This window comes from Mus musculus, chromosome 19 (assembly GCF_000001635.26).
Source record: "Mus musculus strain C57BL/6J chromosome 19, GRCm38.p6 C57BL/6J".
Taxonomy (NCBI): Eukaryota; Metazoa; Chordata; class Mammalia; order Rodentia; family Muridae; genus Mus; species Mus musculus.
Window position 1 is genome coordinate 12981569 of NC_000085.6, and position 72089 is coordinate 13053657.

A 72089-nucleotide genomic window follows, 5' to 3' on the forward strand; every position below is an offset into this window, starting at 1 on the left:
TTCCTAAGAAATGGAAACTTTAGTGGCTATATCTATGAGGTTCACAGAAAATTCTCTACTAGGCAGCAAACAGCCACCATCATTTCCTAAAATCTAGAGGGGAAGCAGAAACCAAGAAAAAACTGCACCCAACAAAGACAAATCCAGAAACCAGAATCTAGACCTATAATCATCCTAATTCCAGATGTACAGACATCAGTATAAAAACACAATCCATAACACCCAGTGCAACATTTCTCCACTAGAACACAGCTATTCTACCACTGAAGGCCCTGAAATTTCCAACATAGTTGAAGCACAAGAAAAAGACCTTAAAACCACCTATATTATGATAATACTCGGAGTGATTAAAGAGGAAATTAGTAATTTCCTTAAAGAAATGTTGGAAAATGTAAGTAAACAGTGGTAAAAAATGAATAAAACTGTTCAAGACCTCAAAGGAGAAAGAGAATCCATTAAAAAAAACCTCAAACCGAGGGGTTTCTAAAAATTAAAAATTTAGTTATTTGAATAGGAACTGCAGAGACAAGCTTCACCAACAGAATACAAAAGACAGAAGAGAGATTCTCAGACATTTTAGATGCAATAGAAGAAATTGCTACATTGCTCACAGAAAATTTAAATCTAAAGAACCCCAAAAAGCCCCCAAACCAAACCAAACCAAACCAAGCCAACCCAACCCAAAATCTTCTGACACACTGACATTCAAGTAATAGCATAAAGTATGAAAAGATCAAATCTAAGAATAGTAGAAATCGATGAAGGAGATAATATCCAAATAAAAGGCCCAGAAAACATTTTCAACAAAATCACAATTAGTGAAAATAAGATTTTCCAGGAGAAAGCCAAATTTAAACAATATCTATCTTCTAAAATAGAAAGTGATAGAAAGAAAATGGCAATCTTAGAAGGTTAACTACAATCATCAAAACACACCCCCCCCCCACACTTTCATACACATCATTAGCCCTACTAACACCACCAAAATAACAGGAACCAGCAGTCACTGGAGTCATTGGCCATTGATATGGAGTCATTGGCCATTGATATCTCTCAATATAAATGATATTTATTTCCAAATAAAAGGACAAAAACTAACAGAATAGATGGGAAAACAGGACCCATCCTTTTGCTATATCCAAGAAACATACTTTTTCACTAGATAGAGACATTAGCTCAGTGTAAACAGTTGGAAAAAAAAGATATTTCAAGCAAATAGACCTAAGAAAATAGGTGGTTGGTTACAGCTATTTTAATAAATGACAAAACAAACTTAAAAACAAAATTCAGAAGAGATAAGGAAGGACACTACATAGTCATCCGAGGAAAAAATCCAACAAGATTACATTCCCTTTCTTAGTATTTATCTCCTAAACACTAGAGTACCCAAGACTGTAAAAGAAACATTAAAATAGATTAAAACACTTATTGAGGGAAGCTCAGTCATACCCTAACACACTGATACTGAGATACTTCAGTACACCATTCTCAACTTAAATAGAGATATGCTGGACTTAAACATAAAATGTTTAACCAACCAAACAGATACTTACAGTAGATTTCACCAAAACATAATATATATCTTCTTCTCTGTACTTCATGGAACTTTCTCCAATGTTGACTGCATATTAGGACACAAAGTAAGTCTCAATAGAAGCAAGAAAATTGAAATAACATCCCTGCATCCTATCAGACCACCACAAATTAGATATTATAAAATAAAAAACCTTAAAAACTCATAAAAACTAAACAACTATCTACTGAAAAAGAAACAGTCCAAGATAGAGAAAAAAAATAATTAAAGGCTTTCTTGAATTGAATGAAAAGGAATATGTAAGATTCTCAAATTTATAGGATAAAATGAAAGCAGTTCCAAGAGGCAATTTCATAACACTAAGTGCCTGTGTTAAAAAAATATGAAGAGTTCTCATACTAGAAACTTAACAGTACACCTGAAAGCTCTAGAACAAAAAGAAATGATCATACACAGAGGAATGATGGCAAGAAATAATCAAACTCAGGACTGAAATCAATAAAACAGAAACAAAGAGAACAAGAAAATCAATAAAACAAAGAATCAATAAAACAAAGAGTTGGTTCTTTGTGAAAATCAACAAGATAGACAAACCATTTTCGAAATCAACTGAGATATTGACATAGGATATCTAAATTGTCAAAATCAGAAACAGACAGGGGAGATATAGCAATAGGCACCAAAGAAATCACAAAGACATACTTTCTACCAAATTAGAAAATCTAAAAGAAATGAACAATTTTCTTATTTATTTATTAGTTAATTGATTAATTTACATTCCAAATGTTGCCCCCTTGTCTCCCTCCTAGAATTCTTCTCCCATTCCTGCTCTACTTTGCTTCTGAGAGGGTGGTTTCCCACAGGTATCCACTTTCCCCACCCTGGGGCATCATGTCTCAACAGGATTAGGCACATCCTCTCCCACTGAGGCTAGACATGGCAGCCCTCTGCTACATATGTGCCTGAGACCTCAGATCATCCCATATATAATCTTTCGTTGGTGGTTTAGTCTCTGGGAGCTCCCTGGTTAGTTGACTCTGTCTTCCTATGGGGTTGCCATCCTTTCACTTATTTCAGTATACCCCCTAACTCTTCAACAAGGGTTCCCAACTTCAGTCCAGTGGTTGGATGTAAATATCTGCATCTGTCTCAGTCATCTGCTGCATAGCTTTCAGAGAAAAGCTGTACTAGACTCCTATCTGCAAGCACAGCATAGTATTAATAATATTGTTAGGAACTGGTGCTCACCTATGGGTTGGATTCCATTTTGAGTCAGTCCCTGGTTGGCCCCTAGATGTGGCCAAAAAATACAGAATACCCCTGATACACCACATAGACTCTCAGAAATCAAACAAGAAGAATGACACAGATGAAGATGCTTAAATTCCACTCATAAGGGGGAACAAAATAATCATGGCAAGCAGAGGGAGGGAGGGACCTGGATGAGAGATAGAAGAGCAAGGGGGGAGTCAGGATCAGGTATGGGTGGTTACAGAAGGGAAGCCCAGAGGGACAGGAGAATGAATGCAAATATGCAGCTTCTAGGAGTGTGAGTGTGGGGGAACATCTAAAAAGTTCCAGAGATCTGGGATGGGGTGTGTATGTCCCAGAACTCAATTCAGGTGACCTTAGCCAAAATGCCCAACAGTGGGGCTACAGAGCTTGAAGAGACAACCTCCAGTAGTCAGACAGGACCTCCAGAGGAGGTATGGACACATCAACCCACCTACAAAACTTCTGACCAAAAATTGCCCCTTTTAAACGAAATGATCAATATTCTTGATAGGTATCACTTACCAAAGTTAAATTAAGATCAAATAAGGAATATGAATAGATTATAACCCTTAGTGAAATAGAAGCACTCATTCAAAGTCTTCCAACCAAAAACTCAGAGCCAGATGGTATTGCAGAATTCTAACAAATTTATCAAGAAGTGATACTCCCAAATTATTCCACAATATAGAAACAAAAGTAACATTGCCCCATTCATTTTGTTAGGTCACAGTTACATTGATACACAAACCATATGAAGTCCTAACAAAGAAAGGGAATTATTGTGGGGCTGCATGCATGTCTTGCCTCTGGGATGCTGGAGCACAGCATGGGGAAGGCAGAATACAGTATGGGATGGGGGTCCCAGCCTGCATTTCCTGGGGTGAGGAACAGCTGGGTTTCTGATAGATGCTGTGGTTCTCAGTCTCCTCTATACCCAGACACTACTGAGGACACTACTGTTAAGCATCCATGGGCCCATGCTTCTCTATGTACCAAGCAGAAAGGAGATAGCTGAGCCAGTGGTGGGATGGAATCCGGTTTGGTTTCAAGTGAGTGCTGAGACTACTGAGGGTCTGGAGAAGAGAAGGACTTTTCTGGGAGATTTAGGCAGGGCTCTTTACTATGTGCCTTCCACGCCCTTGTAGCAATTCTTCATGAAGGAGATGGTCCTTGCTTATTCAAACTGCTTCATTTTCATGGCGGATTCGAATGTGTACATCTTAATCTGGGTGGACCAGGGATTAAATAACGTTGGCAGGAAGGGATACCCAGGAAGGGAAGCTCATTGGCTAAACACTCAGGGCCTATTTAGATACTTCACTATCATGGAGAACTCTAGGTTTTTATGCTACTTGACTGTCTGTCATGGTCCTCTCAATGGGTTGTGTCATAGCTATGTGTTCCAGAACAGGTAGAGCCTGGCTAGGAGCTGATTCCAGTGCTTCCTGTTCTCAATTATGAGATTTCTGGGGTTTCTGAATCTGCTTCAACCTTACCAGTTCTTCTGTCTGGTGGCATGGTCTATTTGTTACAAAAATTATAGGCTAATTTCCTTATGAATTTAGACTTAAAAATCAATAAAATCAAACTGAAGATCATATATACATCATATATAAAATGTATAGATCATCCACCATAGGCAAGTAAGCTTCATCCCTGATATACAGGGGTGGTTCAATGTATGAAAATAAATAAATGCAATCCAGTAGATAAGCGAAATGAAAGAAAAAAACTCACATGAGTTACCTCCTTAGATGTAGAAAAGGCATTTGACAAAGTTTTTAACATTACTTGATAATAAAGTTCTGGAAAGATTAGGGATACAGGACATATGTAAACATAAAAAAGGCAGTTTAGATCAAGGCCATAGCCAACAGCAGCTTAAATGGAGAGAAACTCAAAGCAATTCCACTAAAATCAGGAACAAGGCAAAACTCTCCATTCTTTCTGTATCTGTTGCGGCCGACCAGCGGCTCGCAACGAACGGTTCAACTGAGATGGCAACTCGGGCTGCAAGAGAGGAACTAGACGGGTGGAAGAAAGAACAGAGCCAAGTCAAAGTCACTCTGATCAAAGCTCAATTTTACTGTTGCGACACTCAGTTATGAAGGAAGGGGGAGGGGACCCAATTCCCGCCAAATAATCTCGGGATCCAGTAGCAGGGTGAGCACGTATGTGGCTCCAAACAGCAAAGCAGCACAGTCCAGCAGTGGGCATGGCAGAACGAATGAGCAGGAAGTTCCACCCCTGAGCAAGCAGGTTTCAGGCTGCGGGAGGGGAGACTACATCTCCTCCCTGTTGTTAACAAAAATAAAAAAAAGAAAAGGCTGGCCTGAGGCAAAAAATTTATCTATGCTCAATAGTTCTGCCTGAATTGAAGGGCTAAAGAAAAAACCTGTTTCCGTGGGATTCCCTAACTTTTCTTATGGTAAACTGTATCTGGCTAAGACTGTCCTTTCTATCCTAGTAAACAACTAACAGAAAAGCCCTGAGCAGTAGGCTCTGACTTTATAATGCTAATTTGTGCTGAATAGGTAACTTCCTAGTTGAATTTTAAGTAGGGCGTTGGAACCCTGGCTAAGTTTGACTGAACAAATTTGAAATACACTTTATTAAGAATAACACTGAGTTGATATTCCTCCGCATTTTTGGATTACAGGTGGGAAACAGAGAGAAAGGGGTGACAACTGGCTCCATAGTACAAGGCCAATTGGCTTATTATTTGGGTGGGAGGCAGTGAAGGGCTTGCCCTTCCAACAGTATGGTCTCCAACCTCTCTCCCCCCTATTAATTAAGTTTAATAAGGCAACGCTTAACTGAGGTGATCAAATGATTTTCTCATCTGTAGATGAGTGGGCTTTTAACCTTGGCTTGGTGGACATTGACCCGATTCCTCCCGTGGGTGCTGTCACGACCCACACCTGTGGCTCTTGGTATCTTTTGGGGAGGGGAGGCAGAGCCGTAGATATTTTTTTGTTTGTTTGTTTTTTAGCTGGAATTAGATACCAACCTCCATTTTAAACCGGGTATAACCAACAGGGAACTCAGAAATGGTCAAGCTGGACCTTCCTCTGCAGTAGTTCTCTGCACCAAGTGATACCCATACTGTATTTGTATGATCACGAACCAGTATGCACAGTTCTGAGTACTGTGCAGCTCCTAAAGGAGAATTGTCAACCTCAGATTTAGCAAGGCCTAGGCAAGAATTATGTCATTAGTAACACCATGATTTGTGGCTAAAATAGGAGCTGGAAGTCATTCCTCCTCATTCCTGTTATTCCCATAGCCTGAGGAACTAAGGACACCTTGCAGTAACAGCAAGGGTGAAAAGCCAGAGGCCAGCTAAGGGACTAGGCCCGTCTATCAAAATAAAAACCAATCTCTTATCTGCTCTTTTAGCCCTCTTGGTAAACCTAAATTTCAAATCAGACCGAAGGCCATGTGCTGGAATGTCCTGGTAATGAAGATAGCAGTTGCCACCTGTGTGCTCTAGGGGGGCGGGGATGCACATCTGCTGGTCCAGCTGGAGAATGTTGATTAACCTGCTTGAAAAACAAAATCTAGACAGTGAGAAAGTAGGAAAGCAGATATTCTTTTGGGGAAGTCAGGTACTTTATTCAATTGCAAATAGTAAAGCTGAGGTTAATCTCCAGCCTCCTGTCGGATAGCAGGCTCAGAGAGTAGCAGAAAAACAGTTTTTCTGGGAGCTTCCGTTCCCAGCTGAATTCTAAGCACAAGAGGAATTTTAGTCTTCAGAATGATACTTACGAGAAGAGTCAGAATCTGTGTTCATCTGATGAATTAATCTCTCTGGCAGCCACCGTGCTCCATCTTCATCTTGTGAAAAAACACAAACTGAGCCCCTTCCCCAAATTAGAACCGGATCTGGACCCTTTCATTCGTTAGTCTGGGGGTTCTTCCATTTTACCAATGCAGAAGAATTAGAAGTAACTGGATGCCAATGGCGATCCACTGCAGACTGACCTTTAATATCAGTTTGCAAAAAATTTAGAATAAATAAGGTAAAGGCAAGGTGAGCCTTTGGTGACCTTGGGTGAAATAGCTGCCCCTCTTTTGTTTTGAAAAGCCAATTCTTTAAGGTGCGATGAGCACGTTCAACTATTCCTTGTCCAATGGGATTGTAAGGAATTCCAGTTTTATGTTTGATACCGAATTCCTTACAGAATGAAATAAAGTTTTTACTAGAATAAGATGGCCCGTTATCTGTCTTAATAAGTTTAGGCAATCCCATGGCATTAAAGCTTGTAGGCAATGATCAATTACGTTTTTTGAAGCCTCTCCTGTATGCAGAGAAGCAAAAAGAAATCCTGAACAGGTATCGATGCAAACATGTATATATTTTAGATTTCCAAATTCTGCATAATGGGTTATATCCATTTGCCAAATATGATTAGGCATAAGGCCTCTAGGATTGACTCCTAGATGTGGCACTGGAGATAATGTAATACATTTAAGACATTGTTTTACAATCATTCTCACTTGCTCCTTAGTGATCTTATGTCGGAGCCTTAGGGTATGGCTAGAGAGATGAAACCTTTCATGATCACGTTGGGCCAAAGCAACAGGATCCGAAACTAAGGCTTCTCCTATTAGAGCTCTGTCACCCTCGGCAAGAGGCCCAGAAAGACCAGAGTGAGACCGTATGTGGCCAATATAAAACGGATTTTTCCAGGCAAGAATGATGTTTTGCAATTCTGAAAATAAAGATCCTGATGGTGTATTGAAGTTAAACGTACCACAGGTTTCCAATAAGGGTACTGACTGAGCAACATATAAACTGTCAGTAAAGATATTAAAAGCCTCATGTACAGACTGAAAGACCTTTAGTACTGCTGTTAATTCGGCTAGCTGAGCCGAGAGGCCAGGAGTCTCTATGATAACTTGTTGATTATTAATAAAATATCCAGCTCGCTCTTTAGAGGAGCCATCAGTAAAAATCAATAGAGCATTATCTAAAGGCTGTAAAGAAGTCATCTTAGGAAATATCATATCATGTACATTTAAAAACTTTATCAACCTATCTTGGGGATAGTGGCTGTCTATAGTTCTGTTAAACCCTATTTGTGCAAGCAACCAATCTGTACTATGCTGTTTCAGCCAAGTGTCTTGACTTACGCTGTAAGGCTGAACAATGATATCCGGCTCTTTTCTGAAATAAGTCAATGCCTGCCTTCTTCCAGTGATAATCATTTGAGCCACTGCTTCTTGATATGGCAAGATATTACGTTTGGGAGAAATCCTCGAATGTATCCACATTATAGGGAATTTTTGCCATAGCAGTCCCATAGGCACATGAGTCATATTAAAAATTAACAGGTGCAGTGGCAAGGAGTAATCTATATAAGTGACAAACTGCTCTTCAATAGCCTTTTCCACTAGCTGTAAGGCCAGAAATCCTTCTGAGGTTAGGGATCTAGGGGAAGTGGGATTAGAACTCCCTTTAAGAATATCAAATAAGGGTTTCAACTCCCCTGTAGTAAGCTTTAAATAGGGGCGAAGCCAATTAATATCACCTAACAATTTTTGAAAATCATTTAAGGTCCTTAAGTTATCTCTATGAATAACAATCTTCTGGGGAAAAACAGCTTGCTCAGTGAGTCTAAAACCTAAATAATTATAAGGATCCTGAGTTTGTATCTTTTCGGGAGCAATTTGCAATCCCTTATCAGCTAGGGCTTTTTGTAAGCCTTTATAACACAAAAGCAAATCTTGGGGGTCCTTTCCCGCCATCAAGACATCATCTGTGAAATTAATGATGTAAATATTTGGCCATTGTTGTCTAACAGGCTGAATTGCTTTCGCCACAAACCTTTGACATAAGGTGGGACTATTAGCCATCCCTTGCGGGAGAACTGTCCATTGATATCTTTTCATGGGTTCCTTGAAATTTACAGAAGGAACACTAAAAGCAAATCTTTCACAATCCTCTGGATGCAAAGAGATGGTAAAGAAACAATCTTTCAAATCTATAACAATCTTATAATATCCCTTAGGAATGGCTACTGGGGAGGGGAGCCCCAGTTGTAAAGTTCCCATAAGTACCATGGTTTCATTAACCTTTCATAAATCTTGTAACAGTCTCCATTTTCCTGATTTCTTCCTGATAATGAAAATGGGTGTATTCCAGGGAGAATGAGACTCCACCAAATGTTCTGCTTCTAACTGCTCCTGCACTAGCAAAGAAGCGGCCTCTATTTTCTCTTTAGATAAAGACCACTGATCTACCCACACTGGAATATCATTACGCCATTGAATTTTTTTGGCTTGGGATGCAGGCAAGATAGTGGCCGCTACTGAAAATACTTTAAACCTCTTATGTTAGAGTGGGGTTTAAGATCCTCAAAAGTCTTAATTCCCTGTCCCTTCTTTATTAGTCCATGACCAGGCAGGGGTCCCTGCCCGAATGTCTGCTCAATCACCATCTCCTTAGAACTGCACAGAATAACCCCCATCTGTGACAACAGATCTCTTCCCCACAGGGTTACAGGCAAATTTGACATAACATACGGCTGAATCTTTCCTGATTTCCCATCCTCATCTCTCCAGGTTAGCAATTTGGAACTACATTTTGGGTTACTGGCGTACCCAATTTCTTGAAGGTGAGTCAAGGAATTAGTCAAAGGCCAATTTGAGGGCCAGTCCTGCCCTCTTATAATCGTTACATCGGCCCGGTATCTATTAATCCTGCAAAGCTTTTTCCATCAAGCGTCAATTTAAGGTTAGGTCTCTGATTAGTGATAGATTTCACCCAATTTATGCCAGAGGAGTCAAAGTTATTTTGTCCTTCCTCATTTTCAAAGAATTTATACAGTGACTGGTGTAAAGGGATCAAAGTAAGTTGAGCAATTTTCTGATTAGCGGGTATAGTTATAACACCATGAGGGCAAGTGGCTATGATTTTAATTTCTCCCTCATAATCATTATTTATAACACCTGGATAAATCTGCAGGCCTTCTACAATAGAACTGCTTCGTCCTAAGAGAAAGCCACAGGTTTCTACAGGTAGCAGTCCAAAGACTCCGGTAGGCAGAGTTTGGACTCCCACTTCTGGGGTTAATACTGCGTGGACAGTAGAATAGAGGTCCAGTCTTGCATTTCCTGGGTTTGACCTGACAAGCTCAAGAACTGATCTTGTTAGCTGTGCAGCAGATTTATAGCCCCATAAGCTGTCTTCTTTGAGTAACTCAGGGCCTGGGGCTGACCCCTTTCCTCGTTTCCCGGCACTGGGCGGCTCAAAACCCCTGGTTTATGCTTACATTCTTTCGCCCAGTGGTGGCCCTTCCCACACCGGGGACATATTCCTGGGGCACGGCCTGTTTGTCTAATCTCGGCACCCTTAGGACAATTACTTCTAAAATGATCCAAACTTCCACATTTAAAGCATGCATTATTCCCTCGTTTCCTCGAGAACATTGCTTGCACGTGGGTTCCCTGTGAGATCTCACAGGAAGGCCTGATGTCTGCACAAAGACGGACATATCCTGCCAAATCTGTCTGTCCCTTATGCGGTTGAATTGCAGCTCGGCACATTGTGTTAGCATTCTCATAAGCCAATTGTATAACGAAAGGACTTCCCATGTCCGAACTTCCAAGGATTCTACTAGCTGAAATCAATAGCCTGTCCACAAAGTCCTGATATGGTTCATCAGAACTCTGCCAAATGCTAGCTAAACTTCCACCAATATCTCCTTTGACTGGCAACCGTCCCCAAGCATGGTGTGCGGCTGTCGCAATTTGCGCGTACACTGCAACGGGAAAATCAATCTGATTTGTCTGTCCCTCATATGGACCCTCTCCTAAAAGCATGTTGCTATCCTAGTCTGAATTACCAGCCTGAGCATTAGAAGCAAGAGTTTTCTTACTGGCGTCTCGCCATTCAGAATCCTAAAGCAAAAAAATCTCCTCCTGACAGGGTAGCCTTAGAAAGAGTCTTCTAATCTAAGGGGGTTAAGTGTGACTCCACAACTGTGTCCAGTAATGCTTGAGTGAATGGGGCTGAAGGGCCATATTGCACAACAGCCACCTTTAACTTTTTTATCAACTTGAAATCCAAAGTCTGGTAACGTCTTGCCCTAGTATCTTGCTGATCAACCACAGGAAAGGCTAGCGTATTAGACATATTCTGTCCTTTCCCACAAGTCTGACTCACAGCTCTTTCTAGCGGCACCTGGTGAACTACAGAAGAGTTACTCTTCTCTGCTTCTGACATCTTTTTTAGTTCCTGAAGCTCATTAGTCAGCCTCTGAAGCTTAATTTCAAACTCTAACTTGCTTAGTCGTATGTCCCTATGAGTAGCACCTCCTGAAGTGGGGACTATAGGTGGAGTGGGAGATTCACAAGAGAACCGATTCTCATTAAAATAATGGGCAGCTCCTCTATCTGAGTGATTTTTGTTAAAAATCAGTTCATCATCTGAGTTTCCACATTTATCAATTTTTGAGTTAAGAAGATCTTTTTCTGAGGACGCCCTCTCTGATAAGCACTCCTTCTGAGATACCATAAGCTCCACCTGGGGACAATTTAGCCCTGGAGAAGTGGTATCTTTTATAGCATCATTTACTAGCGCCCAGAGGCCTAAGGTAAAATTATCTGCCTGAACGATTTTCAAGGCCTCACCAACTTTCTCCCAGGTTCCGCAATCTACTGTTTCTTCTTCCTTGAACCATGGGCAACAGCTATCTATCTTACCTAAAAAATTTCTTACTAATTGTACTCCAAGCCTTACTCCTCTGGCCTGAAACAACTCCTGAAAAGCAAGGGCAACCACCTGATCCATAACTTTAAACCCTTCCTTCTTCCGCCTGAAGCAGCTTCCTAAAAAGCTGCGGATGACCGAATGATTCCCGTTTCTAGTTCCGATTAACACGCTGCTGACCTAAGCAGAACCAGCGTTGGGTTAGCACTGATTCAAGCTTAGCTCGTATCCTACCGCACCCTCAGCAACACCTTACAAAAATGAAATTTTAAGCTAGCGCTAGCATGTGTACCTGTTCGTTGCTCTGGTGCCCGATACGAAGATCCTTTGCCTTTCCCGTGTTGCTCCACACCAACAGCGTTTTCTCAGAGCCCTTCTGCCATTCTTCACGCCCCAGTTCTGGCGCCAAACTGTTGCAGCCGACCAGCAGCTCACAACGAACGGTTCAACTGAGATGGCAACTCGGGCTGCAAGAGAGGAACTAGACCGGTGGAAGAAAGACCGGAGCCAAGTCAAAGTCACTCTGATCAAAGCTCAATTTTACTGTTGCGACACTCAGTTATGAAGGAAGGGGGAGGGGACCCGATTCCTTCCAAATAATCTCGGAGTACAGTAGCAGGGTGAGCACGTGTGTGGCTCCAAACAGCAAAGCAGCACAGTCCAGCAGTGGGCGTGGCAGAACGAATGAGCAGGAAGTTCCACCCCTGAGCAAGCAGGTTTCAGGCTGGGGGAGGGGAGACTACATGTACCAATTAAATTCAGTATTTGTAGTCTTAGGTAGATCAATGAGAGAAATGAAGGAAATCAAGGACATATAGTGTGGAAAGGAAGAATTTACTACATTTGCATATGATGTGATAGCATACTTAAGTGATCCTAAAATTCCACATGGGAACTTCTTGAGGTGATATAGTCTAGAGTGAATATTCACATAAAAATATTGATGACTCTCATAGGATAGTCAGTATTAAAACCTAGCTTGGGTACTGGTGGAGGAGTATTAATTTCTTCACATTTTGAACTTCCGGTGAACTAACCATGCTCCACTGGATGCTCCAAACTCATGGTTACATAGGTGGTCTGGGTTAAAACTTATGGGTCAATAATTAACCCAAAATACATGAGTTTGGAAAAGGAAATTGCAGGACTTGATTTTGGAGAAAGATGAAAGGGGATAGAGGGTGAGAGTAATCAAAATATATTATATTCACGTATGCTATACACACAGAATTTTATTTTGATTTTTTGAGACGTGTGTGTGTGTGTATGTGTGTGTGTGTGTAGCCTTGGCTGCATTGGAACTGGATTTGTAGACCAGACTGGGCTTAAATTCACAGAGATCTGCCTGCCACTGCCTCTTGAATTCTGGGATTAAAGATACGTGCCAATTTTAATTGACAAAAATTATACATTTACTCATTTATCAGTAAATAATCTGGGCAGATTCACATATCAGATACCATTTAATAATCAAAAAAGGAACAAGTTCTCATGTGTGAAACACAGATGCATTAGAGTAGAAAAAATAAGCCACATAGGATGTTAGATATTGTAAGATACCATTAGTATGTTTTTATTATTTTGCAAAAGAAAACATAAAGATAAAACTAGGTATATGATCATATTCATTTTTCTAAAATAAGAACTGAGACCCCAGGTGAGTACAATTTAATCTGCATAAGCTGTGCTTTAGTTGAAAAAATAAATGACAGAAAAACACAGATGCATCTGTTTCCTTGTGCAACGATTAAGTTTGGTCCCAAAGGTAGTTTAATTGCTTCTGCTAAAAGTGAATGGGTAAGGCCCTATGGTTGTGTCACAGGAGGCTGTTTCCCTGATGTCTTCATGACTCTATAGCTCCCTCCCTGCGCCCTTCTTTGGTCTGTAAAACTCAAAGTACAATCATCTGTGTGACATAGATTTTAGCAGAGTTGGTCTGTACTGCAGACACATTGGTTAGTTTTCTGGACAGCCTCCCTCAAACTGATGATTTCATTAGTCAGTGAACAGGGACAGAAAACACTCCAAATCATAATTATACTGAATGAGTTTAAAGTTACTACTGGTTCCTGAACAATTTTACCAGACTGCTTGTATTTTCTCTTCAGAGACACAATTCTGTGTTTATGGTATACTTGATTCAAAACCGAGGTTGGAGTAAGGTAAGTGACATTTGTAAGATATCTCCAAAACAGAACTTCTCCAAAATAATTCACTTTTTTTTTTGGTAAAAAAACTTTTTTTTTTTATTTCATATGTGTGGGTGTTTTGCCTATATGTATGTTTCTGTGCTACATGCAAGCAGTGCCCAAGAAGGCCAGAAGTGGGCACTGAAACATTTGGAATTGGAGTTACAAGATGGTTGTAACCCATCACTTGGCTTCTGACATTTGAATGTGGGTCCTCTGGAGCAGCCAGAGTTCCTAGCCAGAGGTCTCTGTTCAGCCCCAAATTTACACATTTTGTCATGACAAAGTTTCAGACTTGTAAAACCCAGGTTTTCAGTCCCTTTACTCAAAGGAATAGGTAAAAACTTCCTATTATAGTTATGATTCTGGTAATTATGTTGGAGGGGTTATTTTATTTTGTCTAGTTTTCAGTCAGCAAATAAGTGACCAGTTCAAAGGCACAGTAAGAATAAATTCTGTAGTCAAGTCTTGATCCCAGGTCTATGGTCCCAGGTTAATATTCTTTGTCCCATTTTCCTCTTCTTGGAGATCTTTGTTCTTTTCACTTCTTGTGAGCATTATGTGTTACATGGTTGAAGTTCTGATTTTAGACTCTTTATTGATAATTAAAATTTGTTTCTTGTCCAGAGGCAAGGTAAACTTCTGATATATACACAGATAGCAAAAGTACATTTTTTATTTGTGTCACTGTGTGTGTGTGTGTGTGAGGGTACCAGTATGCATATGTAGAGGCCAGAGACCAGTCTTGACTGTCATTCCTCATGTGTTGTCTGACGGCTTTTTTCATTCATTCATTCATTCATTCATTCATTCATTCTTGAGGCAGAGTCTCTCAAGAAATTTCCTAAGCAGATAAATCTGGCTTCTCAGTAAGCTGCAAAGATTTGACTCCACCCTAGCATTGAAATTTTAAGTATATGCTATTATTCTTTACTTTCTTTAAAATGGGTTCTGGAGACTGAATGCAGGTCCTCATATTGTCAACACTAACACTTTACAGCGTAAGCAATCTTCCAATACTTTAGTACTTATAAAAACCACCTTATGAGGGTATGAATGGTATATACAAAGCTGTGCATATGGTTTAGTAAAAAGTTTAATTTATATAAAAGCCGAGAGATAACTGTACATAAAAAGGTAACTAAATACAGAACTCGATGTTGGGGTTTTTTTTTCCTAAAGGCAATACTGGGAGGTAAGTATCAGAACTTACATTAGTGATGAGGATAATGATTCTCACAAAATGAATATAGGTTCCATAAGAGAAGAAACACAAATATGATGGGAAATATTATGATTGAGTTTTGATTTTATCAGCCCACCATAGGGGATAACACAAACAAAAACAACAAACGTGTAAATTGACACTTTACAAATACATAGATATGGCTAAATGAATTAACAAAAACAGATAACTTTCAGTGCTTTTCTTATATTTGATATTGTTCATATGTATATTGGCTAATCACTTGGGATTAGATAACATGTCAGGGGGTTCTCGCCTAGAATTTACTTATTCTCCGTTTCCTAGCAACCTTTAATTTCCTATAGCTCTTCATCTAAGATGAAGACTTATGAAATACGATACCTTCTTAAAGCTAAGCTTAGAAAGACTCTATGGACATACTGTATGGAATCACTGTCAGTGGATGCATGCTTTTTCTAATTTAAAACTTCACAATAAGTAAGTCAATTAATAATTTTACCAATAATGATTTTCACCCAAACATACCCATGGATTGATCATAATCCAAGAATTATGTTGTTAAAATTCTAATGATTGGTATTCAACTACACTATGATGATTCCAAGCTAAAACTAAGTTCAATAATATTTTTCATACTTGGCTATATGGATTTCTTTTTTTATCTGTTATTATCTATTTGTTCACTTTACATTCCAATTATTGTCTGCCTTTCTCCCTGTCATCCCCTTACACAATTCCTCCTCCTCCTCTGCTTCTTCTCTGAGAGGATGGAGGTCCCCCTGGGTATTACCCCCCTCCCCCAAGCACATCAAGTCTCAGCAGAGCTAGCACATCCTCTCCCACTGAGGCCAGACAAGACAGCCCAGTTGAGGGTATGGGAGCCACAGACAGGTAACAGCTTTAGAGACATCCCCTTCTCCAGTTGTGGAACTCACATGAAGACATATGTGAGTGGGGTCAAGTCCAACTCCTCTACTATTTGATTGGTGGTTCAGTCTCTCAGAGTCTCCAAGGGTTCAGGTTAGTTAACTCTGTTGATCTTCCTGTGAAGTTCCTATCCTTTTTGGGGCCCTCAATCTTTTCCTCATCTCTTGTCTAAGCCTCCCTGAGCTCTGTCCATTGTTTGGCTGTGGGCCTGGATTTTAAGAATGAAATTCAATAGGAGTACTTTCCAGACCAATCAAGTATTTGAGTAAGAAAGCAGCAGCTTTCAAAGAAAAAAAAAGTTTTCAGCCTGCTTAACAAGTTCCCTTCCAACATTTATGTATTTTATTGAGTAACCTATACAGTACTCTCTGTAGCAACTTACATTTTCATGTAATACAAATGCATGTATATATATTTACATTTAAAATGTTCCATTTTATTTCAATTTGTGTGTATTGTAATAATTGTATACATTTCTGGGTTCTACACATGTGTTGAACTTGTATTGATGAAATAAGGCATATTACCATTTTTAACTCATTAGGTGTGGGACTCTAAACTGATTTCTTCTCATTCTTTATAGAAGATACAACAGTTTATTGTGAGCTAATTTCATCCAACCATGACTGTTTTAGTTGCCTATTATGAGACAATCCCTAACTCCTTTCCACTTTCTCCTCAGCGGCTAGTTAATTACTATCCAGTATCTGCATCAACTTTTAAAAAAGCTTTCAACATGGAAATAAACATTTGTGTGTGTGTGTGTGTGTGTGTGTGTGTGTGTGTGTGTGTCTGTCTGTCTGTCTGTCTGTCTGTCTGTCTGCCTGCCTGCCTGCCTGTCTGGTTTATTTTATTTAGAATAGACTTCATCTATCATTTTTTTTCTGAAAATGACAGGATTTCATTCTTTCTATAGCTGAATAATAAATTTATTTCTATCTATACCACTTTAAAAAGTTATTTCATTTATTATTGAGATTATAGTTACATCATTTCCCCTCCTTTTTCTCCTCTCCAACCCCTACTTCCATATACCATCCTTGCTCTTTTTCAGGTTCACGCTCTATTATTCATTAATTGTTGATATATATCATATATTCTATCAGTCTATAATAATGTTAATTGTATGTGTGTTCAGGGTTGACCATTTGGTTTAAAATCTACTCCTTGCTGAGGGAATCAATTCTCAAGTAGTTTGATTTCATGTCTACAGTACTGTAAAATGCATGTGGATAGGCAGGCAACTCGTTCATAGACTGATAGAATTCTTTTCCTTTGGATTAATACCCAGAAGGTATACCTTCTGATATTTATGTATTTTTGAGGAACCTATACAGTAGTCTCTGTAGTAATTTACATTCCTATGTAGTAATTTATATTCACAGGAACAAATAATAAAGTCTCCCAGTTCTATTTTCTCTATATCCTTGTACCATTAGTAGTTATTAAATATCCATTCTGCCTTGAATGACATAACTTTATTTTTATTGACCCTAAAATCTATTTTTGTTACTCATTCTCTTCCTTTAATTCTCATTTCTACAGGACATCTCCTTACTTCCAGATAATTGATGGAAAATTGTACCAAAGTGAGAGAGTTCATTCTCTTGGGACTAACTGATGACCCAGGCTTGCAGGTTTCCCTTTGTATCATGTTCACCCTCATTTACCTCATTGATGTGGTTGGAAACACGGGGCTGATAATGTTGGTTCTTATGGACTCTCATTTGCATACACCTATGTACTTTTTCCTTTGCAACTTGTCTTTTGTAGATTTGGGTTACTCCTCAGCTGTCACTCCCATGGTCATTTCTGAGTTCTTCATAGTCTCCAAGGTGGTCTCCTACAATGCCTGCGCTGCACAGATGTTCTTCTTTGTAGGCTTTGCCACTGGGGAAAATTACCTCTTAGCATCAATGGCCTATGATCGCTATGTAGCAGTATGTAAACCCCTGCATTACTCTACCAGGATGACAACAAGTGTTTGTATTTGTTTGAACATTGTCTCTTATATCTGTGGTTTCTTGAATGCCATTTTTCATGTTGGGGACATATTCAGCCTCTCTTTTTGTAAATCTAATGTGGTCCATCACTTTTTCTGTGATGTTCCAGCAGTCTTGGCTCTATCTTGCTCTGATATACACCTCAGTGAAGTGATTCTTGTTTTTTTGTCAACCTTCAATGTCTTCTTTGCTCTTCTGATCATCTCAGTTTCCTATCTCTTTATATTTATAACTGTCTTGAAGATGAAGTCAGACCAGGGACACCAAAAAGCTTTGTCCACCTGTGCCTCCCACCTCACTGTAGTCTCCATATTTTATAGCACTGTCATTTTCATGTACTTACAACCCAGCTCCAGCCATTCTATGGATGCAGATAAAGTAGCATCTATGTTCTACACTATGATCATCCCCACACTAAACCCTTTGGTTTATAGCCTGAGGAACAAGGAAGTCAACAATGCATTCAAGAAAGTGGTTGAGAGGGCAAAAATTTTTATGTAAGAGTGAGATTTCAGATTGAAAGTAACTTTTTATTCCTCTCCCATATTCTTTGTGCATTAGTTAGATTTAATCTCTACAATACACAGGGATTCCTGCCTAACATTTATCTTTTCAAAAGTCTATTTTATATACAAATATTAGCAAGTGCATAACATAGTTAAATGAGAAACGCCAAGGAAAATTTTAAGAATTTCCGGGATTTACTTGTCATACCTTGTTAATTTATATTTGATCTATTCACTCATTTACATTTTCCACAATATTTAAATATATAGATATGTAAATAGGCATATTTTTAAACATTGATGGGTGTGTGTGTGTGTGTGTGTGTGTGTGTGCATGTGTGTTGTAAACACATACAGACCATAGACCTGAATGGGAAATTCGAAGTATAACTAGATTTCAATACAAATAATTTGAAGAATTGATTTAATTTATAACATAAATTTCCCATTGTTTTACATTTTTCACTTGTTTCATCCTTGTTTTTCTATGACTTGATACCTTTTTTTTGTTTGTTTTTGTTTTTTGAGATAGGGTTTCTCTATATAGCCCTGGCTGTTCTGGAGCTCACTTTGTAGACCAGGCTGGCCTCAACCTCAGAAATCTGCCTGCCTCTGCCTCCCAAGTTCTGGGATCAAAGGCATGCTCCACCACCACCCAGCTTGATACCTCTTTTAATTTTAGTATTGAGTAATGTTAGATTGGTTTTACTCCTTGTATTCAAGTGTTAGAAAATCTCTCTCTCTCTCTCTCTCTCTCTCTCTCTCTCTCTCTCTCTCTGTCTGTCTGTCTCTCTCTGTCTGTCTCTCTGTCTCTCTCTCTCTCACTTCCAAATTTTGACATTCATTAATAAAGCACTCAGAGATATTTTATGGCTGAAATTTTATTTCTTCAACCTTTTTACTTGTATATTTAATTTTCATTTTGATGACATAATCTTCATGAGAAAAAAATGTTCCCCAAGACATCTATTTTTCTTATTCCCCAAGAAGATCCTTAAGAAATTTATCTATATCATTGAGAACTGAGTGCAGTATACAGACTTACCTACTAAAATCCTCATATCCTACTACAAAAGACTATACTCAAAAAAAAAAAAAGCAGAAAATCTAGATGAAATGGATGAATTCCTAGATAGGTACCACATACCAAAGTTGTATCAGGGTCAGATAAACAATCTACATAGTCACAAAATTCAAAAAAAAAAAAAGCAGCCATTAAAAGTCTCCAAACTAAAATAAGCCCAAGACTGTAGGGTTTTTGTTCAGAATTCTATCAGACCTTCAAAGAAGACCTAATACCTATTCTACTCAGACAATTCCATAAAATAGAAGGGACACTACCTAATTCATTCTATAAAGCCACAGTTACACCAATACCTAAACCACACAAAGACCCAAAAAAGAAAGATAAGTTTAGACCAATTTCCCTTATGAAAATCGAAGCAAAAATACTCAATAAAATTCTTGTAAACCAAATTCAAGAACACTTCAATACAGTCATTAACCATGATCAAGTAGACTTCATCCCATGGATACAGGAATGGTGAATATAAGGAAATTCATCAATGTAATCCACTATGAAAATAATCTCAAAGTGAAAAACCACATGATAATTTCATTAGATGCTTAGAAAGCATTTGACAAAATTCAACACCCCTTCATGATAAAAGCCTTGGAAAGATCAGGAATTCAAGGTCCATACGTAAACATAGTAAAAGCAATATACAACAAGCCAGTAGCCAACATCAAACTGAATGGAGAGAAACTTGAAGCAATCCCACTAAAATCAGGGACTAGACAAGGCTCTCCACCCTCTCTCTCTACCTGTTCAATACAGTACTCAAAGTTCTAGCCAGAGCAATTAGATAACAGAAAGGAGGTCAAAGGGAAATAAATTGGTAAGAAGTCAAATATCACTATTTGCAGATGGTATGATAGTATAATTGTGACCCCAAAAGTTCCACCAGAGAATTCCTTAAGTTGATAAACAACTTCAGCAAAGTATCTGGGTATAAAATTAACTCAAACAAATCAGTGGCCTTCCTCTAATCACAGGGTAAATAGGCTGAGAAAGAAATTAGGGAAACTACAACCTTCACAATAGTCACAAGTAACATAAAATACCTTGGTGTGACTCTAACTAAGCAAGTGAAAGATCTGTATTACAAGAACTTCAAGTCTTTGAAGAGAGACACCAAAGAAGACATCAGAAGACGGAAAATTCTCCCATGTTCATGGGTTGGAAGGATTAATATAGTAAAAATGGCTATCTTGCCAAAAGCAATCTACAGATTCAATGCAACCCCCATAAAAATTCCATGTCAATTCTTTATAGAGTTAGAAAGAGCAATTATCAGATTCATTTGGAATAACCAAAACCCAGGAGAGTAGAAACTATTCTCAACTATAAAAGGAATTCTGGGGAAATCATCATCCCTGACTTCAAGCTGTACTACAGAGCAATAGTTATAAAAACTGTATGGTATTGGTACAGAGACAGATATGTAGATCAATGGAATAGGATTGAAGACACAAAAATAAAACACACACTTACATACAATTGATGTTTGACAAAGAAGCCAAAAAGATGCAATGGTCAAAAGAAAGCATCTTCAATAAGTGGTGATGGTCTAACTGGGTGTATGTATGTAGAAAATGAAAATAGACTCATATTTCTCACCTTGTACAAAGCTCAAGTTCAAGTGGAACAAGGACCTCTACATAAAACCACATACACTGAATCCAACAGAAGAGAAAGTGAGAAGGAGCCTCAAGCACATCAGCACAGGGGAAAATTTCCTGAATAGAACACCAATAGCTTATGCTCTAACATCAAGAATTGACAAATGGGATCTCATAAAATTGCAAAACGTCTGTAAGAAAAAGGACACTGTCAATAGGACAAAATGGCAACCAACAGATTGGGAAAAGATCTTTACCAATCCTACATCCAATAGAGGGCTAATATCCAATATATACAAAGAACTCAAGAAGTTAGAATCCAGAGAACCAAATAACCCTTTTAAAAATGGGGTACAGAGCTAACCAAAGAATTCTCAACTGAGGAATATCAAATGGCTTAGAAGCACCTAAAGAAATGCTCAACATCTTTAGTCATCAGGGAAATGCAAATCATAATGACCCTGAGATTCTACCTCAAATCAGTCAGAATGGCTAAGATCAAAGCTCAGGTGACAGCAGATGCTGGCAAGCATGTGGAGAAAGAAGAACACTTCTCCATTGCTAGTGGGATTGCAAGCTGGAATAACCACTGTGGAAATCAGTCTGGCAGTTTCTCAGAAAATTAGAAATATTTCTACCTGAGGACCCAGTTATACCACTCCAGGGCTCCAAAGGATGCTCCAATATATAACAAGGAGATATGCTCCACTATGTTCATAGAAGTGTTATTTATTACAGCCAGAAGCTGGAAACAACCCAGATGTCCCTCAACAGAGGAATGGATACAGAAAATGTGGTACAGTTACACAATGGAGTACTACTGATCTATTAAAAACAATGACTTCATCAAATTCTCAGCCAAGTGGATGGAACTAGAAAATATCCCAATTGAGGTAACCCAGTCACAAAAGAGTACACATAGTGTATACTCAACGATAAGCAGATACTAGGAAAAAAATCTAGGATTATTCATGATACAACTCACATACCATATGAAGCTTAAGAAGAAGAAAGACAAAAGTGTAGATGCTTCAGTCCTACTTAGAAGGGGAAACAAAATAATCACAGGAAGTAGAGGATGGGAGGGACTTGGCAGGAAGAGAGAAGAGGAGAGGACAAAAGGGGGGGCAGGATCAGGAATGGGGGAAGACATGGTAGACTTACAGAGGGTCAAAAAATTGAACAGAGGTGTGTGTAGCAATGAGGGATGGGGTACTGGGGGGTAGCCACCAGAAAGTCCCAGATGCCAAGAAAGCAAGAAGCTCCCAGGGCCCAAATGAGGAGGACATTAGCTGAAATAACCACCAAAGGGGAGAGACCCGTAGAGACCATATCCAGAGGATAGAGCCACCAACCCATTTACAAAATTTTAACCCAGAATAGCTCCTATCTAAAGGAAATACAGGAACAAATTGTGGAGAAGATACTGAAGGAAAGATCACCCAGAGACTGCCTTCCTTGGGGATCCATCCCATATTCAGCCACCAAACCCAGATATTATTGCTGATGCTAAAATGTGCTTGCTGATGAGCCTGATATAGCTGTCTCCTGAGAGGCTCTGCCAGAGTCTGACCAATACAGATATGGATGCTTGCAGCCAACCATCAGACTGAGCATGGGGACCTCAGTGGAGGAGATAGGGGAAGGACTGAAGGAGCTGAAGGAGTTTGCAATTCCTTAGGAACACAACAATATCTATCAATCAGACACCTGAGAGTTCCCAGGGACTAAACCACCAACCAAAGAGTACACATAGAGGGACCCATGCCTTCACCTGTATTTGTATCAGAGGATGGTCTTATCTGGCTTCAATGGGAGGGGAGGCCCTTGGTCTGGAAGGGTTGATGCTACAGTGTAGAGGAATGCTAGGGTGTTGAGGTGGGAGTGGGTGGTTGGATGGGGGAGCACCCTCATATAAGCAGGGGCAGGGGGATGGGAGAGGGGGTTTGTGGAGAGGAAACTTGGAAAGGGGATAAAATTTGAAATGTAAATAAATAAAATATCCAAGGAGAAAAAAAGAGGGAAATGAAAAATAAGTTTAAGATGACCTATCCATTTTAATGTCTGGGAATTCAGTAGCCATTCTGATCCTCCCAATTCAATGGGAGACAAAAATCTTTGAAAATTTTTCAGGGGATGCCTTCCCTGCATCTTCTTCACTGGCCATGGAGGTTTGCAATGATGCTCAGATCTGTGTACATGTGGTAATTTCACTGGGGCCTCCAAAAATGAAAGATAAAGACCAACAGACTAATTAAGCCAATTATGAGTATAAAAGTCTTTTAATTTTGGCCAGTGGCCAAGAACTAATTCTTAAGAGTCTCTTGGTGTCAAAGATCAGGAATACTGTATTTTAAAAGGCAAACTTCAATTTGTGGATACAGGAAAGAATTACTAGCACTTGCCATAACATAATTTCTAAAATTTGTGCACATACTTTACATTTTTCCATAGCAGTTTTGCTCTTCCCCCAAATAGTAAGAAGACATTCTAGTTTATTTAAAACCTCACTGTACTGGCTAGTTTTGTGTCAACTTGACACAGCTGGAGTTATCACAGAAAAAGGAGCTTCAGTTGAGGAAATGCTTCCATGAGATCCAACTGTAAGGCATTTTCTCAATTAGTGATCAAGTGGGAAAGGCCCCTTGTGGGTGAGAACATCTCTGGGCTGGTAGTCTTGGTTCTATAAGAGAGCAGGCTGAGCAAGCCAGGGGAAGCAAGCCAGTAAAGAACATCCCTCCATGGCCTCTGCATCAGCTCCTGTTCCTGACCTGCTTGAGTTCCAATCCTGACTTCCATGATGATGAACAGCAGTATGGAAGTGTAAGCCAAATAAACTCTTTCCTCCCCAACTTGCTTTTTGGTCATGATGTTTGTGCAGGAATAGAAACCCTGACTAAGACACTCACCAATACTTTTCAATGTATATTTTCCATTATAGACACTTAAAAAGTATGAAGTAATATGCATGCATGTATTTTGCTTTTAGCACCCTGGTTATTTCTTTTTTCCCTCTGCTTGTCATTATTATTATTCCTATTATTCTTTCCTTCCTTCCTTCCTTCCTTCCTTCCTTCCTTCCTTCCTTCCTTCCTTCCTTCCTTTCTTTCTTTCTTCCTTTCTTCCTTTCTTCCTTTCTTTCTACACTGCAGATTCTATTCCCCTCCTGGTCCTCCCTCTGACTGTTCCACATCCCAAACCTCCTCCCCATCCCTGTCTCCACAAGGATGCCCCACGCCCTCATAGGACCTCTAAACTCCCTAGGCCCTCCAGTCTCTTGAGGATTAGGTGCATCTTCTCTGACTAAACCCAGACCCAGCAGTCCTTTGCTGTATATGTGTTGGGGGCCTCATATCAGATGGTGTATTCTGCCTGGTTGGTGATCTAGTGTCAGAGATCTGGGGGGTCCAGGATAAATGAGACTTCTGGTCTTCCTACAGGGTCGCCCTCAACCTCAGCTTCCTCCAGTTTTCCCCTAATTCAACCACAGGGGTCAGCAGCTTCTGTCCATTGGTTGGGTGCAAATATCTGCAGCTGCTTGTTGGGTCTTCCGGAGGGCAGTCATGATAAGTCCCTTTTTGTGAGTGCTTCATAGCCTCAGTAATAGTGCCAGGCCTTGGGGCCACCCGTTGAGCTGGATCCCATCTTGGGTCTGTCACAGAACCTTCTTTTCCTCAGGCTCCTCTCCATTTCCATCCCTGCTGTTCTTTCAGACAGGAACAATTATGGGTCAGTGTTTTGACTGTGGGATAGAAACCCTATTCCTCACTTGATGCCCTGTCTTTCTGCTGGAGGTGGCCTCTACAAGTTCCTTCTCCCTACTATCGGAATTACATCTAGGATCCCTACCTTTGAATCCTGAGAGGTTCTCATCTCCCAAATCTCTGGTACTGTTTGTACGGTCCCCCCAACCTCCTACCTTTGGAGGTCGTCTGTTTCCATTCTTTCTGCTGGCCCTCAGGGCTTCAGTCACTTTCTCCCACCCAATACCAGATCATGTTCCCATCTCCCTTTCTGCCTGTCCCCTTTCTCTCCCAGGTACCTCCCTCCCTTGCCCCCTTGTAGTTGCTTTTTTTCTCACTCCCAGGTAGGACTGAGGCATCCTCACTTGGGCCCTTCAGCTTGGTGACTTTTTTGAGTACTGTTGACTGTAGCTTGCATTTTTTTTTTTTTTTGCTACTATCCACTTATTAGTGAGTACAAGTCATTCATGTCCTTTGGGTCTGAGTTACCTCACTCAGTATGATATTTTCTAGTCCCATCCATTTGCCTGCAAAACTCAGGATGTTCTCGTTCTTAACAGTTGAGTAGTATTCCAGTGTGTAAATGAACCACATTTTCTGTATCCATTCTTCTGCTGAGGGACATCTAGGGACATCACACACAAAGCTGCTATAAATGTTGTAGAACACATGCCCCTATGGCCGGGTGAGGCATGTTTTGGGTATATTCCCAAGAGTGGTATACCTGGGTCTTCAGGTAGATCTATTTCCAATTTTCTAAAAAAACCCTCCAGATTGATTTCCAGAGTGACTGTACAAGTTTGCAATTCCACCAGCAATGGAGAAGTGTTCCTCTTTCTCCACATCCTTGCCAGCATGTGTTGTCACGTGAGGTTTTGATCTTAGCCATTCTGATTAGTGTAAGGTGGAATCTTAGGGCCATTTTGATTTTCATTTCTCTGATAACTAAGGACTTTGAACACTCTTTAGGTACTTCTTAGTCATTCTAGATTCCTCTGTTGTGAATTCTCAGTTTAGTTCTATACCCCATATATTTATTGGCTTGCTTGTTTGTTTGTTTTGGTGATTAGCTTCTTGAGTTCTTTATATATTTTGGATATTAGCCCTCTATTGGATGTAGGGGTCAGCGAAGATTTTTTCCTAGTCTGTACGTTTGTCCTATTGTCCTTTTTCTTACAGAAGCTTTCCAATTTCATGAGGTTTAACTTATCAATTCTTGACCTTAGTACATGAGTCTTTGGAGTTCTATTTAGGAACTAATTAGAGACAATGAGTTCAAGGCTCTTTTCAATTTTCTCTTCTATTAGGTTTAGTGTATCTAGTTTTACATTGAGGTCCTTGATCCACTTGAACTTGAACTTTGTGCAAGGTGACAAATATGGGTCTATTTTCATTTTTTTCTATACAGTTGACCAGTTAGACCAGCACCACTTATTGAAGATGCTTTCCTTTTTCCATTGTATCTTTTTGGATTTTTTGTCAAAGTCAAGGGTGTAAGTGTGTGTGTGTGTGTTTTTGTGAGTCTTCATTCCTATTCCATTGATCAAAGTGTCTGTCTCTGTACCTGTACCATGCAGCTTTTATCATTATTGCTCTGTAGCTTGAGGTCATGGATGGTGATTCCTCCAGCTGTTCCTTTATTGTGAAGAATTTTTTTTTTGCTATTCTGGGTTTTTTCCTTTCCAGATGAATTTGAGTATTGTTCTTTCCATGTTTTTGAAGAATTGTGTTGGTATTTTGTTTGGGATTGCATTGAATTTGTAGATTGCCTTTGGTAGGATAGCCATTTTTACTATGATAATTCAGGCAATCCATGAGAATGGGAGATCTCTCCATTTTCTGAGATCTTCTTTGATTTTTTCCTTGAGAGATTTGAAGGTATTGTCATACATATCTTTCACTTCCTTGGTGAGAGTTACAACAAGATATTTTATACTATTTGTGTCTATTGTGAAGGGAGTTGATTCCCTAATATCTTTCTCAGCCTGTTTATCATTTTTACAAAGGAAGGCTACTGATTCATTTGAATTAATTTTATATCTAGCCACTTTGCTGAAGTTATTTTTCAGCTGGAGAAGGTGTCTGGTAGAATTTTTGGGGTTGCTAATGTATACTATCCTAGCATCTGCAAATAGTGATATCTTCATTGTTTTCTTTGCAGATTTGTATACCCATGATCTCTTTTTTTGTTTTATTGTTCTAGTTAGCAATTTAAGTACTATATTGAATAGATATGGGGAGAGTGAGCATCCTTGTCTTGTCCCCGATTTTAGGGGGAATGCTTCAAGTATCTCTCCATTTAATTTTGTATTGGCTGTTGGTTTGCAGTAAATTGATTTTATTATGTTTAGTTATGGGCCTTGTATTCCTGATCTCTCCAATACTTTTAACATGAAGGGGTGTTGTATTTTGTCAAATGTCTTTTCTGCATCTAAGGATCATGTGATTTTTCTCTTTGAGTTTGTTTATATAGTGGATTACATTAATGGATTATCATATAGAACCAACTTTGCATCACTGGGCTGAATCCTACTTGATCATGGTGAGTGATGGTTTTGATGTGTCCTTGGATTCTGTTTGCTAGAAATTTATTGAGTATTTTTGCATGACATTTATAAGCAAGATTAGTAATGAGCTCTCTGTTTTGTTGGGTTCTTGTGTGGTTGGGCATTGTGTGTTTATAAAATGAATTAGGTAGTATTTCTTCTGTTTCTATTTTATGGAGAAGTTTGAAGAATATTGGTGTTAGGTCTTGTTTGAAGGACTGGTAGAATTCTGCACTAAATCTGTCTGGCTCTGGACTTTTCTTGGTTGGGAGGTTGTTGGGAGGTTTTTATTGACGTTTTCTATTTCCTCATGGAATATTGGCCTCTTTGGATACTTTATCTGCTCTTGATTTAACTTTGTTATGTGCTATCTGTCTAAAAAAATCCATCCATTTAATCTATATTTTCCAGTTTTGTTGAGTATAGGCTTTTGTAGTAGGATCTGATTTTTAAAAAAAATTTCCTCTGTTTGTTATATTTCTCTTTTCATTTCTGATTTTGTTAATTTGGATACTGGTTCTAGGCTCTTTACTTAGTTTGTCTAGGGGTTTATCTGTCTTGTTGATCCTCTCAAAGAACCGTCTTTTGATTTCTTTGATTCTTTGCATTGTTCTCTTTGTTTCTATTTCGTTGATTTCAGCTTTGAGTTTGACTGTTTCCTGCCATCTACTCCTCTTGGGTGTGTTTGCTTCTTTTTTTCTAGAGCTTTCAGATGTGCTGTTAAGTTGCTAGTGTCATATCCAATTATTTTATGAAGGCACTTAGTGCTTTGAATTTCCCCTTTCGTACTACTTTTATTGTATCTCATAAGTCTGGGTATGATGCATCATCATTTTCCTTAAATTGCAGGAAGTCTTTAATTTCTTCCCTGACCAAGAAATCATTAAGTAGAGAGTTGTTCAGTTTCCACATGTATGTGGGCTTTCTGTTTTTGCTGTTATTGAAGGCCAGCCATAGGCCATGGTGATCTGATAGGATACATGGGATTATTTCAATCTTCTTGTATCAGTTGAGGGATGTTTTGTGATCAATTATATGGTCAATTTTGTAGAAGGTACCACAGTGCTGAGAAGAAGAGATATTCTTTTGTTTTAGGGTGAAATGTCCTGTTGATATCTGTTAAATCCATTTGGTTCATAACCTCTATTATGAGTCTCTGTTTAGTTTCTGTTTCAATGACCTGTCCATTGGTGAGAATGGAGTGTTGAAGTCTCCCACTATTATTGTGTGGGTTTCAATGTGTGTTTTGAACTTTAGTAAAGTTTCTTTTATGAATGTGGGTGAGCTTTCATTTGGGGCATATATGTTCAGTATTGAGACTTTCTCTTTGTGGATTTTCCCTTTGAGGACTAAGATGCAAAATATATAAAAAATGAAGAAGTTAGACCCCAAAGAACCAAATAACCCTATTAAAAATGGGCTATAGAGATAAACGGAGAATTCTCAACCGAGAAGCACTTATCTTTGATTAATAAGAATAGTCCAAATAGCAATGATATTTCCATGGCAAATGAGAAACACAAAGTTTTGATTTTAGGTTAGATAAATTTCTATAGATCTCCTGGGTGTAAGCACAGTTTCCTTTAACCCCATTGGAGTTCACCTCTGTGTACACCAGCCACTCTATGGCATACTTTCTTAAACTATGGGTTGCACAACCCTACAGAGACCTTATAACTGAATGTTGGGGGCTGTGAAAAAGGTAGCAGCATAAGAGTTTTCTAAACATCTAGGATCCAAAAATTAATCAAAATCACATGTAATAATACCTAAGGCATTTCTGGAAATACTTACCTTGGTCTATTGCCAAGCCCCCCCCCCCCCCAGCCCCAAGAAATGTTCAATATCCTTAGTCATCAGTGAAATAAAAATGAAACTGACTCTGAGATACCACCTCACACCAGTCAGTATGATTAAGAAAAAAATCTCTGGTGACAGTAGATGCTGGCAAGGATGTGGAGAAAGACAAACACTCTTTCATTGCTAGTGGGATTGCAAGCTGGTACAACAATTCTGGAAATTAGTCTGGTGATTCCTCAGAAAATTGGAACTAGTTTTACTTGAAGACTCAGCTATACCCTGCTTGTTATCTATTAAGAAAAAGGACATCATTCGTTTTTCAGGCAAATGGATGGAATTTGAAACCATCATCCTGAGTGAGGTAACCCAGTCGCAAAATAACACACACGGATATTAGTCATAAAAAGATCAGGATACCTAAGATACAACTCATAGACCATATGAAATCCAAGAAGAAGGAAGACTACACCAAGGGTGGATACTACAATATTACTCAGAAGAGGCAAGAAAATAATCCAGGGAAGTAGAGGGAGCCAGGGATCTGGGAGGGCGAGAGGAGGGGGTAGGAAAGGGGGTTGGTTCAGATAGGGGAGGAGATGGGAAAGAATTACAGAGGTTCTAGAATTTGAAAGGAGTTATGTAGTAGTGGGGAAGGGAGGCCTGGGAGTACCCACTAGAAAGTCTCCGATACCAGGTACCCAAAAGTTTCACAGGATCAGACAGGGAGGACTCTACTAGAAATACTTAACAACAGGGAGATAGAACCCTTAAATACCACACCTAATGGATAGGCATGGCTTCTAGTTGAGGGATGGGGCCACCCACCTACCTCAAAAATCTTAATCCAGAATTCCTCCTGTCAAAAAGAACTGCAGAAACAAAGAGTGAAGCAGAGGCTAAAGGAAAGGCCATCCAGAGACTTTCCCACCTAAGGATCCATCCCATCTTCAGACACCAAACCCAGACACTATTGCTGTCTCTTCTTTATTTAAATGTGCTTTTTCTTCAAGCTTGATTGATTTTGGAATTAAGATACCCTGAGCTTATTCAGAGAATTTGGAAGTTTGTCCCCCACACCCCTACTATTGATGTGATGTTCTATTACTTTCCCCAAACTCATAAAGAAGTCTTTCAGCTCATTTTTAAAAATCAATATGAGGTGAATTATCACTGAAAAGTTGATGATTGTTTGGGTAATAAATTATTCTTTGGCTGTAAGAATCATTATGTTCCCTAACTCCTCTGGGTGATTTTGGTCCTTGAGGAGGGAATCCAGGTGTTTCTCAAGATATTAGTTCTCACACACTTGGCACATCTGTAATTGGAAAATCTAGTTTATTTCCAATGCTTGGCTTTAGCAATTGTTGAGTCAGAGAAGCAGATTCAGTGGGACAAGAAGTGGAAGTCTTCTCTCTAACTATTCTAAGTTTTCCTTCGTTTTTGTGGTTTCAGCTATTCAGTCTTTGCTTTTTATATTTGAGCTCAGGTTCATATTCAAGAGTGGATTCTTCTAATGACTCCTCAATGACATTAATCAGAGGATGCACATCATGGCAACTGCTGTTTGCATTCTCTTGCACAAGTTTCAAAATGGCTGCCCTTCTTGCTCTTCCTCCAGTTCATATTCTTATTCTTCACCAGTTCTGGTTGAGATTTACCACATACTTCATCTACGTAGTAAAACCAATCATTGTACACATAAAAATAATTTGGACAAAATCTTTCAGGAGTCAGAACATAGGTTTGTATATACTTCTATGTTAGACAGAAAACCATACTTTGTACAATAGTACACCATTCCCAAAGGTTGCACAAGTATTTGCATTAAACAGTTTAGTATGACATTCACTGAAGTTAAGGGACAGCACATCCACTCCACCATTAATATTGGAAGAAGTCCTGCCATAAAACCTGTGTAACTACTCAGCAAAATATAATATTGTCTCAGAAACTCCCAGCATACTAGTAGTGGCTTTTTTGCAACTCATTTCTTAGCTGCACAATGTCAAATGCTTGTATAAAAGGCTGGGCACCACACGCATTCACTCCCATTGGAATAGGCAGCAGATTAAAACAATGTCTTTGCTACAAAAATCTTGACACCAAGGACAGGTATGTGATTGTTCTTATCCTCACAGTTTTGCACAGTTATGAGACTGAATTAAGCACTGCCTACTTTAAAAAGGAGAACCCCTATCTAAGTTTGGTAGCAGTGCATATATATGGATTTAAACATAAATATTTAGGAAGAAATTTGGCAAACATTAGTAGATTTCTCTCAAGGTAAATGACCTTTCTAGTCATTTATTTTTAACCAGGTTTACAGAACTAAACACATTCCTTCCCCCAACACCCCATGACCAGGTTTCAAATATAATAAAAATCAGTTGATCGCTTACCCCAGAAACCTTTATAGCCACTATTGCACCCATAGGGCCATCTTGTCTGGCAGGTCTGTATTGTAATATTCAGGGTTCATAACTTGGGTAACAATATTAACTTCATTTCTAAACAACTTCCTGCATAGGACATTTTAGCAGTAACCTTTGATTTAGTTTGGATTTATATATAACATCCTAGATAGTATGAAGTGTTTCCATAATACACTCTACTAGTTTCAATAATTGCTTGACAAAATATCCACATGATAATATTTGAAACCACTCAATAATATTATTAGTGTACCAAAAAACTGCAGAGTTGTAAGACAGTTATTTTTAATTTTAAAGAGAAATTTTGTATGTATGTATTTTAAAGATAATACATGGGTCTTTATAAAGTACAGTTAGGAAGAATGAACTGCATATGAAAGAGTAATCAGCAAGACCAGAGAAATAACACTGAAATAATGTGAGTACAAATCATGGAATGCTAGTAGCCAATGTAGTAGTGAAGATGCAAGAAACAGTGTCATCTAGAGCATACAAGGAGCCATGGTTTTGATCACTCATAAGCTGAACCATGTGAAGCTTGAGATTTTACATTTCTGGATTCTAGACATGGCAGATAAAATACATGCATCATTATACACTGTCATGTTTACAGTAATTTGTTGGAGCAATTATAGAAGGCTAACCCAAACTCTGACTTGGTTTATTCACTGTAATAGAAAAACAAATATTATGTATTAGTTTCAGAGAATTTCCAAGTGAATTTTCATCTGTTTCTTGGCTTTTAGAGGTGAAATTGTTGTTTGCTATTAATTCAACATATGTTGGTTTACAGAATATTACATTTATTTTCTTGATGGAGTCAACACTAGAAAGTGAGATATTCCTGTATACAAATTATGCACCCATTAGTAGATAAAAATGACATGTAATAAAAAATTGTGCAGAATAAAAATAACCAACTAAATCTCCACAGACAACTTAATTGCTTCTGTCCTATAAGAGTAGGAAGTTTAGATAATCTCACAGAATCGCTCTCCAGAGGTCTCAGGCCTTTAGAATTTTCCCCACAGATATCCCTGTACTGGCCTCTAATTGTAATGTGACTCAAAGTGATGCTACTTTAGGAGGAACATACATACGCCATGCTTCATTGGCCATGAGTTATTAACAGTCACTCTTAGCACCTATAGCTTGACCTGCAGTTTTGCTAAGAGCCTTCAATCAAGATCTATGGGAAAAAATAAAATCACATTGATTGTCTTTTAAATAATAATCTCTTCATGACAAGTTTTGCAGAACTGCATTAATCACAGACACAGTTTGTGATTGACATGAGAGATGTGGTACTATCATTTTTCTAAAGCAAATTAAGAGGAAAATGGGAGGCTCTTCCAGGCAACTAAGATTCAATTGAGGTTTGGACTTTAATCTGTGAAAATGCTCTTTCCTTCCTCATTCTCTGCATTAGAGAATTTGTAGCCTTTTGACAACTGCCTGAGAGGGGGCTTCTCTCATAGCACTTATACAGTATCCCATGGCTGATCTGGGGAGGTCAGTATGTTATTCAAGTTTGGCTGTTTGCTCCTATGGGACTGGTAAGCTTCTACTTTCTATGAAATTTTTATGTTTTTTGTATGGAAAACAAGCAAGGCAATTACATTCGTTGTGAGTTATTCTAAAGAAAAATGAGCAATTTCAACATGCTTTCAAATTCTGAGGTAAATATGAAAAATTCCATCATATGAAATGCAGGAATTCATGTGACACATCATGCTCATTTCTCGATAAGATTGAAAAAAAAAAACCCTCCAAAACCATATGATGTCCTAGCTGATTAGGTTATAATCAAACATTAATTATGTATTTGTTCTTATTGGAGGAAAGAAACAAGAAAAGATAACAGCTAATCCTTAAAGTGAAAGCACATTTCTTTCATGACAAAAACCTTTCCTCCATGATCTCATTCTAATTACCATTTATATACCTGTACATACTGACAATGATATGGATAAAATCATAGATTTTTAATTAGGTTTAAGATGAATTTAACTTTTGAATCTTGACTTTTAAAAAACTGTATATATGATTTTTTTTGCTTATTATATATGCTTTTATTTCCAATTTTCTGAAAGTGAAGAATAAAAATGCTACTTGCTTCCTCCTCCAGACATAGACACAGAAATATATATATATTCAGTGGGACTGTATATGTATATTTACATATACAGTTTTTGTTACTGATCATAGAGATAAGTATATTCTTAAGGTTTTTACATATTTGTTAAAGGTAAAAGCAATGTTAAAGAAAGGCTTATAAATTCACATTTGGATAATGTGAGGTGAGCATAAAGTTGAGGAATAGTAGTTAGAATTGGAAGGATATTCTTTAAACGCTTAAACTGTAATCAAGAAATGTAATATACTATTACTACATGAGAAGAGACACAGATGCAATAGCATCAAGGATTAAACTTACCATCAAAATAAATTTGTGAGTTAAAGACATCCTATGAATTGGTAACACTCCAACATATGGACTCTGGTTTGGCTAATGTATCCCATTGAGAGGAATGGGATGATTATTTAGAGTTAACTCTTCATATCAAAAGTAGAATTCAGACTTATCTACAATTATTAAACTGTCTGAATTTTAGATAATATAGCTATACAGTTGAAATTAGGCAGAACACTGCTGGAGATTCCACAGATTCAGTAGCTTGCAACCTTGAATATATTCACTATCATTTCTTTCAAGCTCAAGCTTTTTTTTTTATTACATAATTTCCTCAATTACATTTCCAATGCTATCCCAAAAGTCCCCCATACCCTCCCCCCCCACGTCCCTACCCACTCATTCCCATTTTTTTTTTTTTTTTTTTTGGCCCTGGCGTTCCCCTGTACTGGGGCATATAAAGTTTGCATGTCCAATGGGCCTCTCTTTCCAATGATGGCCGACTAGGCCATCTTTTGATACATATGCAGCTAGAGACAAGAGCTCCGGGGTACTGGTTAGTTCATAATAGAAAAAACAAACTATACATTCTTTGACAATGTGAAGTTCAATTCCACTTCTTTTGTCTTTTTTTAACATTGACACTTTGATACAGATCACCCATTGATTCTCTGATAACCTTGATGGAGAACAAGACAGAAGTGACACAGTTCTTCCTGCAGGGACTTGCCAGTGACCCAGGCCTACAGCTTCCTCTCTTTATCATCTTTCTCCTCATCTACACCATCACTCTGGTGGGCAACCTGGGAATGATCCTGCTGATTGTCCTTGATGCTCACCTTCACAGTCCCATGTATATTTTTCTTGGTAATCTATCACTGGTGGACTTTTGTTACTCTTCAGGTGTCACTCCAAAAGTCATGGCTGGTTTTCTAGTAGGAGATAAAGTCATGTCGTATAATGACTGTGCTGCTCAGATGTTTTTTGTTACAGGCTTTGCTACTGTGGAAAATTACCTGTTGGCCTCAATGGCTTATGATCGCTATGCAGCAGTGTGTAAGCCCCTACACTATGCTAGCACCATGACTACAAGTATGTGTATATGGATGATCGCAGGTTGCTATGCCTGTGGCTTTCTGAATGCCTGTATCTATACCGGGGATGCATTTAGTTTATCTTTCTGTAAGGCTGATGTGGTCCATCATTTTTTCTGTGATATTCCAGCAGTCATGGTACTCTCTTGCTCCAATAAACATATAAATGAGCTGGTTCTTGTTTGTGTAGCCAGTTTCAATATTTTTTTTTGCTCTCATAATCATCTTAATATCCTACCTAATGATTTTTATCACAATTATAAAGATGCACTCAGCTTCAGGACATCAAAAGGCCATGTCCACCTGTGCTTCTCATTTCACTGCTGTTTTTATTTTCTATGGGACAGTAATTTTCATGTACTTGCAGCCTAGTTCCAGTCATGCTATGGACACTGACAAAACTGTGTCTGTGTTCTATACCATGGTGATCCCCCTGCTGAACCCTCTGGTGTACAGCTTGAGGAACAAGGAAGTCAAGAGTGCATTCAGAAAAATTATTTTCAGGCCAAAATGATAGATTGATTTTAAACATTTGAGACATGAATACCTAGATTCATTTTTTCTCACATCCTTTTCACTGAATCAGATTTTATTTGTTATCTCTCTGTCTGTCCATCTGCCTACTGGTCTATCATCTATCTATCTATCTATCTATCTATCTATCTATCTATCTATCTATCTATCTATCTATCTATTTATCTATCTATCATCTGCCATTTATCTATTAATCCATGCATATATTTTTCAGCTCTCTGTCTGTCTGTCTGTCTGTCTATGTATGTGTGTGAGAGAGAGGAGAGAGAGAGAGAGAGAGAGAGAGAGAGAGAGAGGAGAGAGAGTTCATTCTCTCTTTCTACCACATAAGTTATGAGGATCAAATTCAGTTTCTTAGCACTTTTGTTGACAGCACCTTTACTAAATGAGCCACCCTTCTAGTCCTGAATCATATTTGAAAACTGCCAGGTTGAAAGGATCCTCCAATTCTCCAAACTCCAAGGTTCAGTGCATATGTCTATAGATAACAGTCTAGGTTCAGCTGAAGCTCTACTATAGAAGAATTTATGGCAGAAAGATAAAAATCTAATGTCAGCATTTGCCAGGAACATGAAAAAAATGGATTTCTCTTTGATGAAAAGACCACTTTCTTTGTCTATACATGTGGTTGTGTACCAAAGCCCACACTGGCCTCTAGACTTTCCTAGTCCCTACTCACATACATTTGTTATGCATTTCAAAGTCCATTCTTGCCTCCAGGCCCTTCTGACCTTTTCCATTCCTCCTCCATGATCATAGTTCCCAGGATGTTAAAGGTCACAGAGTTTTCTTTTCCCTCATACCTATTGTTTCTCTGTATAAGAGTGAAGTTATCCCATATGTCTTCATAATTATCCTTTTCCTCTCTTTTGCTGTTTTTGCTTCTCTTGCAAATAGTCCTGGCTACACATATAGTCTACCTCTTTTTCTCTCTGATCTGGACTTTTCCAGCTGCCTCTTGCTGTTCTTTCTTATCTAATATAAAAACCTTCCCCTAATCATTGAGAAGCCATTTTGGTAGTTCCTTTGCTGAAACTAGCTTATAAACATCAACACTGAATTCAGTTTCCTGAAATTATACCTTATAGTAAAAGATATATTCAGAGTTATAATATCTGAGTGATGCTAATGGTATTGGTTTTTAATCAAATAAAAATAAAATATCGATCTATTAAATGTGTCATCTTTTATGTATTTATTTTTTAATTTGTGTTAATGCAGATGTTTGTAAAACAGGAACATAATAGTACCATCCATAGAAGTTCACATGCTTTATGAGTAAGGACACACTGACTTATATGAAGCCAGTTTTTCAGGATGAAATGGATTTTGGTTTTGTGTGGCAGGTTTATGGTTAAACTATATTACATACTATTTTAGTATGAAAGTTTTCTTGTGAAATACAGTGGTAAACCAATGGAATCTCAGCATTCAAGATGCTGATATGCATAGATTAATAATAGTTTGAGACTAATTTAAGTTCTATACCAAGACGCTGTCAAAACAAAAAGATGAAGAAAAGAAAAAAAATAGAAAAATAACAAAAACGGCCCAACTTATGTCTTTCTGGGAGCTAGTAACTATGTTTTTGAAAGTAAATGCTTTCGGAAGCCATGGGTTCTGCAATGATCTGTCCTAGTCAATGTGGGTGCCTGTCATCCATTCTGAGAGGGCTTAGCCAGATAAAATGAAGTGGAAAGTCAACCTGCCTATTTCCTTGTCTCTATCATTCCTTACTTCCCTTCTCTCCCTGTCTTCTTTTGTGTAAGAGAGATATCTATCTTCTGTTGCATCTAGATCCCAGAACTACTGGATCAAGTCCTTGATTTCTTCTTCCCCATCTCCTTTCTCACATGTGTGGTCTGTGTATTAATTAACCGATAAGCCTGCCTGGTTTACCAGCTTTCACAGAAGACACAGTGAATATTTTTTGGCATCTATAATCACATGAACTGATTGCAACATTTCCATACATGGGGTTTGGCATTTATTGACTGTGGAGTTCTCATCCTTAAAGAGGCCATCTGTATCATGCCTTCTACCACTAAGGATCATGAAATAATATAGAAGAGAGGGTCAAAAAGAGCCTGTGGTTTCCAAGAATTCTATGGATCAATATCTTTTGGACACGACAGAGCTGTTGCACCCATGAACTTCAGTTGTGTTTACCTGCATAGGGAATTCATAAGACTGGGAGCATCAGCATTTTATCTTGTAATGGGGAAAAGCTTATGAGGGCTGACCCATTCTTGAGGACTATTGACAGTTAATGATGGATGGTGCATTATATTTTTCATTAGTAAGTTGGTCGTGCCCCAATAAATAATCCCCTCATGTCACTCATATAAACAAACTTATTTTAACTCAGTGGGCCACGCATAAAAGCTATGAAAGTTGGAAGGAAAGTTGTTAAGAAGAAGGGTTTCATTGGGAGAAGAAGGGGGTGAGTAAGGGTACTAAGGGGTAAGAAGGACTATACTTCCTTATAAACATGTATAAAATTCTTGAATAGTAAATTTTCTAAATTGAATTGTCACTTGATATTTAATTTTATGATTTAAATTTAAGCCTAATATTTTCTGTTACTTCTACAACTTTAGATGTTTTCTCTGCTCATTTATATACTATTTGTCATTCACCACATAGACCATCTCCTCACATGATCTATCTTCTTCAAAGACTTTATTAACACTTACTACATGGGCTTACTAGAAGCATTTCTATTCCTCTCTAATTAAACTCTTAATCACAGCATAGAAGTGACTCTAACTCTTTTAAAGAAGCCAAATATATACAATGAAAAAAAGAAAACATCATTAATAATTGGTGCTGGCCTAACTGGCAGTCTGTATGTGGAGAAATGAAAATAGATCTATGTTTGTCTCCTTGCACAAATCTCAAGTCTAAGTGGATCAAGAACGTCACCATAAAACCAGATACATGGAATCTAATAGAAGAGAAAGTGGGAAAGAACCTAAAACTCATTGGCACAGGGGGAAATTTCCTAAACAGAACTCCAATAGCTCAGGCTCTAAGTTTGATGATTGATAAATGGGACCTCATGAAATTGGAAAGCTTCTTTAAGGCAAAGGATATTGTCAATAGGACAAATCAGCAACTTACAGATTGAGAAACAAATCTTCACTAACCCCATATACCATAGAGGGCTAATATCAAAAATATATAAATAACTCAAGAAGCTAATGATCAAGAAACCATACAACTGAATCAAAATATAAATAAAGAAAACATCCAACAAATATGGTATAGAAGTAAACAGAGAATTCACAACAGAGGAATATCAAATGGATGAGAAGCACTTAAAGATCTGTTAATTGTCCTTAGTCATCTGTGAAATGGAAATCAAAATGACCCTGAGACAACAATCAGAATGGCTAAGATAAAAAACTCAGGTGACAGCATATGTTGGCAAGGATGTGGAGGAAGAGGAACACTCCTCTGTTGATGGTGGGATTGTAAACTGGTACATCCACTCTGGAAATCAATCTGGAGGTTCTTCAGAAAATTGAAATTAGATTTACCTGAAGACCCAGCTATACCACTCTTGGGCATATATACAAAATATGTCCCACCAGGCCATAGGGGTACATGTACCCCTATGTACATAGCACCATTATTTGTGATAACCAGAATCTGGAAACAACCAGATGTCCCACAACAGAAGAATGGATGCAGAATAGGTCATTTACAAAATGGCATACTATTCAGCTATTAAGAATGAGGACATCCTGAGTTTTGCAGGCACATAGATGAAATTAGAATATATCATCCTGAATGAGGTAACTCAGACCCAAAAGTACATGTATGGTATGTACTCACTAATAAGTGGTTATTAGCCAGAAATAACCCCAGAATATCAAAGATACAGTCCACAGAACTCAAGAAGGTCAACAAGCTGATGGGCCCAAGTGAGGATGCCTCAATCCCACTTGAGAGGGAGGAGAAAGCAATCATGGGTGGGGGTTAAAGGGAGGGAGGAGCCTGGGTAGGAAAGGTGACAAGGAAGAGAAGAGAGAAACATGATCAGGTATTATGTGTTGTGGATCAGGAATGAAGCTCTGAAGGCCAACAGAAAGAATGGAAACGGGCAACCTCTTGAAGTGGAAGGTGTAGAGACCCTCTAGAGTGTATCAGAGACCTAGTAGATAAGAGACTTTCAGGAGTCAAAGAGAAGGAGCTTAGATGAAATGCACTAGAGTGGGGAGAGAGAACTTATAGGATCCATCTCCAGTAGAATGATAGGGCATCAATGGAGGGACGTGGTTGCAATCCCATAGTCAAAACTCTGACTGATAATTGTTCTTGCAGGGTCAAAAATGGAGAAGAACCTGAGGGAAAGGAAGTCAAGTTACAGGCACAAATTTGGGTCCAGGTCAAGGGGAGGCCCCAAGGCCTGATACTACTAATGATACTATGGTGTGTTTACAAACAGAAGCCTAGCATGGCTGCCCTCGAAAAGCCCCAACAAGAAGCATAAAAAGTCACATGTAGATATTTACACCTAACCAATGGACAGAAGATTGTGACCCCTGTGGTTGAATTAAGGAAAAGCTGGAAGAATCCTAGGAGGAGGCTGACTCTATAAGAAGACCAGCAGTCTCAACTAGCCTGAATCCTGGAGATGTCTCAGATACTGAACCACCAACCAGACAGCATACATCAGCTGATATGAGGGCCCCAACACACATATACCCGAGAACTGCTGAGTCTTGACTTAGTGAGAGAAGATGCACCTAACCCTTAAGAGACTTGAGACGCCAGGGAGTAGGGAAGTCTGACGGGGTGGAGGTGGGGTCTGTGGGCAACCCCTTGGAGATTGCTGTCTTGGGGGAGGTATGGTATGTGGAACAGTTAGAGGGTGGACTGGGAGGGATATAAAGACTGAACTGTAAAAAAAAAATCAAAAATTAAAACAAACAAGCAAACAAACAGAAAAACATGGTCAATGGTACCTGATCAGATATCTTTGTTGTAGCATATCTCAAAAAGATATTTTAAATGAATAATTAGAAACCTTGTAAGTGAATATTTTTTATTCTTTATGTATTTATTTAACTATTTGAGATTATTTCATGGGTATTAGACAATATCCACCAGAAACATAGTACGCTCTTAGTAAAACAGTTTTCTCATTTTCAAGTGAGGGAATATATTAGTATAGTTTTGAGTTCAACAGCACCATGTGTACCTATGACTCATTGTAAATCTTATATGTGAGGCATCTTCTGAATAAGTGTTTAGAAGACTTTTATTTTTTTTCCATTTTTTATTAGGTATTTAACTCATTTACATTTCCAATGCTATACCAAAAGTCCCCCATATCCACCCACCCCCACTCCCCTGCCCACCCACTCCCCCTTTTTGGCCCTGGTGTTCCCCTGTACTGGGGCATATAAAGTTTGCAAGTCCAATGGGCCTCTCTTTCCAGTGATGGCCGACTAGGCCATCTTTTGATATATATGCAGCTAGAGTCAAGAGCTCCGGGGTACTGCTTAGTTCATAATGTTGTTCCACCTATAGGGTTGCAGATCCCTTTAGCTCCTTGGCTACTTTCTCTAGCTCCTCCATTGGGAGCCCTATGATCCATCCATTAGCTGACTGTGAGCATCCACTTCTGTGTTTGCTAGGCCCCGGCATAGTCTCACAAGAGACGGCTACATCTGGGTCCTTTCAATAAAATCTTGCTAGTGTATGCAATGGTGTCAGCGTTTGGATGCTGATTATGGGGTGGATCCCTGGATATGGCAGTCTCTACATGGTCCATCCTTCCATCTCAGCTCCAAACTTTGTCTCTGTAACTCCTTCCATGGGTGTTTTGTTCCCAAATCTAAGGAGGGGCATAGTGACCACACTTCAGTCTTCATTCTTCTTGAGTTTCATGTGTTTAGCAAATTATATCTTATATCTTGGGTATCCTAGGTTTGGGGCTAATATCCACTTATCAGTGAATACATATTGTGTGAGTTTCTTTGTGAATGTGTTACCTCACTCAGGATGATGCCCTCCAGGTCCATCCATTTGGCTAGGAATTTCATAAATTCATTCTTTTTAATAGCTGAGTAGTACTCCATTGTGTAGATGTACCACATTTTCTGTATCCATTCCTCTGTTGAGGGGCATCTAGGTTCTTTCCAGCTTCTGGCTATTATAAATAAGACTGCTATGAACATAGTGGAGCATGTGTCCTTCTTACCTGTTGGGGCATCTTCTGGATATATGCCCAGGAGAGGTATTGCTGGATCCTCCGGTAGTACTATGTCCAGTTTTCTGAGGAACCGCCAGACTGATTTCCAGAGTGGTTGTACAAGCCTGCACTCCCACCAGCAATGGAGGAGTGTTCCTCTTTCTCCACATCCACGCCAGCATCTGCTGTCACCTGAATTTTTGATCTTAGCCATTCTGACTGGTGTGAGGTGGAATCTCAGGGTTGTTTTGATTTGCATTTCCCTGATGATTAAGGATGTTGAACATTTTTTTCAAGTGCTTCTCTGCCATTCGGTATTCCTCAGGTGAGAATTCTTTGTTCAGTTCTGAGCCCCATTTTTTAATGGGGTTATTTGATTTTCTGAAGCCCACCTTCTTGAGTTCTTTATATATGTTGGATATTAGTCCCCTATCTGATTTAGGATAGGTAAAGATCCTTTCCCAATCTGTTGGTGGTCTTTTTGTCTTATTGACGGTGTCTTTTGCCTTGCAGAAACTTTGGAGTTTCATTAGGTCCCATTTGTCAATTCTCGATCTTACAGCACAAGCCATTGCTGTTCTGTTCAGGAATTTTTCCCCTGTGCCCATATCTTCAAGGCTTTTCCCCACTTTCTCCTCTATAAGTTTCAGTGTCTCTGGTTTTATGTGAAGTTCCTTGATCCACTTAGATTTGACCTTAGTACAAGGAGATAAGTATGGATCGATTCGCATTCTTCTACACGATAACAACCAGTTGTGCCAGCACCAATTGTTGAAAATGCTGTCTTTCTTCCACTGGATGGTTTTAGCTCCCTTGTCGAAGATCAAGTGACCATAGGTGTGTGGGTTCATTTCTGGGTCTTCAATTCTATTCCATTGGTCTACTTGTCTGTCTCTATACCAGTACCATGCAGTTTTTATCACAATTGCTCTGTAGTAAAGCTTTAGGTCTGGCATGGTGATTCCGCCAGAAGTTCTTTTATCCTTGAGAAGACTTTTTGCTATCCTAGGTTTTTTGTTATTCCAGACAAATTTGCAAATTGCTCCTTCCAATTCGTTGAAGAATTGAGTTGGAATTTTGATGGGGATTGCATTGAATCTGTAGATTGCTTTTGGCAAGATAGCCATTTTTACAATGTTGATCCTGCCAATCCATGAGCATGGGAGATCTTTCCATCTTCTGAGATCTTCCTTAATTTCTTTCTTCAGAGATTTGAAGTTTTTATCATACAGATCTTTCACTTCCTTAGTTAGAGTCACACCAAGATATTTTATATTATTTGTGACTATTGAGAAGGGTGTTGTTTCCCTAATTTCTTTCTCAGCCTGTTTATTCTTTGTATAGAGAAAGACCATTGACTTGTTTGAGTTTATTTTATATCCAGCTACTTCACCGAAGCTGTTTATCAGGTTTAGGAGTTCTCTGGTAGAAATTTTAGGGTCACTTATATATACTATCATATCATCTGCAAAAAGTGATATTTTGACTTCCTCTTTTCCAATTTGTATCCCCTTGATCTCCTTTTGTTGTCGAATTGCTCTGGCTAATACTTCAAGTACTATGTTGAAAAGGTAGGGAGAAAGTGGGCAACCTTGTCTAGTCCCTGATTTTAGTGGGATTGCTTCCAGCTTCTCTCCATTTACTTTGATGTTGGCTACTGGTTTGCTGTAGATTGCTTTTATCATGTTTAGGTATGGGCCTTGAATTCCTGATCTTTCCAAAACTTTTATCATGAATGGGTGTTGGATCTTGTCAAATGCTTTTTCTGCATCTAACGAGATGATCATGTGGTTTTTGTCTTTGAGTTTGTTTATATAATGGATTACATCGATGGATTTTCGTATATTAAACCATCCCTGCATCCCTGGAATAAAACCTACTTGGTCAGGATGGATGATTGCTTTAATGTGTTCTTGGATTCGGTTAGCGAGAATTTTATTGAGGATTTTTGCATCGATATTCATAAGAGAAATTGGTCTGAAGTTCTCTATCTTTGTTGGATCTTTCTGTGGTTTAGGTATCAGAGTAATAGTGGCTTCATAAAATGAGTTGGGTAGAGTACCTTCTACTTCTATTTTGTGAAATAGTTTGTACAGAATTGGAATTAGATCTTCTTTGAAGGTCTGATAGAACTCTGCACTAAACCCATCTGGTCCTGGGCTTTTTTTGGTTGGGAGACTATTAATAACTGCTTCTATTTCTTTAGGTGATATGGGACTGTTTAGATGGTCAACTTGATCCTGATTCAACTTTGGTACCTGGTATCTGTCCAGAAATTTGTCCATTTCGTCCAGGTTTTCCAGTTTTGTTGAGTATAGCCTTTTGTAGAAGGATCTGATGGTGTTTTGGATTTCTTCAGGATCTGTTGTTATGTCTCCCTTTTCATTTCTGATTTTGTTAATTAGGATTTTGTCCCTGTGCCCTTTAGTGAGTCTAGCTAAGGGTTTATCTATCTTGTTGATTTTCTCAAGGAACCAACTCCTTGTTTGGTTAATTCTTTGAATAGTTCTTCTTGTTTCCACTTGGTTGATTTCACCCCTGAGTTTGATTATTTCCTGCCGTCTACTCCTCTTGGGTGAATTTGCTTCCTTTTTTTCTAGGGCTTTTAGATGTGTTGTCAAGCTGCTAGTATGTGCTGTCTCCCGTTTCTTCTTGGAGGCACTCAGAGCTATGATTTTCCCTCTTAGAAATGCTTTCATTGTGTCCCATAGGTTTGGGTACGTTGTGGCTTCATTTTCATTAAACTCTAAAAAGTCTTTAATTTCTTTCTTTATTCCTTCCTTGACCAAGGTATCATTGAGAAGAGTGTTATTCAGTTTCCACGTGAATGTTGGCTTTCCATTATTTATGTTGTTATTGAAGATCAGTCTTAGGCCATGGTGGTCTGATAGGATACATGGGACAATTTCAATATTTTTGTATCTATTGAGGCCTGTTTTGTGACCAATTATATGGTCAATTTTGGAGAAGGTCCCGTGAGGTGCTGAGAAGAAGGTATATCCTTTTGTTTTAGGATAAAATGTTCTGTAGATATCTGTCAGGTCCATTTGTTTCATAACTTCTGTTAGCTTCACTGTGTCCCTGTTTAGTTTCTGTTTCCACGATCTGTCCTTTGAAGAAAGTGGTGTGTTGAAGTCTCCCACTATTATTGTGTGAGGTGCAATGTATGCTTTGAGCTTTACTAAAGTGTCTCTAATGAATGTGGCTGCCCTTGCATTTGGTGCGTAGATATTCAGAATTGAGAGTTCCTCTTGGAGGATTTTACCTTTGATGAGTATGAAGTGTCCCTCCTTGTCTTTTTTGATAACTTTGGGTTGGAAGTCGATTTTATCCGATATTAAAATGGCTACTCCAGCTTGTTTCTTCAGTCCATTTGCTTGGAAAATTGTTTTCCAGCCTTTCACTCTGAGGTAGTGTCTGTCTTTTTCCCTGAGATGGGTTTCCTGTAAGCAGAGGTCTTTAGTTCTTCATGATCTTCTTTTTCTTTATTTTTTTTCTCTATTTTTTTACACTCCAGATTTTAGTCCCTTCATATTGTAGTCATTAAATAATAATTAAAAATTTTAGTAGGTTCATCCGGATGTTCCCATAAAATGGCCACAATTAACTGAACACAAAAGTGTAAAGACGTAACAAATCTATGTCATATTACTGCAAATTTCTGACATCTATTTGTAATAGCCTTCTCAAGAAATCTATGAGTGTGTCTTCACTTTAAAGGACTGTGCATGCACATCATGCATATATGGATGAGTATTGATATGACAGAAAAATATTGTATGGAAAGGATCAAATATGATAATATAGTAAATTAATTTTTTCATAGTCTGATATAAAGTTATCGTAAACATGTTACTCATATCTTCAGAACAAGATGATATCATTATGAAAGCCAACACATCATTGCAGAGGTAGTCACATCAGATTCTTATATTTGGGTAGGGTGGGGAAATAAGATTCATGATAGAATTAAGATGAACGTATCCAAGTGTTTTGCATTCTAAAAAACTAAAATCAAAGCTGTAGACATCATTTTGACCTCAATACAATTTTTGTGAATGCGCTTTTCACATCCTTGCTCCTCAGGCTGTAAACCAGAGGGTTCAACATGCAGATGACCATGGTGTAGAACACAGATGCAATTTTGTCAGTGTCCATGGTGTGACTGGAGCTAGGCTGCAAGTACATGAATATGATAGTCCCATAGAAAATAGAGACTGCTGTGAAGTGCGAGGCACATGTGGAAACAGCTTTGTGATATCCTGCAGATGAGTGGATCTTCAGTATGTTGGTGAAAATGAACATGTAGGATATTAAGATGATTATAAGGGCAAAAAACATATTGAAGCTGACTACATAAATAAGAATCAGTTCATTAACATGGCTATCAGAACAAGATACAATCATTACTGCAAGGACATCACAGAAGAAATGATGGATCACATTAGATTCACAGAAGGAGAGACTTAATGCATCCATAGTATAGATGGAAGCACTGAGGAAACCACAGATATAACAGCCAATGACTAAAGATGCACACATGTGTGTTGTCATGGTGGTAGCATAATGTAGGGGCTTACACACTGCTACATAACGATCATAGGCCATTGAGGCTAAAAGGTAGTTTTCCACATCTCCAAAGTTTGCAAAAAAGAACATCTGAGAGGCACAAGCATTGTAAGACATGATCTTGTCTCCTGTAAGGAATCCAGCTATGACCTTTGGAGTTACTGTTGAAGAATAACAAAAGTCCACTAAAGACAGGTTACCTAGGAAAATGTACATGGGAGTGTGGAGCCGAGAATCCAAGAGAATCATCAAGATCAGCCCAAGATTTCCTATAAGGGTGATGATATAGATGAGGAGGAACGTGATAGAGAGTGGAAGCTGCAGGCTTGGGTCATTGGTGAGTCCCACCAGGATGAAGCATCTCACTTCTGTTCTGTTCTCCATCAGTGATATCAGTTAATCAACAAAAGGCCTTAAAAATTTTTTAAGAAGAAAATAGTAGAATTAAGGTCTGGAGAGGTGGCTTAGTTATTACAGCTTTGGATTTCTATTCCAAAAAACTCAGCATCTACACAGCAGCTCACAATTTTCTGTAATTCAGTAGAAGGGGATCTGTCTGATAATTCTTCTGGCCTTTTCAAGCATGATGCACACATTTTATACAGGCATACATGTAGGCATGGCACCTATACACATAGAATTAATTTTTAAAAGTATTTAAGTAAGAGTAGGGTAATAAAAAATTGGAGACTGTGAAAATTTAATTGATTATCTACAAAATTAATATATCTATCTATCTATTTATCTATCTATCTATCTATCTATCTATATATCTATATATCTATATATCTATATATCTATATATCTATCTTACTGTACTTACCTGAAAAAGGACAGTATAGAAACAACCTGTGCTCTGTAAATAGCATAATGATTTTGATAGATGATTATTATGTCTGAGTCAATTGTCATGCATAAAATATTTCTGTATTTTAAAATAACACAATTATCACTTTCTCTTCTGGATTGGTAAACTGTTAATCTGTTGCCAGCTAACAGTCTAAAATAATTTGAATTAGTTATAATGAATATTTTTTTCTTTTGTTTCACCACAGTGAGCTGAGTGGCACACTATGTGGTAAGTTCTTGGTAAGTATATAATTTTTCTTATTAAAGATAAATTGAACAAGTAATCCATAACCAAACCATGAAACGTTTCTCCTGAATGCTAGAATGTTATAAATGAAGTAACGAGCACTGGATTGCATTTTAACATTTTTTTCTACATACATTCTCATGCTTTTAATATAACATATCGAGATACATTGATAGGGACATATCCAGATGCATGAAGGTATGACTAGGACACAAAAGGCTTAAACTTTAACCAGCATTATTCAACACTGAAATTGCTAGTTTTGTTGTACTTATAATCGTGTTATAATAATGTTCAACTGCAGAATCAGTTGGAAATAAAGACAGAACCTTTAAACAGAGAGTAATTATTACAAAAATAAAAGAGCATGCCAAATGCAATATGATGCAGGCTGTTAACATGGCTTAGTGTGTACTACTGATCAGGATGTCATGGCTATGTGATAATAGTGTAGAATACTTTTGTTCTGGGTAAGGTCATGTCCTGAATTTTTTTCTCCAAATTGCCCACTCTGCTTTTAGGCCACTGGTAATGCCTGTGACTTCTCATGGTCTTCGGTTTGTTTTCACTCTAAGGCTATGCATGCTGACCATGCTACTTCACAGGAACCATTCCTTTCAAATTTTCATTATTGTAGTCCTGAATTTTAGATACAACTTTCTTCCTTAATTTTTTGTTTTAATTTCCAGCAGATACCACCCAACACTGGGAACAGAGATCAAGATAGCCCAATTACCTAGGATATAGATTTTTTTAATCTCTGATACATGTAGCTCTTACAGTCTAATGATACTTAAAGTTTCTTGTTTGGCTTACCATATTAGGAAGGATATCTACTCTATTATTTGCCATTTTTTTGTGTTGAGCTTTTACCCTTTTTGTAGTGTATTATACCTTTAAAACATTTAAGTGGCCAATCCTATCCCATATAATAACTTTCTGCATTGGCTATATTATATACAAATGGAGTTTTGTGTAAGTGTGCATGTGTGTGTGTACATGCATGCATGAATGAGAAGTAGAAATGAAGTATTCTCTATTACTCTATTCATAACTTAACTTAGAATCTAAGAAGATAAATGAGAATCTCAGTTTTTGAGGATACTATGTGAAACACTCAGGTACAAGTGTTACAGATTACATACAGCATAAATCTGACCTAAGGGCACAAGACTTTTAAGGTGACTGGGAGATTATTCATTTATGTCTAAGCCTTCATCAGTGTACAGAAAAATCATTTTATCCTTTGAGTCTGTGTCTTTTCTGATTATGTCTTCTACCCAATTGAATGAAGAATTCACTGAACAATATAAATTTACATCAAACATCTTATATTTTCTATGCTTTCTGAGAGGATGTTCTAATACTTGAATTATCAAAATTCCTTCAGTGTTTTGACATTTATACTTTGACTCAGCATCTCAAAACTAGTTTAGAATAACCTTTAGCCTTTAATTTGTTTTAGCCCTCTAAACTATTTTTAAAGCACCGTTTTCAAGTTACTCACAATAGGTATACACAGACCATTTATTCTATGGAACTTTCCTTCTCACTGGATTGTAACTGCCCAGTTAATAGAAGGATAAGTACTCTAAATAGTTACTCAAAAAAAGTTAAAAATCTACTACGTTATATTTCGCAAATCTTCGAGCTGCTTCTTAGGAAATGGTTAATGTTTCCAGCTTGTCTAAAGCAAGAGGCCAGGACAGAATTTCCACACAGACCAAGTTCTGAATTCACAATGAATTCCTCCTCTTCCCTTGAAAGAGTCACATACCTTTTTATCTGGAATAAATACTACAGGAAAAAGAACAAGATCACTTCTATAATTCACAGGTGGTGTCTGTATATAAAAATTCAGGAGACTGTCAGTGGACTCATGAAGAAATTGCCAGACAAAAGTCAATCAATGTGACTTTTTATCTTTGAGTGATTTTCTCACCTTTCTTGAAGGCTCATAGCTAATCCTCAAGAAAGTTCAAAGACCTGCATGTGTTAACAATGACTGCCATTAATATAATAAATGGTATCAAGTGGTGAATAGCACACAGTATTTATCCTAATCGTCATAGCTGTATTTCAGAAACTAGTACATGGAGGTGTGAGGAGAATTTTAGATACTCAGAGAGCTCTGGAGATTCCCCCAGAGTATAGCTGAAGATCCTCATACTGTCTTCTTAGCAAAAAAATAATTAACTGGCCTTGGGGACCGAGCTTTCTTCTTAGAAGTTAAATTTCATTTTTAATGGATGAGTGAAAACACAAAAGTCATACATATTAATGAGGTGCCTTGCAATAATTTCACACATAACATACATTGTAAAATATTCAAATTATATTAAGTATGCTTGTCTTCTCAAGCACTATTTATTTACAAGTAAAAAAAAAACTTTCAGAATCCTGTTTTTTTTCTAGCTTTTAAAAAAATTTCTTCCAGCCTATACACAGAGTATACAATATTATTTCTATGTATAGTAACCCTTTTGTCCAATAACACATCCAAGATTCTTGTTCCTAGCTAAGTTTAACTGCCCAAAATATCTCTTGATCACTTATTATTCATTAGGAGCTGTCCATTCTAGTATTCTACAGAATGGTCTGTGTCACTTTTTACAAAAATATCTGCTTATTTCTTCTGACCATTAATTTAAAATACTTTTATTACATGTATGTGATTTTTTTCTTTATTTACTCCTTTATGATGTTAGTGTGTAGAAGTCCTAGAAAACTTATAAAAAATCAGATCTCTCTTTCTCTCACATGGATCCCAGGATTTGAACACAGATCATCATCTTGTAAGCAAGCTCCTTTATCCACCAAGCCACTAGACAACATGTACCCATTACTTACTACTGGAATTATTTTTATACTCTGAGAACAAAACCACTTCCAAAAAATGTTGCCTATTTTTCCCTTTTATGAAATTGTTTCTATGTACTTTCCCAAGTAGATTCTTCCTACCTTGAGACAATCATACTTTTTTATTTTGTTTTTATTTGTTTTTGTTTTCTTTTGATCTTCTGCAAAACAAGGATGGAGAAAAAACTCTTTTTTTAAATTTCTTTTGAAGATCCTTCTGTAGTTGGAAATTTATAGAGTATGCCATTTTGTTTTGTTTTGTTTTGTTTTGTTTTTTTTTATAGTGTGGATTTCTTCATCTCCCAATACCATTTATTGAAGACAGTCCTATGACCCAATGTGTTCTCTTTGGAAATTTTCAAGCATTGCTTGACTATGGACATATACGCTATTGAATCTAGAATCTCTATTTTATTTCTTTCAGGAAGATCTCATTTGATTATGGTAAATATGCTTTCTAAAATATTTCTCAATTTTGTTTCTATGTATCTTGTTGAATTATTTTGACCTATGCTGATTAAAGATTTTGAGCTAAGAGTTTCTCTTGCATTGTGACCTATTTCAGTATCATTTCTTGTTTCTATAGTAAAATGTTCAACAAATACAACTGAAACATTAGATAGTTAATTTGGACCACAATTACAGGTTACAATAATCATTACAGGGAACTCAAAGTAGAAGGAACCTGTAGCAGCCTCTCATATCAAAAACCACTATCAAGAGCTACTGTGTGCTAATGCTCAGTTCACTCTCTACACTGGTAAAAATTCAGGATCCCCTGCCCAAGAATGATGTCATCCACTTGTTTAGGTCTTTTAATAAGTTAAGTCATTCTTCCATAAACATTTACAGGTTAGCTTAATCTAGACTGTCCCCCACTAGACTTCCTTACCAGGTGACTCTAGATTCTGTCAAGTTGCCAAAACTAACCATAAATTTTCCTTATCTGGGTTTGAAAACAAGATAAAGCCAATTTCATATAATGTATTTGAAATAATATCTTTCTCATCTATAGGGTTTTTAAATAAAGAGCTTTAAGATATGTTGAAAATACAAAAAAATATAATTATATGGATTTCACATTTTCCTTTATTTTCTCTAACACCTACAATATACCCCAACTCCAAATGGATTAAAGATATCAACATAAAATTATTTACACTGAATATGATCTAAGAGAAAATGAGAGCTAACCTTGAACTCATTGGCACAAACAAGACTTCCTCAACAGGACACCAATACCACAGGCATAGGGTTCAACAATCAATAAATGGGACCTAATGCAAGTGAAAAGTTTCTGAAAGGGAAATGGCACAATCTTTCTTCCACAGTGGCATCTTCCAGAATTGAGATCAATTTTTGCCAATTCCACATTCAGTAAAACTATATTTCACATTCAGTAAAACTAATATTCAAAATACTTAAAAGAATTCATGTACTAGTGATCAAAAATTATGCAATATAAAATATGTTACATCTTATGAAATGATCATGTGTTTTTTCTTTATGTTTGTTTATTCAGTGAATTATGTTGATAGATTTCCTTATATTGAACCATTCCTGTATCCCTGGAATGAAGCCTAATTGATCATGATGGATGATCATTTTGAAGTTTTCATGGATTCAGTTTGCATAAATTTATTGAGTACTTTTGCATTGAAATTCATAAGGGAAATCAGTCTGAAGTTCTTTTTCTGTGTTCATTCTTTGTGTGTCTTAGGTATAAGAGTAATTATGGCTCCATAAAATGAATTGGGTAGTGTTCCTTCTGTTTCTATTATGTGGAATCATTTGAAGAGTATTGGTATTATGTCTTCTGTGTGTTAAATCCATCTGGTCCTGGGCTTGTTGTTGTTGTTGGGAGACTATTAATGACTGCTTCTATTTCTTCTTTTTAAAAAATGTTTATTTTTATTAGATATTTTCTGTATTTACATTTCCCCTCCGAAAATCCCCTATCCCTTCCTCCCTCCCCCTGTTTCGCAATCTACCCACTCCCACTTCCTGGCCTTGGCATTCTCCTATACTGGGACATAGAACCTTCACAAGACCAAGGGTCTCTCCTCCCATTGATGATCGAGTAGGCTATCCTCTTCTACATATACAGCTAGAGCCATGAGTCCCACCATGTGTTTTCTTTGATTGGTGGTTTAGTCCCAGGGAGCTCTGTGGGTACTGGTTAGTTCATATTGTTGTTCCTCCTATGGGGCTGCAACCCCCTTCAGCTCCTTGGGTACTTTCTCTAGCTCCTTCATTGGGGACCCTGTGCTCCATCCAATGGATGGCTGTGAACATCCACTTCTGTATTTGTCAGGCATTGGCAGAGCTCCTCAAGAGACAGCTGTATCAGGCTCCTGTCAGCAAGCTCTTGTTGGCATCTGCAATAGTGTCTGGTTTTGGTGGTGGTTTATGGGATGGATCCCCAGGTGGGGCAGTCTCTGGATGGCCATTCCTTCAGTTTCTTCTCTGAACTTTGTCTCTGTAACTGATTCTATGGGTATTTTGTTCCCCCTTCTAAGAGGGATTGAAATATCCACACTTTAGTCTTCCTTCTTGAGTTCATGTGTTTTGCAAATTGTATCTTGGATATTTTGAGATTCTGGGCTAATATCCACTTATCAGTGAGTGCATATTATGTGTGGTCTTTTGTGATTGGGTTATCTCACTTAGGGTGATATCCTCTAGATTCATCCATTTGTTTAAAAATGGCTAAGTTCAAAAACTCAGTTAACAGCAGATTCTGGTGAGGATGTGGAGAAAGAGGAACACTCCTCCATTGTTGGTGGGATTGCAAGCTGGTACAACCATTCTGGAAATCTGTCTGGGCATTCCTAAGAAAACAGGATATAGTACTACCAGAAGATCCAGCAATACCACTCCTGGGCATATACCCAGAAGATGGTCCAACTTCTAATAAGGACACATGCTCTGTGTTCATAGCGATCTTATTTATAAATATCTAGAAGCTGGAAAGAACCCAGATGTCCCTCAGTAGAGGAATGGATACAGAAAATGTGCTACATTTACACAATGGAGTACTATGCAACTATTAAAAATAGTGAATTTATGAAATGCTTCTATTTTATTATGGGTTATGGGACTGTTAGATGGTTTATCTGTTCCTGATTTAACTTTGGTACCTGGTTTCTGTCTAGGAAATTGTCCATTTCATCCAGATTTTCTGGTTCTGTTGTGTATAGGCATTTGTAGTAAGATCTGATGATTTTTTTGGATTTCCTCATTTTCCATTGTTATGTCTCCCTTTTCATTTCTGATTTTATTAATTTAGATAGTGTATCCATGTCCCCTGGTTAGTATGGCTAAGGATTTATTTATCTTGTTGATTTTCTCAAAGAGCCAGTTCCTAGTTTGGTTTATTCTTTGTATAATTCTTCTTGTTTCCATTTGGTTTATTTCAGTCCGGGGTTTGATTATTTCCTGCCATCTATACCTCTTAGGTATATTTGCTTCTTTTTGTTCTAGAGCTTTCAAATGTGCTGTCAAGTTGCTAGTGTATGCACTCTTCAGATTCTTTTTGAAGGCACCCAGAGCAATGATTTTTCCTCCTACCACTGCTTTAACTGTAGCCCATAATTTTGGGTATGTTTTAGCTTCATTTTCATTGAATTCTAAAAAGTCTTTCATTTTTATCTCTATTTCTTCTTTGACAAAGTTATCATTGAGTACAGTTTGCATGTGCAAAACCAATTTGAGAAAAAGAGACCATAAATCATGAATTTGAGAAGAAGCAAAAGGGAAAATATGAGAGGGATTGAGGAGACGAAAAGGGGGCATTTAATATAATTATATTTTAATTTTTTGATTTCAAAATCTTTCATTTTTTCCTTTTATTGATAATAGCTTCTTTTTTATACAATATATCCAATTTACATTTTCCCCTCTCTCTCTGCATCTCTCAGTCTGTTCCCACCCCAATTTCCCAATTTCTTTCATATCCGGTTCCGCATAGTTTCTATTTCTCATTGTAGAAGAACAAATTTCTAAGAGATAACAACACGTATGAAAATCAAATACATTAAGATAAAAAAAACCCATCTGTTTGAATGTGGACAAAACAAAACAACAGAAGGAATGAAGTACTAGAGAAGGTACAAGAATCAGAGACCAGCTTGTTCACACACTCAGAAATTCCATAAAAATCACCAAAACTGAAAGCCATAATATATACACAGAGAGCCTGGTGAACAAAGACCGTGCAGACCCTATGCATGCTGCTTCAGTTCCTCTGAGTTCCTATGAGCTTTGCTCAGTTGATTTAGAGGTCCTGTTCAACTCGTGTGCTCCATCGCCTCTGGCTATTACACTATTCTTCCTTTTACAGGGCTCCATGAAGTAAGGGGTTTGATGGAGATAGTCCATGTAGAACTGTGTGTCCCAGTTCTGTCCCTGGGTAATGTCTGGCTATGGGTCTTTGTATTTGTTTCCATCTGTTGTAGGAGGAAGACTTCCTCATGATGGCTCAACAATGCAGAATATTATTACGAGTAATTGTATTATTACCTTTGTTTGTTTGTTTGTTTTAAAGACCAGTAGGATTTGGTTTTGCCTTAATTCTCTGGCTCTTGATAACACAAGCAGTATGGGGTAATGGGTTCCATCTTGTGGAGTGAGCCTTAAGTTAAATCAGATGTTGGTTTGTTACTTCCATAAATTTTGTTCCACCATTGCCCAACCATATTTTGCCATAAAGAAAACTGAAGACCATAGGGATTGGAGAAAAGAAAGAAAAACTTGAAATTCATATAAGTATATTTTATTTTTCTATTTTAATATATTTTAAAGTTTTTAATTAAAAACTGTAGATGTGAAAGTTATTATTTCAAATACTTTATATGAAATTTGCATTATCTTTTAACCAAAGCCAGATAAGGAAAGGTAATGGTTAGCTTTGGCAAATTGACAGAAGCTACAGTTACCTGTTAGTGAGTCTAGTGTGAGATAGTCTAGATTAGGCTGACCTTTAATTTTGGAGGATTGTCTTGACTTATTGGAAGACCTACACATTGGATGGCAACTTTTCTTGGGCTGGGGAATCCTGAATTTTTTTCGTATTTAATACTTAAATTATTTATTGGATGTTTTCTTTATTTACATTTCAAATGTTATCCTATTTCACGGTTTCTCTGCCCTGGAAACCCCATATATCTTCCCACTTCCTCTGCTTCTATGAGGGTGTTCTCCCAACCATTTACCTACTGCGTCCTCCCTGCCCTGACATTCCCTACACTAGGGCATTGAGCTTTCACAGAACCAAGGGCCTTTCCTCCCATTGATGCCCTACAGTACTGTAACCTCTTTCCAGCCTAGTCAGGCTGGCTCAGACCATCTGCCACTGAGGCGGAGCCATCTTCTGTGCTGCTTCTCATCCCTCTCTTTTGATGTGCCACTACCTGCTACCTGCCTGAGGCCGGAACCGATTCTCCAAGATCTTCCAGAGTTAACACTGAACTGTGATTTTCGAAAGTTCCTGGTAAAGGCCAATTCTGACAACTTCACAAGAAACTTGGTGTGACTGGGGATGGGTTTCCCTCTTTATAAAGTACAGATTATCATTAAACATTTGAGTTTTGATCAGAATACAGTCTTGACCATTTCATTCTCTACCCGCCTAGATTCCCTCTTTTCTTTCAGTTCCAAGATGCAACAGAGGCTCAAATCCAGACATGAGAGCTGCAGGCAGGCCCCAACAAATTGGTGCCCAAAGTGAGGCCTGGGAAAGGCAGAGGACACTGGAACAAACACTGCTTGTTTGGAGCTCCATGGAAGAAGAAAATAATTAAAGAAAATTCGTACCAGAACATGAGAAGCAACGGGCATAAGGTTGCCAGGTATGGTACAGGCTAAGCTGAAACGCGCTGGGTTCACTTAGGTTCAGCAGTGAGATATCAGGATCTGGGAGCATAACAGGCAGATGGCCGCAGCTTCCAGAAGCTGCTTTTTTAGGTGAGAGAGATAAAAGGGTTTAGATTTAATAATCAGGCAGATTGGCCGCTCTCAGAAACTGCATCAGGCGGGAGGAAAATGTCCCAGAAGCAGAGAGAAATTTTAGGGGCGCCCTTCTTTGTTATCTCTGGGCCCTACAGCAGAAGTTCTCTGCCCTCTTTGTGTTTTTGTCTAAAGTCTTGTCTAATGTCTGGTGCACCAGTCTGTTCAGGTGTTCATGTATGTTCGTGTCTAGTCTGAATGAATGAATGTTCTGTGTTTTCATGTTAGAAGATAAAAGATGACTAAAACGTTCTCTGCTGGTATAGCAAAGCCGAGAGTGGCCACACACTTTAGCCAGGATCAGGCAGAGCAGAAGGGCCCCTGCTGGAAAAACTTTTGTAAATGAAAAAGGGGAGTCTGCAGACTCATGGTTTTTTTGGCGAAAAAGCTGATAGATGGTTTTGTCCTAAGAAAATTCTCTACATTCATGATTATAGCGTTTAGCTAATTACAAAGTGCTTTTTATTTTACAATTATAGCTAGAAAAATTAATATTCTCTGATTGGTCTTAAGTGTAGCTGCTTCATTAGGTTTTTTTTACTGGTTGTATTAGTCAGGGTTCTCTAGAGTCACAGAACTTATGGATAGTCTCTAGATAGTAAAGGAATTTATTGATGACTTACAGTTGGCAGCCCAATTCCCAACAATTGTTCAGTCGCAGCTGTGAATGGAAGTCCAAGGATCTAGCAGTTATTCAGTCTCACGCAGCAAGCAGGCGAAGGAGCAAGAGCAAGAGCTAGACTCCCTTCTTCCAATGTCCTTATATTGTCTCCAACAGAAGGTGTCACCCAGATTAAAGGTGTATTCCTTAAACTCAGAGATTCAATCTTCTGGAATCCATAGCCACTATGGCTCAAGATCTTCAAACCAAGATCCAGATAAGGATCTCCAAGCCTCCAGATAAGGGTCACTGGTGAGCCTTCCAATTCCGGATTGTAGTTCATTCCAAATATTGTCAAGTTGACAACCAGGAATAGCCACTACAATCCACCCCTTGTCAACTTGACACAAATAATATCTCATGTTCTAATGAAACAATAACAAGGTTGTAAATACGCCTAACATAATATAACTATCCCTCGTAAAATCGCAAATGCATTTGTAAATTTACAATGGGCATTCATATTACTTTATAATCCTCGTTTCTGCAACTGGTTACGTGGCCTTAATTGGTATTTATAACTACCTTCCTCTACTACCCATTCTGTATTTCCTTCACCTTCAGCCAGCACCTCAGCAGGTCTTGGCTCTTTTCCTGGAGGATTGACCCATACCTTCATTCCTGATGGGTCTGCGTCCTTTGTCATCCTTCTTGGATTAGGCTGTTGTAGTTTCCCATTGACTTTAATCACAGGACATGGTAGTACTAAGAGACGCCCTAAGGGATCTCCTACACTCCAGACATAGTCTTGCTTACCACCATTGTGAAGAGGTAATCCAATTTCCCCATGGTAATCTGGATCTATCACCCCTCCTAACACTGTTATTCCTTTTTTAGCCTGTTGGTTTAAGGGCATAAGAAGCCCAAAATGACCAGGGGGAAGTCTGAGCTTCCAGTTCAATGGAATGTTTGTTGTAGCTCCTGGTAGGAGCACTCCCCTCTCTGGAGCCAAAACTTCTAGGCCAGCAGAACCTAGAGTTATGGGGACAGGAAGCAAAAATTTTCCTAGAGGGTCACTAGGAGTGATAGTAAGTGGAACTATTCCTTTTTCCACCCCTTGATTCCTGGACCCATGAATCCTGGCTATAGGTGAAACTGTACCATATATCGAGCGCTGATTCAAAGCATATACTGCCTTCTGAAGAACTCTACCCCAGCCTTCCAAGCTGTTACCACCTAATTGGCGTTGTAACTGCGTCTTCAAAAGGCCATTCCATCTATCTATCAGACCAGCTGCTTCAGGATGATGGGGAACGTGGTAAGACCAGTGAATTCCATGATCATGGGCCCACTGTCGTACTTCTCTGGCTGTGAAATGAGTTCCTTGGTCAGAAGCAATACTGTGTGGAATACCATGACGATAGATAAGGCATTCTGTCAGTCCGTGAATGGTGGTTTTAGCAGAGGCATTACGTGCAGGAAAGGCAAATCCATAACCAGAATAAGTATCTATCCAGTAAGAACAAAACGCTGTCCTTTCCATGAAGGAAGTGGTCCAATGTAGTCAACCTGCCACCAGGTTGCTGGCTGGTCACCTCGAGGAATGGTGCCATATCTGGGGTTCAGTGTTGGTTTCTGCTGTTGGCAGATCTGGCAATCAGCAGCAGCTGTAGCCAGGTCAGCTTTGGTGAGTGGAAGCCCATGTTGCTGAGCCCAAGCATAACCTCCATCTCGACCACCATGGCCACTTTGTTCATGTGCCCATTGAGCAATGACAGGGATGGCTGGGGAGAGAGGCTGACTGTCCATAGAACCGGTCATCTTATCCACTTGATTATTGAACTCCTCCTCGGCTGAAGTCACCTTTTGGTGAGCATTTACATGGGACACAAATATCTTCACATCCTTTGCCCATTTGGAGAGATCTATCCACATACTTCTTCCCCAGATATCTTTCTCACCAATTTTCCAATTGTGATCTTTCCAAGTCCCTGACCATCCAGCCAATCCATTGGCTACAGCCCATGAGTCAGTGAATAATCGTACATCTGGCCATTTCTTCTTACAAACAAACTGTAATACCATGTGTACTGCCCGAAGTTCTGCCCACTGTGAAGATTTCCCTTCACCTGTGTCTTTCAAGGTTGTCCCAGAAAGGGGTTGTAATGCTGCAGCTGTCCACTTCTGGGTGGTGCCTGCATAACGTGCAGAGCCATCAGTAAACCAGGCTCTAGTCTTCTCCTCTTCGGTCAGTTGATCATAGGGAACACCCCATGAGGCTATAGGCACATGCTTGGCAGCAGATGGCATTATAACAGGAGTAGAAACCATAGGCATTTGAGCAACTTCTTCATGTAACTTGCTTGTGCCTTCAGGGTCTGCTCTGGCCCGATCACGTATATACCACTTCCATTTGATAATAGACTGCTGCTGTGCGTGTCCCACTTTATGACTTGCAGGGTCTGATAGTACCCAGCTCATGATGGGTAATTCAGGTCGCATAGTAACTTGGTGTCCTATTGTCAAACGTTCAGTTTCCACTAAGGCCCAATAGCAGGCCAAGAGCTGTTTTTCAAAGGGAGAATAGTTGTCTGCAGATGATGGTAGAGCTTTGCTCCAAAATCCCAAAGGTCTTTTCTGTGATTCACCTACAGGGGCCTGCCAGAGGCTCCAAACAGCATCTCTATCAGCCACAGACACCTCAAGTACCATCGGGTCTGCTGGGTCATATGGTCCAAGTGGTAGAGCAGCCTGCACAGCAGCCTGGACCTGTTGAAGGGCCTTCTCCTCTTCCAGGCCCCACACAAAGCTAGCAGCTTTCCGAGTCACTTGGTAAATAGGCCTAAGTAACACACCCAAGTGAGGGATGTGTTGTCTCTAGAATCCAAATAGACCCACTAAACGTTGTGCTTCTTTCTTGGTTGTAGGAGGGGCCAGGTGCAATAACTTATCTTTCACCTTAGAAGGAATATCTCTGCATGCCCCACACCAATGGACTCCTAAGAATTTCACTGAGGTAGATGGTCTTTGAATTTTGGTTGGATTTATTTCCCATCCTCTGATACGCATATGTGTTACCAATGAGTCCAAAGTGGTTGCTACTTCCTGCTCACTTGGTCCAATCAGCATAATGTCATCAATATAGTGCACCAATGTGATATTTTGTGGAAGATCCAAACGATCAAGATCCCTTCTAACTAAATTATGACACAGGGCAGGAGAGTTAATATATTCTTGAGGCAAAACTGTGAAGGTATACTGTTGGCCTTGCCAACTGAAAGCAAATTGCTTCTGGTGGTCCTTATGGACAGGTACTGAGAAGAAGGCATTTGCCAGATCAATAGCTGCATACCAAGTGCCAGGAGATGTGTTAATTTGCTCAAGTAACGAAACTACATCTGGTACAGCAGCTGCAATTGGAGTTACTACCTGATTTAGTTTTCGATAATCAACTGTCATTCTCCATGATCCATCTGTTTTCTGCACTGGCCAGATAGGAGAGTTAAACGGAGATGTGGTGGGAACCACTGAAGAATAAAAAATTACTGAACTCTTCCTCATCCTAGAGCCCGACCCCTCCCATCTAGAGATTGTTCCCAGAACACTCCTGAACTCTTTACCCCAGAATGCATTCCTGAACTCCTCATCCTAGAGTTCGAACCCTCCCAATTAAAGACTGTTCCAAGAACATTTTTGAGATAAGGGCCTCCTGGAACAACCTCAGAATGAACCGGGTACATTGCCAAATAATAGGACATGACCCCTTAGTTACGTAGAATTCCCTTGGCAGAACCCCTTGTCCCTTGGCAGAACCCCTTAGTTATGCAAACTTGTACTTTCCCTGCCCCGCTCTCCCCCCTTGAGTTTTTCCTATATAAGCCTGTGAAAAATTTGGCTCGAGGTCGATTCTCCTCTACACCATACTAGGTGTATGAGTTTCGACCCCAGAGCTCTGGTCTATGTGCTTTCTTGCTGTTGCTTTATTAAATCTTGCCCTCAACATTTTGAGTTCGGTCTCAGTGTCTTCTTGGGTCCGTGGCTGTCCCGAGGCTTGAGTGAGGGTCTCCCTTTGGGGGTCTTTCATTTGGGGGCTCGTCCGGGATCAGCGCGACCACCCAGAGGTCCTAGACCCACTTTTAGGTAAGATTCTTTGACCTGTCTTGGTCTGGTGTCTGTGTTCTGTTTCTAAGTTTGGTGCGATCGCAGTTTCGGTTTTGCGGACGCTCAGTGAGACCGCGCTCCGAGAGGGAACGCGGGGTGGATAAGGATAGACGTGTCCAGGTGTCCACCGTCCGTTCGCCCTGGGCGACGTCCCAGGAGGAACAGGGGAGGACCAGGGACGCCTGGTGGACCCCTTTGGAGGCCAAGAGACCATCTGGTGTTGCGAGATCGTGGGTTCGAGTCCCACCTCGTGCCTTGTTGCGAGACCGTGGGTTCGAGTCCCACCTCGTGTTTTGTTACGGGATCGTGGGTTCGAGTCCCACCTCGTGCAGAGGGTCTCAATCGGCCGGCCTTAGAAAGGCCATCTGATTCTTTGAGTTGCTTGTGGTCGACGCGAAGTCGCCGCCGTTTTTGGTTTCTTTTTTGAGTTAGTCTTGTGTTCGCTCTTGTTGTGTCTACTATTATTCTAGAAATGGGACAATCTGTGTCCACTCCCCTTTCTCTAACTCTGGAGCATTGGAAGGAGGTGCAGGTCAGAGCCCACAACCAGTCGGTTGAGGTCAGAAAGGGTCCGTGGCAGACCTTTTGCGCCTCCGAGTGGCCGATGTTTGGAATGGGCTGGCCACCAGAAGGTGCTTTTGACTTGTCACTAATCGCTGCCGTCAGGCGAATTGTTTTTCAGGAGGAAGGGGGTCACCCTGATCAGATCCCCTACATTGTGACCTGGCAGAATCTTGTCCAATTCCCACCTCCGTGGGTCAAGCCTTGGACCCCAAATTCTTTGAAACTGACGGTCGCGGTTGCCCAGTCTGATGCAGCCGGAAAGTCCAGCCCGTCAGCACCCCCAAGATTTATCCAGAGATTGACGACCTCCTCTGGATGGACTCCCAACCTCCCCCTTACCCCCTTCCCCAGCAGCCACCTGCAGCCGCCCCACCACAGGGACCAATAGCGAGAGGGGCTCAGGGACCGGCGGGGGGGACTCGGAGCCGCCGAGGCCGAAGCCCCGGGGAGGAAGGGGGGCCGGATTCAACAGTTGCCTTGCCACTTAGAGCACATGTGGGAGGGCCAGCGCCAGGACCTAATGATCTCATTCCTTTACAGTACTGGCCTTTTTCCTCTTCTGATTTATATAATTGGAAAACTAACCACCCTCCCTTCTCAGAGAACCCCTCTGGGCTTACTGGGCTCCTTGAGTCACTTATGTTCTCCCATCAACCCACTTGGGATGATTGTCAGCAGCTTTTGCAGGTTCTTTTTACCACAGAAGAAAGAGAAAGAATCCTGATGGAGGCAAGAAAAAATGTTCTAGGAGAGGACGGCACACCCACTGCCCTCCCTAACCTCGTGGACGAGGCTTTCCCCTTGAACCGCCCCAACTGGGACTACAACACCGCGGAAGGTAGGGGACGCCTCCTTGTCTATCGCCGGACTCTAGTGGCAGGTCTCAGAGGATCCGCTAGACGGCCCACCAATTTGGCTAAGGTAAGAGAGGTCTTGCAGGGGCAGACTGAACCACCCTCAGTCTTCCTTGAGTGTCTCATGGAGGCATATAGGAGGTACACCCCTTTTGACCCCTCGTCAGAGGGGCAGAAAGCCGCTGTAGCCATGGCCTTCATTGGTCAGTCCGCTCCCGACATTAAGAAAAAGCTGCAAAGGCTGGAGGGGCTCCAAGATCATACGCTCCAAGATTTAGTAAAAGATGCAGAGAAAGTCTATCATAAGAGGGAAACAGAAGAAGAGAGGCAGGAGAGAGAGAAGAAAGAAATGGAGGAGAGGGAAAATAGACGGGATCGCCGTCAGGAGAGAAATTTGAGTAAAATTTTGGCCGCAGTTGTAAATGATAGACAGTCAGGAAAAGGTAAAACAGGGCTCCTGGGCAACAGGGCAGTGAAACCGCCAGGTGGCAGAAAGATACCACTGGAAAAAGACCAATGCGCCTATTGCAAAGAGAAAGGACACTGGGCTAGAGACTGCCCTAAAAACCGGGAGCGATCCAAGGTCCTGACCCTAGAAGATGATTAGGGAAGTCGGGGCTCAGACCCCCTCCCTGAGCCTAGGGTAACTTTGTCCGTGGAGGGGACTCCCGTCAACTTCCTGATAGACACCGGAGCAGAGCATTCAGTACTCACTAGCCCCCTAGGCAAGCTAGGCTCTAAAAAGACCATGGTGATTGGAGCCACTGGTAGTAAATTTTACCCTTGGACGACCGAACGAGCCCTACAGATAAACAAGAACATAGTGACCCACTCCTTCCTGGTGATACCTGAGTGTCCTGCTCCCCTCTTGGGGCGCGATCTGCTAACCAAGCTAAAGGCTCAAGTCCAATTTACTTCAGAAGGCCCACAAGTAAGCTGGGGAAAAGCCCCCGTTGCCTGCCTTGTCCTCAACACAGAGGAAGAGTACCGGTTGCATGAAGAGCAACCCAAAAATGCAGTCTCTTCAGGCTGGCTAACTGCGTTCCCCAATGTCTGGGCAGAACAAGCAGGAATGGGGTTGGCTAAACAAGTGCCTCCGGTTGTGGTAGAACTTAAAGCTGATGCCACCCCCATCTTGGTAAGACAATACCCCATGAGCAAGGAAGCTAGGGAGGGCATCCGGCCTCATATCCAGAGGTTGCTAGACCAAGGAGTCTTAGTGGCCTGTCAGTCCCCCTGGAATACACCACTTCTGCCAGTTCGAAAACCAGGGACCAATGACTATCGCCTGGTGCAAGACCTCCGGGAAGTTAACAAAAGGGTCCTGGACATTCACCCCACAGTCCCGAACCCGTACAATTTATTAAGCTCTCTCCCACCCGAGAGAACATGGTATACAGTCCTGGACTTAAAAGATGCCTTCTTTTGCCTGCGCTTGCACCCTAAGAGTCAGCTCCTGTTTGCCTTTGAATGGAGGGACCCAGAGGGCGGACAGACTGGTCAACTAACTTGGACTAGGCTACCACAGGGGTTCAAAAATTCCCCCACCCTGTTTGACGAGGCCCTCCATCGGGATCTCGTGCCTTTTCGCGCTCGAAACCCTCAGCTTACCCTACTACAGTATGTGGATGATCTCTTGATCGTGGCGGCCTCGAAGGAGCTGTGTCACCAGGGAACTGAGAGGCTCCTCACAGAACTGAGTGACTTGGGGTATCGAGTTTTGGCTAAAAAGGCACAAATCTGTCAAACTGAGGTAACCTACCTGGGCTATACCCTCCAAGGGGGTAAAAGATGGCTCACAGAAGCCCGGAAGAAGACTGTTATGATGATCCCATCGCCAACCACCCCACGGCAAGTACGTGAGTTTCTGGGGACTGCTGGCTTTTGTAGACTCTGGATTCCAGGCTTTGCAACCCTAGCGGCACCTCTATATCCTTTGACTAAGGAAGGGGTTCCTTTTGAGTGGAAAGAAGAGCACCAAAGAGCTTTTGAGGCTATCAAGTCGTCTCTAATGACTGCCCCCGCGCTAGCATTACCAGACTTGACTAAGCCTTTCGTCCTATATGTGGACGAGAGAGCGGGTGTAGCCAGGGGAGTGTTGACACAAGCACTGGGACCCTGGAAGAGACCTGTAGCCTATCTGTCAAAAAAATTAGATCCCGTTGCTAGTGGATGACCCACATGTCTGAAAGCTATTGCGGCAGTAGCCCTGCTGATCAAAGATGCTGACAAATTAACAATGGGACAGCAGGTGACTGTTGTAGCCCCTCATGCCTTGGAAAGTATCGTACGGCAGCCACCTGACAGATGGATGACAAATGCCCGAATGACACACTATCAGAGCTTACTGCTAAATGAGCGTGTAACCTTTGCGCCCCCTGCCATCCTCAACCCAGCTACCCTTCTCCCTCTAACAAATGATTCCGTCCCAGTACATCAATGTACAGACATCCTCGCTGAAGAAACTGGGACCAGAAGGGACCTGACTGACCAACCCTGGCCTGGAGCTCCCAGTTGGTATACGGACGGCAGCAGTTTCCTGATAGAGGGGAAGCGAAAGGCTGGAGCTGCGGTGGTGTACGGGAAAAAGGTAATTTGGGCAAGCGCTTTGCCTGAAGGAACATCGGCACAAAAGGCTGAACTTATAGCGCTTATACAAGCCCTCCGAGAGGCTAAAGGTAAGATCGTTAACATCTACACTGACAGCCGCTATGCTTTTGCTACCGCACACATCCATGGGGCCATCTACAGGCAGCGAGGGCTATTGACTTCGGCTGGTAAAGACATTAAAAACAAAGAAGAAATTCTGGCCCTGTTGGAAGCCATACATGCACCTAAGAAGGTAGCCATCATCCACTGCCCCGGCCACCAAAGAGGAGAAGACTTGGTGGCCAAGGGCAACCGAATGGCAGACTCAGTGGCAAAACAAGTTGCTCAAGGGGCCATGATCTTAACTGAAAAAGGTGATCCGCCCAAAAGCCCTGAGGATGAAAGGTATAACATAAAAGAGCTATTGTGGACCAGTGCTCCCCTCCCATACTTTTTTGAAGGGAAAATAGAATTGACTCCCGAAGAAGGAATAAAATTTGTGAAAGGACTACACCAATTCACCCACCTGGGAGTTGAAAAAAATGATGAGACTAATTAAAAATTCCCGATACCAAGTCCCCAACCTGAAGTCAGTGGCTCAAAAGACTATAGACTCCTGCAAACCATGTGCATTCACTAATGTGACTAGAGCCTACAAAGAACCTGGAAAGAGACAGCGGGGAGACTGTCCTGGAGTGTATTGGGAGGTAGATTTTACTGAAGTTAAACCTGGAATGTATGGTAACAAGTATCTGTTAGTATTTGTAGACACCTTTTCAGGATGGGTTGAGGCGTTTCCCACTAAAACTGAGACTGCCCAGATTGTGGCCAAGAAGATCCTTGAAGAAATCCTGCCAAGATTTGGAATCCCTAAGGTAATCGGGTCCGACAATGGACCAGCCTTTGTTGCCCAGGTAAGTCAGGGCTTGGCCACTCAGTTGGGCATCGATTGGAAATTACACTGTGCTTACCGCCCTCAAAGCTCAGGACAGGTAGAGAGGATGAATAGGACCTTAAAAGAGACCTTGACTAAATTAGCCATTGAGACCGGCGGGAAAGACTGGGTGGCTCTCCTCCCTCTTGCGCTCTTCCGAGCCTGAAACACCCCTGGACATTTTGGGCTCACTCCTTTTGAAGTTCTGTATGGAGGACCTCCCCCCTTAATGGAAGCTGGTGGAACATTGGTTTCCGACTCTGACCCTGTCTTACCCTCCTCTTTGCTTATTCATTTAAAGGCCCTAGAAGTGATTAGGACCCAAATTTGGGACCAACTGAAGGCAGCCTATACCCCAGGGACCACCGCAGTACCCCACGGGTTCCGAGTTGGAGACAAAGTCTTGGTCAGACGGCATCGAACCGGCAGCCTCGAGCCACGGTGGAAGGGACCCTATTTGGTGTTACTGACAACCCCTACTGCGGTAAAAGTTGACGAGATTGCCTCCTGGATCCACGCCTCCCACGTCAAGAGGGCCACCAGTCAAGATGAAGAAAACCACGAAGACAATTGGACAGTGGCAGCCACTGACAATCCTCTTAAGCTTTGTTTGCGCCGCAGGCGCCACCCTGAGCCTAGGGAACCACAACCCTCATGCTCCAATTCAACAGTCTTGGGAAGTGCTTAATGAGGAGGGAAACATTGTATGGGCAACCACTGCAGTCCATCCCCTCTGGACTTGGTGGCCTGATCTCACCCCTGACATCTGTAAGTTAGCGGCAGGATCCCCCAATTGGGACCTCCCCGATCATACTGATCTTAGCAACCCACCCTCTGAACAGCGGTGTGTCCCGGGCGGGATAGGGAACTCGTATGGATGTTCGGGGCAGTTCTACCGAGCTAATCTTAGAGCTGCACAATTTTATGTTTGCCCTGGTCAGGGTCGGAGCAAAAGGCTTCAACAAGAATGTGGAGGGGCATCAGATTACTTTTGTGGTAAATGGACATGTGAAACGACAGGGGAAGCTTACTGGAAGCCCTCCTCTGACTGGTACCTAATCACGGTAAAACGAGGTAGTGGCTATAATAAGTCAAACCAAGGAGAAAGAAACCCCTATAAATATCCAGAGAATGGGTGTGCTTTTAAAAACAGCCCCCCAGGATCATGCAAAGGTAAATACTGCAACCCCCTACTTATAAAGTTCACCAAGAAAGGGAAACAACACCGTCTGAGTTGGCTTAAAGGAAATAGGTGGGGTTGGCGAGTATACATTCCACTAAGAGACCCTGGGTTCATTTTCATGATCAGACTGACAGTGAGAGACCCGGCGGTGACACTCGTAGGGCCCAACAAGGTCCTTATAGAACAGGGCCCCCCAGTCGTACCGGCTCCCCCAAAGGTCCCGGCCGTACCAGCTCCACCAACTCCACAGCCCAACACGGTGGTACCTTCCCTAGGGACTAATACTCCCCTCATAAAGCCTACCTTGGCTTCCCCACTGCCCCTAGATACAGAGAGCCGTCTGGTCAGTCTAGTCCAGGGAGCTTTTTTAGCTTTAAATAGGACTAACCCTAATATGACTCAATCATGCTGGTTATGCTATGCCTCTAGCCCCCCTTATTATGAAGGAATAGCTCAGATCAGGACTTATAATATTACTTCAGATCATTCTCAATGCCTTTGGGGAGAAAACAGAAAGTTGACTCTAGCAGCAGTTTCAGGAAGAGGGCTTTGTTTGGGCCGGGTACCTCAGGATAAAGGGCACCTCTGTAATCAGACCCAGAACATCCAGTCTAGCAAAAGTGGTCAGTATCTAGTGCCCCCCCTAGACACAGTGTGGGCTTGCAATACCGGTCTCACTCCTTGTGTGTCTATGTCTGTTTTTCATAGTTCCAAAGATTTCTGCATTTTGGTTCAACTTATTCCTAGACTCCTGTATCATGATGATAGCTCCTTTTTAGACAAATTTGAGTATCGGGTCCGCTGGAGAAGAGAACCCGTTACCTTAACTTTGGCAGTTCTATTAGGATTGGGAGTAGCGGCTGGAGTAGGTACAGGAACCGCTGCCTTAATTAAGACCCCCCAATACTATGAAGAACTACGTGCAGCTATGGATGTTGATCTTAGAACTATAGAACAGTCTATAACCAAATTAGAAGAATCTTTAACTTCCCTGTCCGAAGTGGTGCTACAGAATAGAAGGGGATTAGACTTATTATTCCTTAAAGAAGGAGGACTCTGTGCTGCCCTAAAAGAAGAATGTTGTTTGTATGTTGACCATTCAGGAGTAATCAAAGATTCTATGGCCAAACTTAGAGAACGCCTAGATATACGTAAAAGAGAAAGAGAAAGCCAACAAGGATGGTTCGAAAGCTGGTTTAATAAGTCCCCTTGGCTCACCACTCTCCTCTCCACCATAGCAGGACCTTTAATTACACTTATGCTTTTGCTTACTTTTGGCCCCTGCATCCTTAATAAGTTGGTAGCTTTTATTAGAGAAAGGATAAATGCAGTGCAGGTTATGGTACTAAGGCAACAATATCGGGTCCTCCAAGAGGTTGAAAACTCGCTCTAAGATTAGAGCTATTTTCTAAAAGGAGTGGGGAATGAAGAATAAAAAATTACTGAACTCTTCCTCACCCCAGAGCCTGACCCCTCCCATCTAGAGATTGTTCCCAGAACACTCCTGAACTCTTTACCCCAGAATGCATTCCTGAACTCCTCACCCTAGAGTTCGAACCCTCCCAATTAAAGACTGTTCCAAGAACATTTTTGAGATAAGGGCCTCCTGGAACAACCTCAGAATGAACCGGGTACATTGCCAAATAATAGGACATGACCCCTTAGTTACGTAGAATTCCCTTGGCAGAACCCCTTGTCCCTTGGCAGAACCCCTTAGTTATGCAAACTTGTACTTTCCCTGCCCCGCTCTCCCCCCTTGAGTTTTTCCTATATAAGCCTGTGAAAAATTTGGCTCGAGGTCGATTCTCCTCTACACCATACTAGGTGTATGAGTTTCGACCCCAGAGCTCTGGTCTATGTGCTTTCTTGCTGTTGCTTTATTAAATCTTGCCCTCAACATTTTGAGTTCGGTCTCAGTGTCTTCTTGGGTCCGTGGCTGTCCCGAGGCTTGAGTGAGGGTCTCCCTTTGGGGGTCTTTCACCACCACCCCTGCATCTTTCAAGTCCTTGATAGTGGCAGTAATTTCTGCAATGCCTCCAGGAATACAATACTGTTTTTGATTCACTATTTTCTTTGGCAGAGGCAACTCTAAAGGCTTCCATTTGGCCTTTCCAACCATAATAGCCCTCACTTTACAGTTCAGGGAACCAATATGAGAATTCTGCCAATTTCTGAGTATATCTATCCCAATTATACATTCCGGAACTGGGGAAATCACCACAGGATGTGTCCGGGGACCTACTGGACCTACTGTGAGTCGGACATCAGTCAAAACTCCATTAATCATTTGCCCTCCATAAGCCCCTACTTTAACTAAAGGGCCACAATGTTTCTTGGGATCCCCTGGGATCAGTGTCAACTCAGAACCAGTATCCAGCAGACCCCCAAAAGTCTGATTATTTCCTTTTCCCCAGTGTACAGTTACCCTTGTAAAAGGCCGTAGGTCCCTCTGGGGAAAAACTGGAGACAGGGTAACAGCAAAACCTTTGAGTGTCTTATCAAGATCCTTCCTCAGAGGAACCTGGCCACCCCTTCATTCAAGGGGTTCCGGATCTGCAAACTGTCTCAAGTCTGGAAATTGATTCACTGGCCGAGATTGCTGTTTACCACGATCTAATGTAGCCTTTCTTTCATTTGGCTGTTTACCACGATCTAATGTAGCCTTTCTTTCATTTGTTTGAGAATTTTTCTGCTTATACAGATCAAACAAATATGCAGTAGGCTTCCTATGTATTTCATTCCTGGAAACACCATGATTGGTTAGCCAGTACCAAAGGCCCAACCGAGTCATGCCATTATAAATTTCACCTCTCCTGTGCTGACCATTACTGGGTATGTTATTATAAACATTCTTTTGTCTACGCTGTCCATTATAATAACTAGAATCACCTTGTCTCCGGTGATTCAATGCTGCCACCTGGCCCTTGTTACCTCGGAATTCAACTAAACCCAGTGAATTTAATTCATCTAATTGAGCAGAAGCATCTCCAATGCTAAGATCTGGCACAAGGAAAAGGGAAAGAACAAAACCCTTCAAATGTGCTGGTGCCCCTCTCACCAATTTTCGTCTTATAGAGCTGGTGAAAGGCATATCTTCTGGACCTTCCCATTGTGGACAATTATGCTTTACACAATATATCCACTCTAGCATTGCAATTTCCCTAAGTCTTAAAATCCCTTCATCAACACTAAGCCACGGAATATCAGGCATCTCCAAGTCATTTCCGGTAGGCCATCTTTTGATAAACACCTCAGCCAACCATTCAAACAAACTTTTGACACCTTTTTTAACTATGCGAGCTTCCGTATTAAACCTAGAATCTCTACTCAGAGGACCCATGTCAATAAACTCAGCCTGCTCTAGTTTTATGTTCCTTCCACCCTTATCCCACACCCTTAAAATCCATTCCCACACATATTCACCAGGTTTCTGCTTGAATGAATTAGCAAACTCATTAAGCTCCTTAGTAATGTAGCGAATTTCCTCATGGACTACACTTTCTACCTCCCTTCTAGGAGCCTGTTTTGCTTTGAGTCTGGTTACAGGTCTAGAAGAAACTATTGGTGGGCCTTGAGAAACATCAGTAGTGAAAGTCATTGCTGGTTTATCAGACTCTGCAAAATTAATTTCCTCATGTGGGGAAGGCATTATTTCAAGGGGTGGGGCTGAGGGTACTACTTCCTCAGGTGGGGCAAACCCTTGAGAATCTGAAGATTCAAAATTCTCAGCTTCAACATGGTCTTCCCACACATCCCCGTCCCATGTTGTAGGATCCCATTCTTTGCCAATTAGAGCCCTTACTTTAACTGTCGACACACTCTGAGGCTGAGACTTGAATTTTCGCTGTAGTTCAGCCAACCTTACAATGAGAGTTTCTGTTTGATTTTCTGCAACTTGAGCTCTATTGCTACAAGAGAGAAGATTCTCCTCAAGGACACACTTAGCAACTTTTAGATCGTTTACTTGTGTCTGGAGCCTTTCGATTTTATCACACAACTCCTTCCTTTCATTCATCATTTTTTCCACAGATACTAAGAGCAGCCAGCCAGTAAAATCATTTTCCGATTTTTTCCCCATCTTGTAGAAAGCTTTGTGCACTGAATCACCTAATTCATTAAGAAAATCAAGGTCATTAGCTTCTTTAAGTTCGGAATATAGTTTCAACCATGGGTCTTCAAAATTCTCTGAGCTCCCAGGAGGGAGAGAATCTGGAGAGGTTTCAATAGTTGAAAGTGCTGGTGGATCAACAAGCCAATTCCAGTATTTTAAAAGATTCATCCTTGTACTTCTGTTACTCTAGAACCACTCCTGGTACCAACTTCTATATTAGTCAGGGTTCTCTAGAGTCACAGAACTTATGGATAGTCTCTAGATAGTAAAGGAATTTATTGATGACTTACAGTTGGCAGCCCAATTCCCAACAATTGTTCAGTCGCAGCTGTGAATGGAAGTCCAAGGATCTAGCAGTTATTCAGTCTCACGCAGCAAGCAGGCAAAGGAGCAAGAGCAAGAGCTAGACTCCCTTCTTCCAATGTCCTTATATTGTCTCCAACAGAAGGTGTCACCCAGATTAAAGGTGTATTCCTTAAACTCAGAGATTCAATCTTCTGGAATCCATAGCCACTATGGCTCAAGATCTTCAAACCAAGATCCAGATAAGGATCTCCAAGCCTCCAGATAAGGGTCACTGGTGAGCCTTCCAATTCCGGATTGTAGTTCATTCCAAATATTGTCAAGTTGACAACCAGGAATAGCCACTACACTGGTGATGTGCTCTGTGTGTCTTCACAATCAGCTCATAAGTTATTGGTTAGGATTAAATAATTGTTAAATTGGTAACAGAAGGTTAGCCTTAAATTGGCAACT

At 40.1% G+C, this 72089-nt stretch overlaps 2 protein-coding genes and 2 pseudogenes across 2 annotated transcripts; 2 read left to right on the forward strand and 2 right to left on the reverse strand.

Annotated features, from left to right (window-relative positions):
* The first annotated feature begins 17419 nt into the window (after positions 1-17419).
* Positions 17420-18352, forward strand: Olfr1451 (olfactory receptor 1451). The gene has a single exon (NM_146705.1). It carries the CDS (start codon positions 17420-17422, stop codon positions 18350-18352), a length of 933 nt encoding a protein of 310 aa, NP_666916.1.
* Positions 30136-31100, reverse strand: Gm19132 (predicted gene, 19132; annotated as a pseudogene).
* Olfr1452-ps1 (olfactory receptor 1452, pseudogene 1) lies at positions 34657-35578 on the forward strand (annotated as a pseudogene).
* On the reverse strand, positions 45836-46759 carry Olfr1453 (olfactory receptor 1453). The gene has a single exon (NM_146700.1). The coding sequence runs from the start codon at positions 46757-46759 to the stop codon at positions 45836-45838; it is 924 nt and encodes a 307-aa protein (NP_666911.1).
* Between the last annotated feature and the right edge of the window lie 25330 nt (positions 46760-72089).

What these genes read in the sequence shown, in the direction of transcription:
- Olfr1451 (NM_146705.1), top strand. Translation starts at nt 17,420, where the DNA reads ATGGAAAATTGTACCAAAGTGAGAGAGTTCATTCTCTTGGGACTAACT.
- Olfr1453 (NM_146700.1), bottom strand. Translation starts at nt 46,759, where the DNA reads ATGGAGAACAGAACAGAAGTGAGATGCTTCATCCTGGTGGGACTCACC.